Here is a 60,948-nt window from a genome sequence, read left to right on the forward strand (position 1 = left end):
GCAATTATCTCACTGGCTCTCACCCTACATACCAGAACCCTGTCATTACTCTTTAAGTTCTTATTGCACCCACTCCGCTGATTCCTTTCATCTAATTGGCCATGTTACTATGGTAACCATATGCCGTTGCCAGCGCCGTATCATTTTCTCCTTTTCAATGAGGCATCAATTAGTGATGTCGACGTGCCAGAGCTGCATTTTTAGACAGCTTCTTACAGACCCTGAGAACCCAAGAGAGGCTGGAATGAGGGCAAGAGGATGAAAACAAGGAATCTGGACAACAAGGAAGGTCCAAACACCCAATGCCATGTAAATGAGTGAGCACAGAAACGCATTAGCCTGGCAGTGAGAGTGCAAAAACACAAGCTTCACCAGGCAAGCTGTGATTAAACCACAGGGAGGCGAGAATAGGGTGAGAGGCAGTGGGAAAGCAAGACAGGCAGGCAGAAAGTGTGTGTACCTTGGGAAGTTGTAGCAGGACACACTAGCAGGATGTGAGAGACTAATATAAAATGCAGAGGTGCCAGGGAGCATTTTAATTGGTGTCACGTACAGATGAGATAAACAAATCTGGCCTGATGCCTCAGCTTGTCTCTGAGGTTTACTCACAATAGAAACATGGCCTGCAGTTACAGCTTTAGCTTCTCAAAGGCAAACAAAGCTATGGAGACAGCTTCTGAAACTGTACCTTTTATAATTAACTCTTTTTTATGATTAATATCAACCAATCAATCAATAAATTAAATGGTCAATCAGACAAATCTAGAACTATACTGTAGAATACCTTTATACAAGCTATTGACGTTGTTTACAGCAGTGGTGTCCAACTGACAGAATGAACAAGTGGGATCAGGTGTGCGTCTGCTGGTTAGGAATGAAAAACTGCAGCCACACCAACCCTCTGTAGAGAAGATTGGAAAAGCCTCCTGTACACTGATACAGCATGCAGTGTGGTCAAGCTGTAAGACTCAGGAAAGCTTAACCCATCTAACAGAGAATGTTATAAGTACATTTAGCAACATTTTGGAAAGATTAGCAGGGTAGATTAGCCTGTAACATTACAGAAATTACATTCTGTAAACATGTGACATACTATAATAATGGTTTGCATCACAACGTTTATAGAACGCTTTTAGCATTACAATCCTATCTAGAGGAACACTACTATTATGAACAATCAAAAGTAACATTCCCAAAACTATAATTTTTTCTTCAACTTTGACACAAGTGATGTTGCAGGACTACTACCAGGACGTTTAAACCATTAAATTAAAACTTTCTAAGAATATCCAATAAACTTTCTAAGAATGTTAACTGTAACTGTAAAAACGTAACTAACAAAAAAAAAATAGCTGAGAAATGATAAAAAAAAGAATAACATAAAAGTAGTATGAATAGTAAAATACAGATTTTCTAGATTCACTGCATATAATAATATTTTTTTCCTAAGCCTATCCAATGAATAGCCGTATACCATTTATTCCCTTTACTATTATTAGTTAGTTTATATTTTAAATGTCTCCTTGAATATAGAAATATAAGCCCAGTTTTATTTTTTTACATAAAAAGAATAACTGATTTTGATTGTTGATATATGGTTATTTGTTTGTAGGGTAACTTATGTATGGTAGATTTAAAAATGATAAACAAGACATCCAAATTGATAAAATCACTGGGAAACCTGTTCATTAATTCCTGTTTGTTTAGTTTATCCTTTATTAATATTAAATGTGCAATATCTAAGACTTGAAACATTATCATTGACTTTAGTCAATGAATGCTCATACTCATAATGACACAGTTATTGGGTCAGGGTCTTACACATTTATTAAAACAATTATTGACTCAAAATTAAACATTGAAGACAGTAGTGGAGCTCTTTGGAAAAATTGGGCACCAGCATTTGCGCTGTTTGAGAAGACTATTTTTTGTATCAATTGTGTCAATTTTTGTATTTTGTGTCAATAAAACCATGATTAGGCTTTTCTTGGATTGGATTGGTTTTCCTTCTTTTTTGGTGGTGTGGTTTGGAAAAAGAATCAAATTGTAAAATAGAATCGTAAACAAACTGTTAAGCCACTATTTAATATAAGGCTCTGTATGACAAAGCAGTTTTAGGTGACAGTAATCATCGTTTGCATACTGAATTGAAGTTTTTAATTTTTGAAATTTAAGAGAGGGATGAGACTTTGGTAACATGTATACTTGTTTATTGCCAGTCTCTCTGTTTTGTTTTGGTAACAGGATTTATAAGAGCATGCTGACTTATTTACTGTAAATCAAATTAATCTACGAATATAAATAAAGTAATTTACCTACCACTGAGGTCAAGAATATGGATGATCATGACCTCACCTCATCCCAACTCCTCAACTCATCCCAAAAGCACTGAATCATTCATATTATCAATATCATTCCCGAGAACACAGTTCCACTACTCCACAGCTCACTTTTGGGGGGTTTATACCACTTTAAACCACACCTGGTATTAGCCATGGTGCCAATTATTGTATTTCATGTTTATCTGCTTCAGAAAGTCATATTATATTATATTAACAGTACTTGTCTCTACAGGGATGAGACAAAAGGTGTATGTGCATTTGTACATCTGTGTCAGCAATGAGTGCAGCTTAAAGTAGCTTAATGCATTCTTTAGAAGGAGTATTCACAAACATTTGGACATACAGTTTCCAACACATCTCATTAGGCTTTAAGTCTTTAATAAGTTAGATCAGGTTGGATTTGAGTTAAATACTAAAATATCCTGAAGTCTATAAGAAGGTAGCTCTCCAGAAGCGAGTTTGTAGACCACCATTTTGGAACCCACTACAGCTCTGTTTAAGAAAATACAGCAGATAATCTCACAGTTCCAGAGATGTGGAGGAAAGGCTTTGTAAAGTTTAGGAGCAGTGCCACCTCAAGATCCTTAAAAGATCCTGAAATAGATCACGGTTGGGTGTAAAGCAGGGAGAGTAGACCAGGGTCAGAAGATCAGTATCCTCTGATGTTAGATGAACTGAACTGTTCTTTTACAGAGTTTAGCCCCGAGGCTAATCCGACATCTGGCAGAAATACTCACACTCCAGATCTACATTTACTCAGCCAAGTGTGCTATTTGACTGTATAGAGAGTCAGTGAGGAATTACTGAGCTTCAGAGTTACTGTAACGTATATAAAGGCTTATATTAGGGGTGTATCACTACACAAAGGTTATGGTTTGTTTTGCACTACAGGTTGGAACTTTAGTATGAGTACAGTACAATAAGGCTAACCCAGGTTCTGTTTTATTTAATTTAAGCAGACAGTTCTGAAAGTTAGAGTTTGCTACATCTAGTGGCATATAGTTCCCCCTGACGTAAGTAATACACACACATACAAAGGTACTATAAAGGTCTTTGGCACTGACAGACAACAGTTCTGGAAAAAAAAATAAGAGACCACTTCAGTTTCTGTATCAGTTTTTTCTGATTTTGCTATTTATAGGTATATGTTTGAGTTAAATGAACATTGTTGTTTTATTCTATAAACTACTGACATTTCTCCCAAATTCCAAATAAAAATATTGTCATTTAGAGCATTTATTTGCAGAAAATGAGAAATGGCTGAAATAACAAAAAAAATGCAGAGCTTTTAGACCTCACATAATGCAAAGAAAGCAAGTTCATATTCATAAAGTTCAGAAATCATAACCCTGTTTTTTATGCATCTTGGCATGTCACTCCTGGTGCAAAAATTCAAGCAGTTCAGCTTTGTGGTTTGATGGCTTGTGATCATCCATTTTCCTGTTGCTTATATTCAAGAGTTTTTTAATTTGATAAAATAAAAAAAACTAATAATTTTTAAGTGGTCTCTTATTTTTTTACCAGGACTGTAACAGCTGGCCTACCTATCACCTACCTATTTTCTAGTAGCTTAGGTTTATTTTTTATTAGTTTAATGAAGAGCTTGAGTAATTGGAAGTCACAACCCATAAAAAATAGCAAAATGGGAGTGCACTTCTAATGTAAAATGATGTTTATTATTTATGTTTTATTGGTACGTAAAGGTCATGTTTCTTTAAGCCAGAGTTAACATTGGAACAAATTCTTTCTTTATTGGCATTTGTTAAAAAAATGCCAAACAAAACAAAAAAAGTGATTTTTCAGCCTAGACTTGAGGCTTAAGATAAACTACTAATTGTTTATTTTACCACTTTGGAACCCAGTCATACATTGGTCTGAAAGGAATCTCAAAAATAAGCATTGAGGGCAGGAGGTCTGTCAGAAATCACATTCACACTCAGTAAGCAAAAGTCATGGGACATGATCCTAGTTCCTATCTTGGGACATAAACACTAAACACTGATGTACACTAGTGTAGAGCATTTGTGCCTTACATAATATTTGTTTTAAAAATATATTCTATTTAGAACCACCTACAAAATGTTTCCCACCAACGTGTTGCTATGGTTCTTTGTCTAACCGTTTACATTACTAAAGAACCAAGTACATTAGCAGGTGAGAGATGATCGACAGGTTAATATGCAACAGCAGTAAAAATGGCCATTGGGTTTGGGACAGTGGGTGGAATGAATACTCAATGCTAAAGGGATCAGTCCTGTTAGCCTGAGGGAGAGCAGGAGTCCACACTCAATATAGCACGGCTTTATTCCCTCACACACACAGGAGCACTAAAGCTACTGCAGGAGATTGACTCATCAGCAGCTTCTGTGTAGGAGGAAAAGAGAATGAGAGACACAGTTGCTCACGGGAAGAGGAGGAGAGATTATAAGGCAGTTGTAGAAATGGTAGGTAGTGCTGGTGAATACACACATTTCACTTTCAATAGCAGCTAATATTACTATGTGAGTAGCCCATTCAGTCTCATAAGCTTGCGATTTCCATGTCTGAAATTTACAAGTGTTATAGATAATTACACACTGGTGTAGCAATGAAATCATTTTAGTGTTTAAAATTAAGCTGCCAAAAATAAATGTGCTTTTGGCACCATTGAGTGGATGGTTCTAAAGAATCATTATTATATCATTAATGAAAAGTCCCAACATAATTCATCACTGCTCAAAAAAAAGTGTCTCCAGAATAGTAGCTTTACTGGGAACATATGTGTTTAAATGATGAAGTAAACTAAAAAACTAAAAATTAAAGATAAAAGAGATAAATATAGTAATAGAGATAGATGTTCTGTGACGACCAGATGGCAGGTGCATTGGACATTCCATTTCGGAAGCTGTGCAGGCATTTAACATTTCTCAATTCACAGTGTCGTGTGTGTACCGGAATATGTTGTTAAAGACATTACCACCCACAGTGGACAGCGTAGTAAATGGAAATGAATTGTCTGTGCAAACAGACAGCTCTGTAGTAGTGCTGAAACAAATTCTATTGTATCAGTATTGTATTAAACTATTAGTTGCTTTATCATGCTATGTAAAACCTGACATATATCACATCATTCAGAACATCATGTACTTTTACAATACTTTATCGACTACATGCTACAGTGTTTGTGATTTAATGTCACAGATTAAACTCATGTAAGGTCACTAGGCTGCTGTCCAAGGTGCTGCATAGCTTATATTGCATGTTTAAAGAAAAACAGTGAAAAACAGTAAGAACATCAGACCTTTACTTTACAAGGGTAAATATAGCTGTAATTTAGCTGAGCACACTTAATAAGATCCTTATAGTGTAACTGGACTGTAACCGCGTACACTGTAAGACATTATGTACTGTTAACTCCCGCTGAGAGAGCGTGGGCAAGGTTAATATTAGTGCGGGGCTGGACTGGGCCCAGCTGCTGGGGAACTGGATACGTTCCAGTGAGTGTGTGTGTGTGAGTGTGTGTGTGTGTGTGGTGTGTGAAGGGGGAGTTCATCAAAATGCACAGTGCATGCCGGTGAACATTGTGAGTCTGCGCAGACAACCACAGGGCAGTGTTATATGTTACAAACAGGCCATAGTATGGAGACATCTCATCATTCTCCGCTATTATTACACTTCATTTACTTCGTTCATCTCCCCCCATCTTTACACACACTTTCTGATACACTTTCACAAAGAGAGAGAGAAAGAGAAAGAGAGAGAGAGATACAGAAGCAGAGAGAGAGGCAAAGCTCTAAAAGCAGAGAGAGCACACAGAGAAAGAGGCAAAGACACAGAAGAGAGTAAAAGAAAGAAAAAAAGAGAGATGCAAATATATAGAAGCAGAGAGAGAAAGAGAAAGAGAGAGGCAAAGATACAGAAGCTGTGAAGGGGAGCAAGAGAGAGAGGAAAGAAAGAAGGGAAAAGAAAGAAAGAAAGAAAGAAAGAAAGGGGAGGGGCAAAGATATACAAGCTGTGAAAGAGAGAAAGAAAGAGTGAGGAGAGAGATACAGAGAAAAAGAGAGAGAGAAATCGAAAGAGTTTGTGTGTGAGAGAAAAATATATAGAAGCTGTGAAAGAGATAAAGAAATGGTGAGGAGAGATATATAGAAATTAAGAAAGAAAGAGAGATAGAAAGAGTGTGAGAGAGAGGAGAAAAGATAAAGAGGCTGTGAATGATAGAAAGAGTGAGGAGAGAGAGAAAGGGAGGTAAGGATACAGAAGCTGTGAAAGAGAGAGAAGTAAAGATACAGAGAGCTATGAGAGAGAGAGAGAGAAAGAGAGAGAGAGAGAGAGAAGGTACAGAAGCTGTGAAAGAGAGAGAGAAGTAAGGATACAGAGAGAGCTCAGAGAGAGAGAGAGAGAGAGAGAGAGAGAGAGAGAAGGTACAGAAGCTGTGAAAGAGAAAGAGAAGTAAGGATACAGAGAGAGCTCAGAGAGAGAGAGAGAGAGAGAGAGAGAAAGAGAGAGGTAAGAAGACAGAAGCTCAGAAAGAGAGAGAGATAGAGAGAGGCTACAGAAAGCTGTGAAAGAGAGAAAGAGAGAGAGGATATAGAGGCTGTGAAAAAGAGAGAGAGAGAGAGAGGATACAGAAGCTCTGAAAGAGAAAGAGAGAGGGGGAGGTAAGAGGTAAGCTGTAAGAGCGCGAAAGAGAGAGAGGGGGTCAGAGAGAGAGAGCGTGAGACAGAGAGAGAGAGAGAGAGTCCTGCTGAAGTCTGAAGTGATTCTCTCTCTCGCGCGCGGGCGCGTGCCTGTATTCAGTGCTGGGTGGACTGGGCTGCAGTGGTGTTTTTTTTCTTCACAGGCGCTTTTCCTCCTCCGTCATGGTAAGAGTCTCTGTTTTCAACATGTTTCGTGTTAAAACGCGCTCGTGTGTGTGTGAGAGAGAGGCAGTCTATGTGTGTGTATGAGAGAGAGACTGCAGCACGGTGGAGCACGAGCCGGAGAGACACGGGCGCTGTAGCGCTATGCTGCTGGGTGGCTCGCCTGGCTCGCGCGCTTTGCATTGCACGGCGTTCAGGGCAGTGCTGTTTGCGGGGGAGCGCGTGATTAAGTGGCCAGCTGGGAGTTTGCTGTAAAGAGCAGGTTAAATACGGTAGCGTGCAATAACATGCACTGCATTCATACCGCGGAGAGAGCCGCGTGCATCTGCTGAAGGCTGTGGAGTCGAACAGCTGAGAGCTCGTGCATGAAACTTGCCGCTCAGTGTCAGGGGCTTTAAACCGTTATATCGGTGCACCGTTAGCATGCAGGTCTGATCAGATGGGTAGACAAGGCTTCTGCAAAGACACGAGCAGTGAAAAGTTAAGCTGTTTATTACAGACAGGCGTGTTTAGGTTACATGCATTTATGCACTGGTGTGATTCTGCATGCCCTGAGCTTGCAGAATCACTCAGCTTGCAGTGACAGAACCATGTTTCTACATTTACAATCTGTGCACAAATGGAGAGGTTGCAGTTGGAGACGGTTGATCCCTCATCAACCAAACCCAACCCCCCCCCCCCACATTCAAGCCTACTGCAAGAAAACAGAAAAAACAGAAATCACAGTTTCTCATTCTGAGCCTGATACACATGCAGTTCTGATGAAATCATGTGTCCATATAATGAAAATCATCTCATGCAGCATTTTGACTGTCATGATTACTCAATTTAAATTGATGGTAACACTCTACAATAAGCGTCACAATTAACAGTAACTTACCATAGTAATAAACATTATTAAAGGTTTAAGTAATGCCTTATCTAATTATTAATTGACACTAGTGAAGACATTTTTAAGTATTCCTAAATTTTAATGATTACGAATGTTGTAAATAATGATGAATTGAGACATTAGTTGAAACATGTTGTAATGATTAATAACGTCTTAACTAGTGTCAATTAATAATTTGTTGAGACTTTCTGTAGTAAGTGCTATTAACTAATACATCCTTATTGTAAAGTGTGAACAAATTGATAAAAATGATTATTAAATTGTTGCTGTCCAACAAATACACAAATCTTCAAAACAGCAACTTTACATAATGCAGATAAAATCTTCTACATTTTTAATGGAAGTCAATGTAAAAAAAAATAATTTAATCTAATTTTCCATTCCTCAAATGTTGACAGAGTGTAAGATTCAGTTTGTGTGTTCAAATGATGTAGTCAACTAAAAATTGGAGACAACACTGGAGATACTTGTTTTTCTTTCTTATAATTTAGCATAGAAGCTGAGTATCTTTATACTGATATCAGTACTGACAACGAAACAATGCCTTCTTTTAACTGCCAACCAAAAGTGGGTGTGACCTAAAGCAGGAGTGAGTGTGAGGTGATGCTAAAAGTAGGTATATTTCCTGACCCCAATGTGTTACACGCTAATCAATATCTACATATAATATATTTAGATAATTAAGATAACTAATCAGCATTAGACATGCTTATTGGATTAAAAAATAAAAAAGCACCTCCAACATAGTCGATGCAAAAACAAAAACACTGGTCTGGTATTGCTGGAACTTATGATTTTCTGATTACAATGAAGGAGGTCAGGGGGGACAAACAAGACTACACTTATCAATATAGCAGCTGTCTTAAACCACTACAGTTTCCACAATGTGCCATGATAGTTTGGTATGAATACAGAATAAGAGTTCTGTGTGTTTTAATGAATAGTAAATGATTATTGGAATTTGAAACTGAATTACATCTAATATTCTCATACACTTTTTATATTAAAGTTGGCATTCAGTTTATCTTCATTGGCATTCAATTTAACGTTGAACAAGTTCATGAAATGACCTGCTAAAACAGCAATAAAGATACATCCAATTGGTCACGTTTTGGCCAAAATTACTTATATAGTAACAGAACAATATTGAATTTGCTGATTCCTGCCAAAATTCTGATAACGCATATTTTAAATATCTTTAACATTTAACTAAGAACTTGTTACAGTAACAAAAAAAACACCTGGTGGACATACTTTTTTTGTATTAAAAGTTCCAAATTATTTTTTATCATGTGCCCAAACCATCATTTAGTTGTTGACACAATCTGATTATTGACATTATTATAATGACAGTCCTGCCATCCTTACAAAATTTACCCTAAAAAGTGTCTTAATTAATTTAACTTAGATATTTAATTTGCATCCTTTTTTAGAAGATCATTCTTTGTGCTTTGTGCAATTTTAATATGTCTCGCACAAGAATTACATAAGCCACGCAACACAACAGCTGTTTTTCATTTAGCTTAATTTGGCAGAAATTGTGTTGATCTGACACACATTATTTTACAATTGATTTACAATCAAATGACACATTTAAATCAAGTATGTTTATATCATCATATTTTAGTGTTTTGGGCTGCCTGCAGAATGTGTGTTAGTTTAGGTAAAATTGTTACCATTGTGAGACTATTTCACTCCAGCACTGCTTCTGCTACTGCATTTTAGATGTAAAATGTTAAGGCTAAATGCATTTGTCCAGAAAGGCCTTGATGGCACTGATTTGTGGCAGGACTTCTTTGTCATGGTTAAACGAACCAGTTGGGGGTGGAAAAGAGCGACCATTGGGGGGGAGCTGTTTCTTCTGACCTTGTGATCTGTCATGGTGTCACTGAATCAGAGATGAGACCCCCCTCCCCCCTTTGCCTTCCCTCCATGTGATTGAAGCAACTTAGAAGACCATTAAAGCATCTGTGCTGAGTTATAATATCCCTATTTAAAGCTGTTTTCTTACACCTGCAACAGTCAGTGTCATATTTTCATCACAATCAACAATAACAAACAGCACCTCTAAATATGTAGATCAGGAGAGGTTAGGTTGGTATTACTGATGCTGATGTAAGACTTGCATCATTCTCGTGTCTTAAATATCAGGATTATGTCTGGATTAAACATTAAAAATGTGCCCAAAACACATTTAAAACAGAAATTTGATCACTTAATCCAGATGAGGAAATGGTGCACGCCGCATTTGAGCCACATGTCATTGCAGTGTAAATGCATCAGTATCTCGGAAGTGCCTTTAACACGTAAAACTATTCTCAGTACAATAAAAAAAAAAAACAGTACAGAATGCTGCAATGAGCACATTTGCAAATTTTGCTTCCACACAGCAATTGGACACTAGTCCAACTAACCACAATACCTTTGTCTACAAAGTCTAAATGCATGTGGCTAAAATCCAATCCACACCAAATACCAGGTGTAAACAATGTCCAAATGCAAGTGAAACCACACCCTTAAAATACACCTTTAAAACAAATACGAATCTGATCATTAAAACCACTTCAAGAGGTGGTCTAAGGTGCATTTAAACATGTTAAAGCAATGAAGGCATATTCTTCTTTTAAAAAGAAGCATTCAATAACCCAAACTCCTCCCAGTTCAACCCAAAACTCAACTACTCATGCAGTTATCAGTCTAAACAAGTTTTTGCATTCCCCTAAATTGAAAATACTACTACTACTACTACTAATAATAATAATAATAATAATAATAAATAAATAATGCTCACTATTATGTAAAATTATGAACTTTAAGGCCACCATCTTTATCCCAGAACAGGAACAATCTGAACAGATATACAGTTGGATGCCGTGAAATAAGTGGATTTGCATATTTCATTCCACTCAGCAACTGCACTTCATTTGAACTAACAGGAGAATACAAGTGAAAATTCTTGTGTTTAAAATCTTCTTAGGATACAGTCCAAATACTCCATTAGTGCAATCCAGTTGTAAACAAAATCTTAGTTACTTTTTTGCATCAGACTGTTTTAAAAATTCAGCCTAATAATCCATAATAAAGTTAGTTTTTTTCTGTCTGGTTAGCATTTACAGTACTACATAAGGCTTCATTTAGTATCAATGTAGAAATGTGGAAAATGTAATCAAAGCCACAATATGTTCAGCTTGTAAGACCTTCTTTTGCATGGAGGAATAGCATCCAATTGGAATGGGTTCATTATTGTTATTTATTTAATCCAATCTGATACTGATACAATTCTGCATAAACATGTTTGTAATTAAGAGAGAGTTAAAAGAAGCTTTGCACTGAAAAGGTAGCTTGGTAAATTTTTACTGTCAACCAGATTAGAATCACATTTATGTTATATTTTAAAGATATATTGATGAGATATTACTAAGGGAATTGCATTGCATTGTTACTTATTAACCCATGAAACCATAGCAGACTAACAAGTACGCCAGTAGGCCCGATAATTACAATATCAAGTTACTGTACAATAAATGGATATTACCTCAATAATGATAATTTGATAATTGTGATATTTAGTATTTTGTGTTTATTTGTATGTTTGTTCTCATATATAATAGTGAACAGTATTTTAGTCATGCAGCCGTGACTAATGCTTTTCCAACTGCGACTCCATTCACACAGTGTGGACTGTAAAGAAAAAAGTATATATATTTCCCAAATTGTGATTAATTTGTTGTTTTTAAAAAGGTATAAATGCTTTGTTTTGCTATTCTATTATTACTATTATGCCTGTGGTATTTAAATGGTCTTAAAATGACATTAATATTTATTTATCGTAATCATTTCTGGGACGATTTGTTGTCCACAAAAAATATGTTTTTAAATATTATCATAAATATTATCATAACAGTTTTTTGCCATGATAGGCCTATATCTGAGTATATCCAAACATATTTGAACACATTTTAAATTCCAGAGTAATATTTAGCTAGATATCCATGTAGGACTTTCAGTTCTATTCTTTATTACTAGACAAATGCCAGCTGTTTGACTAAATAAAAGAACATGTACGGATTGTAACCTGTACTGTGTATATTCTGTTCTTTTATTTGAAAAAAAAATGTTAAACTTCAGCTTTTTATTAATTAATTTAAATTAATTTTTCATCCAAAATGAATCATAAGCAAGAAATGTTTAATTTTATTGGTAGATGTGAAGGAACAGTAATATTTTACAAACATCTTGTGCTTTTTAAACAAAACGTACATGCTAGCTCACCCAGATCCTGACAAAACCATATAACACTGAGATGCCAGAAGTCATGGGATAGCAGTATGTAAACTGATCATAGAGTGTTATCTCAGGGGATATCTCAGGTGTTATCTTGTGAGTGAAGCTGAACACTGGACAGTGTGTGTGTATGGTAAATAAATGAGTTTGAGTGTGGCCTGATAGTTGGTTGCCAGATTGATGAAATGTTCCATTTCTGAAGTTGTACAACTATTTAACATTCCTCGGTCCACAGTGTTACGTGTGTTTGGAGAATATGACGTAGAAGGTGTTACCACCCACAGTGAACAGCGCAGTGGTTAGTTATGAATGTGACTGGCAGCATTTGGTTATAATTGTTTGTGCGAGCAGACAACCAATATTGGCAGAAGTCACGTTCACATTTAGTGCAAGAGCCCATGCATATCTGCAAGTCAGTGGGACATGGCAAAAATCATGGGACACACTACTATACATTTTGCATGTGTATTTCACATGTGTTTTTCACATTATTAAGCAAATAAGATATAAAATTAGATAAGGATAATATACACATTGTACATGACTTTACTTTTTCAGCTGTGTTAATAATGCAATAGTGACATGAGACGTTTCTTACAGCAAATGTTTATAGGGATGTTTTGAGCTTCTGAGCCTTCAGTTGGCACAGTATAAAACAGATCGCGAGTCCTGGTTTGTACAGTGCCACTTAGATTAATGAAGTTATTTGGATCTGTTCCAAACATTCACTGTGTTATATAATGCTGAGTTCCACTGCTTTCTCTCTGAGTAAGGTCATTCTCTTTTCTTTCATCTAGGAAATAGTTTGGAATCGTTTATAAAATCCAGATCCTTTATTGGCTTTAGAGGTCTGGGGATTTGATCTTTTGTAACAGGTGTGAAACACTGTACAGACTCAGTTTTATTTTTTTTAATTTAATTTATCTCATACACTAAATCAGCAAATCATAATTTACTCTAATTTACTATTGAAATATTTTCATTTAAGCCTAACACATTGAGGTTCACTGCTGAATAATTCAGTCTCTAAAGTAGACTAAGTAAGTCTTCATTGTAGTTTAATGCTATATAACTTCATGGCTATCATTATTCCTTCAGTACCCTTATCATATCCCTCCAGTCTCTCAACAACACAGCCTACATAGTTAACCTAATTAGCCTCTGCTGTTTATTTTAGTGATTTATTTAGCTTAGGTATTAATTACAGAAGCAGTGATTGGAGTATATAAATATTTATTTACTCAAACGTTTATTTTTTAGGAACTGCTAAATCCAATTGGGTCTGAGTTTTTAAACATAGTTCAGTTATTTTTTTAGTTATGCATCACTAATATAATTTTCAAATGATTGAAGAATTGTAAAACGCACTTTGACAAACACTGTGTATCAAATAATTTATTTAATGATGGCAATTGCTCTGTATATTTTTCTGCATGAATGGGAATTTATCATTTATTTCTTATTCTTAAGGCTTAAGTACATAAAAAACATTAGATTTTATTCAAGTATATAATAAAGCCTTTATAATGCCTTTATGATGAGGAACTTTATCAGTACCCACAGGATGCTGCATAATGTTTTTCTGTTCAGCAATTACACTTGGTCTGTGAAGATGAAAAAAAAAAAAAAAATAATATCCTGGCTGTATATTTATTAATCAGTTGACTTTGATATTTGGCTAAGGTAGATGGTGGCTTATATTACTACAAATGGTCATTTTTTACAAGTGAAATAGAACTGAAATGTCATAGTCTAATTGCAGTTTTACTGGATAATGCTGTATGATAGTATGTAAGAAACACAAAACACAGTATCAATTTTAAATGGTATATCTAATAACAAAGAGGCCTAAAATGAATTACTCTGGTTCCTTCATCAGTCCAGTGAAAACTTTTATGTAGGTTGACTCAAAGCACATCTGTTGTCTTTGAGAAATCAAAAGCTGCTCTCGCAAATAACTAAAGGAATTATGCAAATTATGGAAATATGTATTGCAGAGAGAGGACCACATAACACTTAGGGCCATATTTTAGCAATCATTAGGTGAGCCATTGAACGTGTACCAATCAGCTTGATTTTGGGTGTGTCAGTGTATCTTTGCTATTGCAGTGACGGGAAAAGTATGCATTACGAGGTTCGAATTGTGGAAGTACATGTACTAAGTCTCTTAATTAATCATGTGTGTGTTTTGGGCATAATGTGAAATAAACCAATCAGTGTGTCACTTGCAATTCCCTTTAAGAGCCAGATGCGCTCTTTAGTAACTTTAGTGGATTGGTATGTTAAAGGCGCAGGAAATTTATGGGTACAGCAGTGTTATTTTATTTTGTGTTCTGTTTATTGTTGATTACAAGTTGGGTTTGTGTACTGCTGTGGTGGCATACTAATAAACTTCTGACTGATGACTGTTTTCTAGTTTGTATTCAGTCAGTGGTGCACCTGTGTTTTTCATGGCCAAGATAGCAATATACCAGAAACTCACTAAACGCCTCAGTTCCAGATTCACCACACCCATCGACGTAGATATATTCACAAGCACCGTTGCTATTAAAACGATGCAAGTTCAAAGTGTGAGAATAGACTGTTGGCAGTGTGTAAGATAAAAATGTGCATCTTGATAGATAGGGCCCATAGAGGCTGTTTATATCTTGCAGCAGCATGCATTTCGAGTGACTAAATCACAGTCTGATCTCATTTCATTGTCTAAAAAACTGGTTTGAACATATTGAGGATGTATTATGATCAGATTATGATTAAATTCCTAAAATATCACATTTGACACAAATATAAATGATTATATATTACATCCTAAGCACTGTGTTATTGTTACAGGGACAATAAATGTCTGGTATAATATGCTTGGGAATGACAGAATAGGTGAGATTTTCACCACCAGTCTTTGTTTCTGTCTTGTGTCAGGCAGAAACTCCAACAGCTGCAAGACAGCCTTCTTCTTTGGCAATGCATTTGATTTACTTCATGATGTTTTTTTTAAACATGATGTTTCATCACAGTATTTGACAGTGTGTGATACATTGGTTGTTTACTGGAATTTAAACAAAGACGCATATGTTGATGCACTTTTTAAACAGGATGATAACATCTGATCTCATATGGTTAAAAGTGTTCACATGGATATTATACCACAGTTAGTTCCGACTCTGCAATGTGATTGGCTGAGAGGCGTTTAATGAAAGACATTATTAGCCGGTAATGCACTGTGACTGAAGCTATCTATGTGTTACTCCACCCCATACAGGTAACCTAGCAAAGATGCGGCGCTTACAAACCAAATACAAACCAAATGCGAAGTCATTATACACCACTAGGAGCTGTGGATAAACGGCATGTCTCCAATAGCCGGTGCAGACAAAGACGGGGTCCACACAAATAAATAAGCCCAGCGATTCGAAAATATGCATTATTACACACATTATCAGCCACTAATAATAGGTTAAGTGTTGTTATTATTTTAAAAAAAGCTTAAGTGTATATATTTTCCAGTTAGTATAGGGTATTTTGGGCTGAATGTAAAATAGGGGACTCTTGTAATTCCGCAGGTCTTGCCATTGGGGGGGTGCCGAAATAACTTTAATTCTTAAAAAAAAAACATTTTCTTTCAGTCAAACAAGCACTGGACTTTAATCTACACAGATTTCTCTCCTGAAAACTGTTTATTTGGGTGAGTAAAGCTCTTACATTTATTTACAGTACGCATAGATTTTCGCAATTTTGACTGAAATGGCTGCTAATGCAGAGTTTACAGTGCAGCTACAAGCAGAGCAGCAATGGAACTATTTTAACTCGCAGAGTGTTTATAACCAAACAGATTGCATTATCTCTTCCTGTTTTACTCAAAATCTTTTAATTACCAACAATAATGGAACTGTGGTATAATCGCAATAATATACTCAAGGTTCCTGCTATAATGTGTAATATTGGCACTGCTGTGCTGATCTTCGGCAACACAGCAGTGCCAATATTACACGTTACAGCATGTGTATTTTTGCTAAAGTGTAAAGATCGTCTTAATGTAGAGCTCATCAGGTTATGTTTTTGGATGTTTATTACGCCCCACATTCCCAGAATGATTTTTGTCATGTTTGCTAATCTATTTCCAGTCTATGCATGGGTATAATAGTATAGACACACTCAGACTTGTACAGTGTCTGACTAATCTTTATCCTCAGCCCTGTTTTTTGTGTATTCAGCAGTTTTGTCACAGTGCTTAAATTGGTCATACACAATTTGATGGGGTCCCTTCAGTGCAGTATGACTGTTCCCCCTGCTGAGACCCTGGGCAGGTGATTTGTGCATGTGTCATATACCACCAATCCACAGCACAGTGCCCTGCTATAAAAACCGCAATCCATTTTACTCACTCGGGTGGGTTGTGCCACAGTAATTGAAGTCACCCCATGTATTCCCCTATGATTTATACTGAAGAAAGAGTGAAAGAGAGAGAGAGAGAGAGAGAGTACTACCATAAAAAATAGAAGAAGACATATTCAATACATTCACAATATTTTGTAACACAGTTATACTGTGAATTGAAAAATCTATAGTATGATAATATCAGTATTCTATTTTAAAAGGAGTATTGTTTGTATGATTTGTATAATTGTTTAAATTTACAGTTATATGCATGCATGCATGAAATATGCATCTTATAATTGGTAGATTTTCTTGCAACATTACATTATTTTGTGTTAAATATATTATGTTTTATTTATTATTATTATTATTATTATTATTATTATTATTATTATTATACAATTCTGGGTTTTGGTTTCTGTAAATGTACAGATTTTTTTGTTTCTACTGAATGTTTAAAACTGCTTTACCATATAAAACTTTATTTTTACATTTTTTATTCAGTTCAAAATATATTTTGCTGCAGTACTATTGTCAGGTGCAGCAATGGGAGGATGTGAGGGAGGACGCAAATGTGAGTGAATTTACTAACAAAGAAAACAAACAAACAAACAAACAATAAGCCAAAACTGGAACTCTGGGGACATGTAGGGAACATATACAACATAAACCGACATAACATGTACAAGAACCGACAAAGGAAACAGGAAACACAGGGCTATAAATACAGACACAAGGCGGGAAAGAACTTGGGACAGGGAACACCTGGGAAAAGGTAACGAGGGGGCGGAGCTACAAATGAAACACAGGTGAAAACACTTCAGGTAGAGACACGGGAGGAACACACAGGACCATGTGGGGAATGACACAGGCACGGAGGAGGAAAGGTAAACTAACACAGAGAAAGCAGTAAAAACACGAAGACAGAACAGAACAGACACGGAACAGGGCCAGAACGTGACAGCTATATGTTTAAAAATATTTTCCTATCACCAAGAATATGTTACCGTATAAGTAACCCTCCCCCTGTATGTAAAGAGAAGAATAATACCTAAACGTATGTGAGCATAAACACCACGCAGCATATCAAAAGGAGATTGGCCAACTTTCCCCACTTTTTTAGTCCCCTCTCCTTCACTAAGCATGTCAAAGACAGGAATAAACTCAATATGCTAATGTTAATCCCTATCTTCCTCTTCTCTAAATAACAATCAGGAGGATAAATATAGCTGGAGTCATCAGTGTCTCAGTCCAGGATTGGACAGCCAAGTCTGGTATTAACACGCTGTAATAAGATTTTGGAGGAATATGAAGAATTGAAGACAGAAATCCATGTTATGACTTCTCTTGTGACAGATTTCCTCCATCCGCGAGGATGAAGACGGATACATCCGCTCCATATGCCCTCCCTCCGTTCATTTTTCTCTCTGTTATATACCAGATTTCTTCCTGATGTTGCTGCCTTGCCAGGGACAGTTTCTCTCCTAGTCGTATTAGCAGGAGCGTTTCCTTATTCTTTATTTTCTTTTCTTCTATTATTATATGCAGTATTGACTTATATATACTTCTGTGTATATATACTTCTGTGTATATATATATACTTCTGTGTGCATATATATATATATATATATATATATATATATATATATATATATATATATATATATATACACACTTATATACACTTCAGTTTCTAAATCAGTTTCTCTGATTTTGCTATTTATATGTATATGTTTGAGTAAAATGAACATTGTTGTTTTATTTTATAAACTACGGACAACATTTCTCCCAAATTACAAATCGAAATATTGTCCTTTAGAGCATTTATTTGCAGAAAATGAGAAATTGCTGAAATAACAAAAGAAGATGCAGAGCTTTCAGACCTCAAATAATGCAAAGAAAACAAGTTCATATTCATAAAGTTTAAAGAGTTCAAAAATCAATATTTGGTGGAATAACCCTGTTTTTTAATAACAGTTTTCATGCATCTTGGCATGTTCTCCTCCACCAGTCTTACACACTGCTTTTGGATAACTTTATGCCACTCCTGGTGCAAAAAATCAAGCGGTTCAGCTTGGTTTGATGGCTTGTGATTATCCATCTTCCTCCTAATTATATTCCTGAGGATTATAATTTGTTAAAATCAAAGAAACTCATCATCTCTTATTATTTCCAGAGCTGTATATTGTTGCTGTCTGCACGTTTTGAGATAATGTTAGTCTGGCAGTTTGTTCTTTACCTTTACTGATGAATGGATCAATAGAAATGGATACAGGGATGGATATTTTTACATGGACTCTCCTAAAAAGTTTTTTCCTTCTTCTGTAAGTTTTGGAGACTAAACCTAATGTTTTTGCATGACAGCAGTAGGGCTGAACCTAACCATTAATATTAATTGACTAATGAAATTAATAACTTCAATTCATTAAAAAAAAAAAAACAGTGTAATGTCCAATAAGCAGTAGAGCTGTAGACATCTAAATGTTCTGTAGGCCACAGTCAGGGGGAGATGGTAGGGTTTCTTTGGGCAGTGGGTGTGATGGGGCCTTTAATAGCTGTTACTGGGCAGTGAAAATGAGGCCTGTTGGCAGGTTGGATGGGCATGCCTCATTACCTCTGCAAAGTCATTTGGAGTATTTCTCTTCCCTCAGGAGTGTTCAGAAGACCTGCTTGATTTAGCCTTGTTTACTGTGGTCTAGTAGTTTATTTAACAGTGTGGTTTAGGTGGAGGGTCTTTGTGGATTGTCAAGCTATTGTGGAATGTCCGAATCTCAGCCACACAAATATCTACTTTCACTGTCTTCATACATATGTGTGTGTGTGTGTGTGTGTGTGTGTGTATTTGTGTGTGTGTGTGTAAAGACACTTGAATAACACACACTAACACAGAGTGCTCCCATTTCACTCTATTTGTAATGTTTTGACAGTTGATTAATTGTTATTGATCCTCCAGTGAGGGAATGTGGAATAGGAGCTCTGGCTGCTCGCTGCTCTCTCTCTTTCTTTTTTTAAACTCTGGTAGATGAAAGCTGCAATTTCATTTAAAAAGTCCAATCAATAAACACATGAATGGATAGACAAATAAAAGGATATTATATAAAAAATATATAAAAAGCTGACCCATTTTTATCCATGCATCTTTTTATCTATCTAGTGAGCTCTCTGTCTGTTTGTCTTTCCGTTTATCTGTCCATACATCTCTATGTTCATCATCTGGCCATTAATCCACCCATCCAGTTATCTTTCCATCCACCTTCATTCATCTGTCCATCCATACATCCATACATCCATTTTACAATCTAATCATCTCTCTGTTCATCCATCATCCATCCATTTATCCAATAATAATTTAATTAATCTATCAATCCCTCCATTCATCCACATGATCATTCCATGCATCCACCAGTCAGCTATCTGTCCATTTATGTCCATCGGTCTATCTGTCAATTATCGGTCATCCATCCATTCATTTATCCAGTCAGCTCTCTGTCAGTTTGTCCTTTATCTGTCCATACATCCCTTTATACATCATCTGTCTATTAGTCCATACATCCATTTATCCATTAATCCATCTATCAATCCATCCATCCATCCATCCACCCAGACAACTATATGCCTGTCTGTCGATTTTTGGTCATCTAACTATCATCCATCTGTTATTCATCCATCTAGTCAGCTTTCTGTCTGTCTGTGTCTGTCTGTTTATCTGTTCATATATCTCTACCTCCATCAACTGTCCATTAACCCATACATCCAGTAACCTATCCTTTCATCCATCCATCCATCCATCCATCCATTCTACAATCAAATCATATGTCTGTCTTCATCCATCCTCTATCCATTAATCCATTAATAGAAAAATCCATCTGTCAACCCCCTCCATCCTTTCATCCATCCACCTGATCCCCCATGCATCTTCCCAGTCAGTCAGTCTGTCCATCTGTCTGTTTATCTGACCATCAATCTATTTGTCATAGATCTATCATCCATCTGTCATCCATCCATCCTTACATCCATCCATCCATGCTACTATCTAATCATCTGTCTGATCATCTGTCACCCATCCACTAATCCATCTATCAATCAATCTATTCATCCACCCATCCATCCACTTGTCCATTTGTCTATTAATTTGCCCTCCATTTATAAACATTTATTAGAGGTGTTAATTATACTGACTAACACTAAACAATAATAAACCAATTAAAGTCATATTAATTAATAATAAACTATATGTAAATATAAAATGCAATCAACAAAACATAATCAAAATCCAGGCTGTTTATACCTTATCTTTCTGATGATGTGTTAAAAGCTTATGTTTTCCCAGCCGAAACACCTCCTTTCTTCTCCCACACCTTTATTTATCAATACCTGATCTCCTCCCCTCCCCAGGCATGAGATTGGTGTGTGTCCAGAATTGAGCTGAATCAGTTATTATCCCCATGCAGCCTCCGTGCAGCCATCTGAGTTGCGTCAGTGCAGCTGTGCTCTGCCAAGCAGGACTCTGCAGTTGGCACTTGATTTTCTTCGCAGCACAGATCCTGTCATATCTCAGTTATGCTTGGATGCTGTGAAGTAGTTAAAGATATATCAATAATGATAGGGGGATTCTTGTCACTGTGTCGTGTGGGTGTGTGTTAAACGCTAGAATAACCAAGCGTTTAGTGTTGGGTTTGATTGCCATGAGATCATTCCTGCACTCCCACTACCACCTGGCATCTCTGCTGCTTGATCATTTTGTGGTATTATTTGTGTTCACACCCATCAGTGCTGAGATAACAGACACAAATAAAAAATCTGAGAGTTTAATTCTCTTTCAAAATACTGAAATCACAGAAACTCAGCTTCAAAACCGGCTTTGATGTCAAAAGCAAAGCAGATTTAAACATTAGCCAATGAGCCATAACATTAAAACCACCTGCCTGATATTAAATAGGTTGCACATGTTCCACCACAGCAGATCTGACCGTTTAAGCGATGGACCCCACAATAACTTAGCAGCAGATCCTTCCAATCCTGTAAATTATGAGATTGTGTCTTCATGGATCTCATTAAATGGCATTAATGTTGTTCTGGTTATCATTTCTGTTAAGTCTGATTGGTAGTAACTGACTACTGCATGCTATAGGAACATGCTATAGGAAAATGCTATTGCTTAGCAAATGGTCTGTTTATAGATAAAGTTCAACCTTTCAACATGGAGCCAATCAGCTTGCTAAGGCAGCAAGATAGAAGAAGATAATCAATGTGGCGCTAGTGTGAAAAGAAATATTGTAGTTGGTGGATCATCACATCAGTAAACTGGGGAGCTTCAAAAGTGGCAATGGTATTTAGGAAAACTGCTCAACTTGCTGGTTTATGGCAGAACTGAGCTTTGGAATGGATTTGGGACAGTTGTGAAAAAGGTCAGTCTGGAACCCTGTGACAGATGCCAATGTAGATTAAGATACCGATAGGTGTTAATGTTTTGGCTAATCAGTATATGACCACCTATTCAGCCTACAGCAGTGGAATTTTTTTGTCAATAATTATTTTTTATGGTCATCAGCCTTCAGCTAATGTTCACATCAGGCATCAGAATGAGGGGAGGATATTCTGTCAGATGTGATTATGGGATTAAAGTAAACAAAATCTGTTTTTATTAACATGAAAATAAGTACAGTGTTGTCCAGTGGCCTCCCTAGTCACCAGGTCTGGGCCACCAGGTTCTATAATTTCCCTCCTGAATGTTTCTACATCATAACTATGAAGCTTCCCAGGCCAGCTGCAGTCAGAGTAACTCTGCATCGCAGCTTGAATGTTTGCATACCACCACCAGAGTGAGTTTACATCACAGTTTATACTGTAGGAGTATCTTTACATCATGGCTTACATCACGTTTGCCTGGCGTGCTGCCAGAGCGTCCTATTTCACAGCTGGGATGCTTCCTGAGTTATAGTACAGTGTGACTCTGTAGCCAAAGTGACTTTTATCATAGCAAAAGGACATTTATTACTGCTTTTAAAAACATAGGGTCAGCTAATTGACTTTACACCTTAGTTTATGTGTGTGTATGTGTGTAGGAATAAGTATTTAAAAATAAATCAACTGTTTTTTTTTTCTAAAAATATAAAAGTCTGGGAGTTTGGAAAATGAACCACAACCCCAATTCCATAAAAGTTGTGACTGAGCTTTGACACATTGTAGATGGTTACATTGCTGGATTATGTATAAGATTTCTTCTTTCTTCTTTGCATGATAAAGCTTTAATTTTACAGCTTTAAAAATCAATTTAAATTTGTGGATTGCACAGTAAAGTGTGTTTATAGATTGTTATTTCTGGAAGTGTTCCTGAGCCCATGCAGTGATTTCTAGTAGAGAATTAAGCCTATCATTTTTATAATGCTGTCCTGAGGGCCAGAAGATTCCTAGCATCCAATATTAGGAATTTCTTCCTTAATAATATTATGTATCATATATGATGGGATATCCAAAGTCTTAGCAATTTTACATTAAGGAATCTCTTTACATCTTTGCTTCTGAGAGACCCTGCCTCTTTAAAAGGAACTTTTTTCACCCAGCCATGTGAGTTAGTTGCAAATCGCACTTACTGAAGCTGTTTTTATTAGTGGCACTTATTTGTTTATCCTTTTAAAGCCCCGTTCCATCTTTAAATCCAGTTTTAAATAACTTCTAAAAGGCCCTATCTTACATCCTGTGCAAGGCATGTCACAATGCTCATTGCTATTTTACACCCCACTTACAAAACAGCCTATTTTGACAACTTGCATCTGTGTCGTTTAAAAAGCAAAAGTGCTGGTGAAAATATCTACATTGATGGGCATGGTGATCTCTGAATGAGTTGTGTTCAGGTAAATTTTTGGCATACTGCTATTTTGACAATGGAAAACGCAGGTGCCCCACTAACTGAAATGAATTATACAGACATTAACAGTCAAACGTTAATTGCTATCTTGGCAGTGAATTGTCAGCAGGCACATTTGTTCATATATTGGTTACACAATATGAGTTATTTAAACAGTTAAAGGAAGAAGCAACAAAAATACATGATATCAGATATGATCTTCTCATCCTCTTTAAGTGTGTAAAATTTTCTTGCACTATTAATAAATGCATACATGATTTTGTTCTGTTTCAGATTCCAAGGTAAATCGAATGATCACTGCAACAATCCTGTAAGCCTGTTTCCCACCAAGCCTTTCCTGGTCCTCAGTGGAGAAGAGCAGCAGGAAATACAACAACACATTTTTGCTTGAGATAAAATGGCTGACACCATGAAAATGTGCCAACACCTGCTCTTAACCCTCACCCTGCTTCCGCTGGTAAGTGCAATTTACGTTTAAGCACTGTTAAAAATAGGTACTGATCTGGTGGGAAAGAACATTTGCTTAGAGATAAAATCAGGGTACACCTTAATTCAAACTGTAAGTTTAAGTTGACAGGTGAACAGGACTCAGAATGTACATTTTGCAACTGATGTAGCTTTTGCTATTACTTTACTTATTATCCATTAAAATTGAACAAGTGTTACGGGAGACGGAGGGATGGAGGAGGAGGGATGGACGTAAGTGCAAATAATATATTTATTTAAACAAACAAGATAAATCAAAGCAAACAAAACACGGGAAACGCAAAACAACAAGGCTAGGATAATGTCAAACTAAGAAACACAGACTACTAAACTAAGACTAGGATACAACAAGGATACGAACGGACAGCAAGGATACCAGGAGACAAAAGACAAAAGACTCGACACAGCACGTACAAACAGAGGGGCTTATATACGGGAGGAGAGTGAGAAACACCTGGGCTAGGATGACGAGGGGGCAGGGTTACAAACAAGACACAGGTGAGAACACTAATGGTTAGGGCGGGACTAGGGCGGAAACAGGTACAAAAACACAACACAAGCACATGGCAGGGAACACATGACAGGTAAACAGAGGGGCAGGAGCACTAGGGAACAAATGAGGGAGAAACATAACACAGACATGGGCTAAGGTGTAACAACAAGGTCTCTGAATGGTGCAGTGAAATAAGTCTCAGCCAATTTAACATCTGGGTCATGCTGCTTAGCATCAGCAGTCGGAGTCTGAGAGAGTACAATTAATTACCTTTGGTCTGTCTGAGTGGGTAGATGGTGCTGTCTTCCCACATCACTGTTAGCTGTCTCAGATAAGTCAAACATGTCGGAAGAGGCATGTGCTTGTGTCTTCACCCTCCTAGTGTTTGGGGTCATTACAAGTGATGGGGGATGGGTGAGGTAACTGGCCTTCCCAGTTAGGTAGAAAAGGGAATAAACTTAATTTTAAAAAACATTGCAGAGGACGTGTCCAGATAATTTGCTTTTCTATTAGTTTGGCAACTATTACACGCGAAAAAACATGTTTTGCAGTTGAATTTGTATGCTTAAAGTATACAAACGTATATTACAGAACTAAACCAGCATTTTAATGAGCATGTGACTTTAAATAAAGTCTCGGAAATGCTGTAAAGTCCTGTGATTTAGTGGTAAAATATCTTATTCCTCAATAAAGGTCTGTTTATGAGACATTAAATATAATCGGAGAGAGAGTGTGTAGTGACACAGTACAGATGGAGAGAGAGAGAGTGAGAGAGAGGAAGATATTCTAAGCTATCAAAACATTCAGTGTTTAATGTCACCTTGCAATTCTCTTCAGATCACACACCTCAGCCATTTTGTTTCTGGCAATGTGCCTTCTCTCCTGCATGACTCTCATGTACACAGTATCTTCCTCTGACCAAGGAAAAGAGCTCAGCAGAAGATTTCTCTGTACTGTAGCTGATACAATTGATACAATTTTGCAAGTAGGAATCAGGGCCCTCCTAAAAACCTTATTTCTATCCATTTAATTGGTTAAAAACAGATATTGGGTATTTTATTATTAATTCTTTTTTTTTACTTTCTTTTTGACCAGTTCATGATAGACACATTATTCAAAACCCACTGAATTTCTTCACAAGCATACTATATTTTTCGCATTCTACAGCGCATGTTATCTATGAATTTTACCAGTCAGATTGTAAGGAGCAGTAAAGTCACTCAGCTAAAGACTTGAGCAGCATTAGCATTAGCTATAACCACGCTAAGCGCTAGCTCTTTCGCCAATCAGAGGCGAGTATATCTTACTGATATATCTTAGTATATCTTACTGTAAATAAACCAGGAGCACTTTATTCACCCAAATATCATTTTTTAGGAAAGAAATAGATTAGTTTAAGAATTATAGTTGTGTTTACTTAGCTTAGCTTTACTTAACTTAGTTACCTCCTAGAAGGAAAACATGGCGACACCCCTGTTCATTACCAGTGTTGCATAATGCCCCCTATAATCCGGTGTGCCTTATAGTGTGAAAACGGTGGTACTTGTTTATCCCCCTATAAATATTATGAATTTAAAATATATTCTTTATACATTCTTTTCTGGCTAAAATGACCAAATATACAGCTCTGGAAAAAAATAGACCACTTAAAAATGATGAGTTTCTTTGATTTTACCAAATTGAAAACCTCTGGAATATAATCAAGAGGAAGATGGATGATCACAAGCCATTAAACCAAGCTGAATTGCTTGAATTTTTGCACCAGCAGTGGCAAAAAGTTATCCAAAAGCAGTGTGTAAGACTGGTGGAGGAGAACATGCCAAAATTCACAAAAAGTGTGAATAAACCAGGGTTATTCCACCAAATGTAGATTTCAGAACTCTTAAAACTTTATGAATATAAACTTGTTTACTTTGCATTATTTGAGGTCTGAAAGCTCTGCATCTTTTGTTATTTCAGCCATTTCTCATTTTATGCAAATAAATGCTCTAAATGACAATTTGCTTATTTGGAATTTGGAAAAACTGTTGTCTGTAGTTTATAGAATAAAATAACAATAGTATTTTTACTCAAACATATACCTTTAAATGGCAACACCAGAAAAAACTGATTCAGAGACTGAAATGTTGGTCTCTTAATTTTTTTCCAGAGCCATATATATTGATTAGCTTAATTCATAAAGGATCAGGTCTTATACTGTGATCATAATAACTGATCACTATCCCATTCCTACTACACACAGATTTATTCTTTCTCCCCATGCTCCACTTTCGACACCACTAGCAGAAGAGAAGCACACGTCCGTGGACACATTTACGTCACCCGCAGGCTGGCACCAAACAAGGCTCTGGCATCCAATGAGCTCTGGCACCAGACGGGCCAAATGTAAACTGAGCAGGAGCCAACACAGTTCTGCTCGACTGAGTGCTCCAGGCAATCAGGGACAGGCCACTCTCTGTCAGGGCTGTGTGTGACCGCTGAAAGCTAACTGCTGTCTCTCTGATCTCACTGCATCATGTTTATGTCCATGTAGTGGGTGAGATTTAAAGAGTGTCATGGACTCCCTGCACTGCTTCTAGTTGATGTTGAAGTTTCTTCTGAGAAATACAAGCTTCCCTCCCTTTAGTCAAGTGAATAATCGAATGGCCTACTTTAGTCATGAGGAGAAGAGCTTCTAAAAGCAGTTTGTCCAACCTACAAACCTAAATTCACTCTTTACTCGCTTGCAAATGCATCTTCAGATTTTTGCTGTGAACTGTAATCATTCTCAGTCTTATGGATCCATTAATAAATATGGTATATCTACAAATATAAGATATATTACTTACAAAGGTTCACTAAGAGCTTACTTGCAGTGAAATATCCATGATTTAAAGGAACGATCAGTAATAAATGCAAGAAAGAGTGTAAATGGCTGAATCCCAGTTTTCAAACACTAGAAAAAGTTTTCTGCCCAGATATGAAGCCCAAGTGGGTTGCCAAATTGACACACAATGGCAAGCAATGACTTATATAGTCTAAGTCTGTAGCTGATCAATGAATATATAGGTTTCAGTGTACAAAATGCCCATCTCTACAATGATACTGGTGGTGGTAAATTTCCTACCTATGGTTAGCAACCTTACTGAAGCTCAGTGATTGCCTGTTCAGCAGCTAGCTCGCCCGTTTCCATGGCTGCAGCACTTCGTTGTGTGCTGTTTTATTTTATACCTGGCAACCCAGGTTGTGGAAATGGGACTGGGTTAATGACAGAGGGCAGATTCGGAGGCCACAACCCACACAGATGGCTGAATCTCTGCTGACAAGATATAATCCTTAATGGTCTTTAAAATACACTGACATGACTGAGCATGGCTTGAAAACACCCACACCTGTGTTTTGGCCAAAAAGTTTAACTTCTGTCTACGTCTTATCTAACCAGAGCACAATCTTCTACATGTTTGCTGTGTCCCCTACATAGTCCTTTTATGGATTTCTTCCTGATGCTCTTTTTTATGAAGACCACATTTGTGGAGGAAACAACTAATAGCTGCCCTGTGGATCTCTGCAGCTCCTTCAGAGTGACTATGAGCCTGCTTCCCTAATAAGCGCTATACTTTTTGAGCTATTAGTGTAGGTGGATGGCTTGAAGTTTTGCCATGCTCCTTCCATCTTAGGATAATGTTGTTTTTTTTTTAAACCTGTCCCTGCTTTACATTTCTCCACCTTTTTTTCCCTATCTTGTCGGGTGTGTTTCTCGGTTTTCATGATTCTGTTTGATCACAGTTGTTCTCTGAGGCCCTAACGGAACTGCTGTAGTTATACAGAGAATACATTGCAAACCCTGACCCTGACTCTATTTACTATTAATTAGGTGAGTTCTGAAGGCAATGGGTCACACTGTATTTTATGTCGGTGTATTAAAACACAGAGGGCTGAATACAAATGCATTCCACACATTTCAGATTTTTATTTATTAAAACCACATAAAATCCCAATAACATATATGCAGGTTTGTGGGTGTAACATGAAATGTTTAAGGGTTATAAATACTTTTTTTAAGGCGCTGTATGTGTTAATCGTTGAAAGGGTGAATGAGAACGAGAGAGTACAGGAAAATTAGCATTAGCGATGTTGTTGTTGTGCATCAGTGAATCCCACACTGCGTTTATGAGGGGAAATAGCTGTGTGATGCTGCCAGGCTGGGGGTGGGCGTTGACAGTGACCTCATAAATATGCATAAGACATTCATGTTTATTAAACATGACTCATGTTACTAGTGCCACACAGTGCCACACACACAGACACTCAGAGCACAGAAATATCAGACCAATTAACACAAAGATAAGACGGGAAGAATCTTTCCTTCTGATCAGTTTCACAGAACAAATTAAGTGCTATTTGGATTTAATGTTTTCATGTAGTGAATCTTTTAAAATGAATATTAAAACTGCATCTGTTTCTGTAACAAATTGTGACAATTCTATACATGCTGTGCTATGGTGACAGGGTCATGGGAGCCCAAGGCTCAGTGACACGTGTCTGGACACAGGAGCGAAGTCTGGAAAGGACTTAAAAGCATCTGCTGCTTTGGTCTTGGTGCCAGATACCACAGGGCACCTTCAGAGGTATTGTGGAGTCAGTGCCTTGATTGGTCAGAACTGATTTGTTGGCACAATGGGACTCTACACAAAATTAGAGAGTTTTATCATTTTCATGTTTTTATTATTATTGGTTAGCTAAAATACCCTAGGAATATTTTATTGGATTACTTAAGCTTATCATTTTTAGTGATGCCAAACTAGAAAAAAGGATGATTATCACATCAAGACAACAGTATTCGGATGCATCAAAAACAGCTTTATTTAGTAAAGGGGTGATACAAAGGTTGGTCAGAGCAAACAGGATCAATACCAAAAAACAGGAGCCAACAGGAAATTACATACCATAAACAAGATACAGTCCAGGCAAAAGGCAGAGTCGAGGTACATAGAAAAAATGGTCAAAAACAAGAAAACAAACAGAGCTATGGAAAACGCATTGTAATGCAAGACGAACCAAAGCTATATTCTGCAGGGAGAGTGAGAGCTGAAGAGGTATATATACAGGTAATTACAGTGATTACTTCCTGGAAATGCTGTGTGCAGAGTCATGTGATCAGGTTTGCAAGTGTAGTCCATGGCTGCGTCCAGAAACTTTTACTACTCCTCCTCTCCTACTCCTCCTTTCCTACTCCTCCTTTCCAACCCCGGAAGAAGGTGGAGGAATCGAGGAGAGGAGAGGAGGAGGAGAAATGGTGGAAAGGAGCTGTAATTGGGGAAATGGGACAGCTGATCCCTTTTAGATAGGATGTTAACTATGTGGACTGAGCCAATCACAACACTCACTTTCAGCACGTTTCAGAACATTACTATCACACACAAATGAAAATTCAGATATTCCAATAAAATCCTGCTTACTCCCAGCTGCATTTTTGGCCGCATCTCCGGTTGGTGAAGCTGGCAGCCCTGTCTGACCTCAGCCTTATGAGGGTTTCAGTTTCCTCATCAGTCCCTAAGTAAAAAATAAATAAAAAAATAGATAGATAATTTAAAATTATACATATATTATAAATAATATATGCATGTATATGTATAACATGTTACAAATAGGCTCATTAATATAGTTTTACTGAACATACAGCTTATCTAAACTATTCATTATATTACTGCTTTACTGGCTGTTTAATTAGATAAGAACCTAGTTAATTAATACATTTATGGCGTATATTTGTACGTTGCCTTCTCCATTTCCGCATGCTTTGTGGGCGTGGATGCAGTGATGTCATTAAAAATTCCTTAAAAATCTTCCGGAGTAGGATGCTTTTATGTATCCTCCGTTGGAAGCCTCCTGCAGGAGAATTTTAAGCGGCTTCTTTCATCTCCTACGGTATTCGGACAGGCGGCAAGATGGCGTCAGGAAATCAGTTTCCGGATCACGGAGGAGGATCGGTAGGAAAAAGGAGACACTTTTGGGGTTTCTGGATGCAGCTCATGTGTGGTGCGTTTTGGGTAGTGTAGTCCGGTGACTAAAGAGTGCAGGAGCGCTTTCAACACCAGGCGTGACAGTAAAAGAATGATTGTATGATTGGCAAAATGGAATTACATTTATATTAGTGGTGTCATTAGCTTAAATAAATATTTTATTAATCACAACCATATTCAATGATTAATTATAATATTTACAGGAGGATGTTACAAATAACTGTGTAGGTTTGCTTTAAAAAAGTAATCTAGCTAACCTCTGAACTCGACAGTAGTGATACTCTGATTATATTGGTAAATTAAACTGCTATACTTCATCGGGCTCAGTAAACCTGGTCAATTTTCCAGATTAATCAAAGGCATTACCATGTTAACTTTGACAGCACTAATATTATTTCAATTTTCCATTTTAGATTTCAATTTATTTTTTATTATATATTACTTTATCATTGTAGATTAGTTTAAATCTAAAGAAGTAAACTGGATATCTGTGTTCAGTTTCCTTCCGTTTTAAAGGAGATTTTGCAGCACAGAAAGAACAAGCATATTCACAACCCAGCCACAGCAGATTACAGTGTTGAGTGCTAAGGTGTTTGACTCATAGGAATTTATGTATTGGATGGTTATGAGGTCAGAGTAGTACAATAGATATGTCTTGGAAGATTTATTGTGCACTTTTATTTGCGTACTTTGCTCTGCTGAGCCATATTTCTGTGCAGTCTATGCTCATTAATATTGCTCAAAAATGGAAGGATGGCTGATTTCAGCTTAGGAAAATGGAAACTAGAGGCTCTGGATATCATACATTGTTTTTCAGATTTCAAGGCTTTAGTGAGAAGGGTTATGGGTGCCTAAGGTTTGTATACTATGGTCCTGGTGCCAAATACAACAGTATATGTACAGATGTCTTGTGGAGTCCATGTCCTGATAGGTCAGAACTGATTTGGTAACACAATATTAGATATGTGGTTTTAATGTTGCGGCTGATCTGTCTACTGTTTTATGGTCTTTTTTTCTATTTTTGTCCATTTTTATATTTTATTTAGGCTTGTATTATTTAATTTTATTAATATGTAATTTATTATATTGAAGCAATAATACACTCAAGGTCCGTTCCATACTGTGAGGTATTAGCACTGGTGTGATGTGGTCTTAGGCATCGGTTCTCGAGCATATTATTTTATTATTGCTTAAATAACTAGGACAGATAGTTCTGACATAAAACAATGTAAGCCTGAATCCATTGATGCCAAATTAGCCAAAATGGCTAGTTTTAGTTTGCAAATAGGGAAACTAAAGCTACTTGATTTCTGACTCTGTTTTTTTTTTTTTAATATCTTTCTGTTACAGTAATTTGTCTACAGCAGTACTGTGTACTAGGGATGGGGAAAAATACAGATATCACGATATATCATATAATTTGTAATACATTATTGATACATAGCATCAAATACTACCTATTTTCATTGAAACATAGGTGCTCTAAATTCCCTAAGACTCACCCCAATTTCACTTTGACTAAATTTACTGCCTCATTACTCCACATGTTGGTGCTGTAATCAAATGAATAGGGTAAACCTGTGGTGAAGAATATTGGTTGTCAGATTCTGAGAAACTGACACCAATAAATCCATAAATCCTGGTATTTGCTAATTTAGCAGTATTTTATCCTCTTTAGTAACACAGATGCTTTAAAGTATCATTGAAGAATTATCTTATATCATGATATTACTGTTATTGTGTACAGCGTATTATTGTAATATCAGATCAGGAGATGTCCTGTGATTCTCACCCCTACTGTGTACCAAAATGTATAAATAGAAATAGAAGAAGAGAGAGAGAGTGAGAGAGAGAGCTTTCCGGTGTGCTGTAATGATCTGTAGACTAATCTGAGATGAGCTGTGATTCAGGGGAAATATCTCCCGCTGTGTCGCCCTCTTATCCTCTGTCTCCCAAAACTACCTGCTGCTTAGCAACATGAATACTAATTACTAGAGGTGAATCTGTGTTTTTGTTGTTTTTTTCCTTGCATCTTTGTACAGATTCTTCTGATTGTTGCCATTGTTCCCAATCTAACCGTAATGTAAAAGGTAGATTAATTCAGAATTTAGAACTATATATATATATATATATATATATATATATATATATATATATATATAGTTCTATATATATATAGTTCTATATATAATAACTATTCTAAGAGGGATTTATGATGGATGGCCATAACTCATATTCTGATCAGTCACTGTGTCGAGTAATGCCCTCACTCTCTGATTCAGCCTGACAGGGAAAAGTGAGCTGTAGTCAAGTCAGGCATGTGATTGGATTCTGCATTCATCATATAAAATCATATTACTTTGCTAAATTAAAAGCAATAAGTGTGTTCCTTTATTCATGTTATCGTTTAACATCTGTTGGCAGATAAAGATGTAAGTATATGGAATCCCCTAGGGATTTATATCAGAGAGAAATAAACAAATCTGTTACAATTCCAGCCAGAAATAGCTTACTAATAGCACTGTGTGATGGTAGCTGTGTGTTATTAGCTGTGTGATTCATCCTGTGGGGTCGTACATTTAGTCTATAATTGGATGAAAATATTTTAATCTCATAATCTGATTTTAAAACATAAATCTAATAAAACATTAATATTTGGTTTGACCGCCTTTAGCTTTGATTGTGGCACGCATTCACTGTGGCATTGTTTCGATAAGCTTCTGCAATGTCACAAGATTTATCTCAATCCAGTGTTGCATTAATTGTCCACCAAGATCGTGCAGCAGCATTGATGATGGTAGAGTCTGACCGCTGCACAAAGTCTTCTCCAGCACATCCCAAAGATTCTCAATGAGGTTAAGGTCTGGACTCTGTGGTGAACAATCCCTGTGTGAAAATGATGATCTCATGCTGCCTGAATCATTTTTCACAATTCCAGCCACATGGATCCTTGAATTGTCATCTTGGAATATGACCGTGCCATCAGGGAAGAAAAAATCCATTGATGGAATAACCTGGTCTATATTCAGTATATTCAGGTAGTCAGCTGACCTCATTCTTTCAGCACATACTGTTGCTGAACCTAGACCTGACCAACTGCAGCATCAACCCCAGATCATTTGCTTAGTTAAATCCAGGTGGAGACTTTTTTTTGACCAGGCAGTGTGTAAATGAAGGCATTGGTCCTGCTCCATTAACCCTTTAACATTTCTACAGCAGCATTTACACAAAGAATTCTAATTGACGAGATCTACAGGCCTGTTACAGAAATGTATAGGTATTCTTGTGTAATATATTAAATAATTTCAATAATGTTTAAAGAGTGAGATCCCAGCTGACTGTGCCAGGGTATGCCTGTTTCCCTTCCATACAGTGAGCCTTCATAGCACAGATTCCAAAAGAAAAGGGTTACAAAAGATTTGACAGTTCTGAGAGCTTCTGAGTGCTACTTCTTATGTAACACACAAATACATTTTCTGAGTCTCAGCAGGTTTTTTTATGCCATTGTCAAGGCAACTGGCAGTCCTGTAGCCCTTTCTGGCTGTGTGTATACGTCAGATTAATGAATGGAGGTGAAGGTTCAGTCAGTGCTGGTGTAAACCCTGCTGGCACACTAAAGACTGCATGGCCTGGGTGAAGTCCCGACAAGGACTGTTTAACAACAACAACATTTAGAGATCATTTCTATAATACAGCTTTTTTTTTTAATAAAGTGAAGTCTCATCACCTGAAACTCAACCCCAGCCAGACTAAACTTCTGTTTATCGGAGGACTACAGACATTCACCACAATCTCTTTTTTGAAAACACATTGGCCACTCCATAAGCAAAAGCAGGAAGCCTTGGCATAGTAATGGATGAATGGATGATGGTTATGCAGATTTCTCCTGTATATCATCCAAAGAATTTGACCTTTTCTCTCTCAGGAAGCCACTGTACAGGTGCTTGTACAGTCTCTTGTCATCTCAAGACTTGACTACTGCAACTCTCTACAGGCTGGTCTTCCACTGCGAGACACCAAAACCCTGCAACTAGTTTAGAATACGGCGGCCCAACTCGTCTTCAAACTTCTAAAGTTCAGTCATGTGACTTCTTTGCTGTGTTCCCTCCACTGGCTTCCTGTTGCCGCCCGCATCAAATTTGAATCCCCTGACGCTGGCCTACAAAACCAAAAACGGACTAGCTTCTTCCTACTTGATGGCAACGGTCAAAGCCAGATCTGTACCAAGAGCTTGGTTCGACTTACCATCCCTCAAGACCAACAGAAAACAAACATCCCGACTCTTCTCTGTGCTGGAGGATCAAGTTGGTGGAATGAACTTCCACAAAGAGTTCCTAAACTAATCTTAAAAAATAATCTCCTAGGGTTATAAACATTATCAAGCTTTGTGTATCTCTTGATCATAGTCTCTACAAACTAACTATAAATATTTTGAAGTAAACAACAAAGCACTGTTGTAAGTCACTCTGGATAAGGGCGTCTGCTAAATACCTTAACTGTAAATGTGAATGAAAATGTAGAAATCTGGCTTTTAAACTTTTAAACCTTTAACTTCTGTATTTTGTGTGTGTTTCAGGTATTGTGCATGCACCCAGATTGTGTCATCCAACTAGAGAAAGAAAAGTGCATGGAGAGGATGGCCCTGGATGACCCTGGCAGCGACCCAGAATATGGTAAAAAATATATTTATAGCTGTATTTCTTCCTGTGGGATAAAGTGTGAGAAGTTTGGACAAGCCTTCTTTTAGAAACTCATTTTAAATAAAGTTAACGGTAAAGCTTTATGTATCGTCACGAATGCCAGACACGGGTGAGACACATGCGGACTGCAATCTATTTAAGACAGCAACAGTATAACAGGGAAAACCAAGCACAGGTGTAGCTGACAACAGAAAGGCAGTATAAATAAACAACATACCAGATTGGTTGAAGCAGAAGGTCTTACACAGACGATCAACAGCACTGACCATGGGCAAGGCAGAGAGCAAGGTCCAAAAACAGGCAAGGGTCAAACCAGAACACAATCTTAAACAGAAGGGGCTAAGCTAAAGCAGTAGTCAGTAAAAAACAAGCGGAGGTCAAACACGAAAGGCAGAGAAGATAAAGAGAATGCGAGGTAGAAGCGCAAGTAACTAGATTCAATACAGGGCACAGCGAACAGGAAATGAGGGGGTATTTATACAGGGCTGAATAGGCGAGAACAATCAGACTAATTAGTATGATGGAGAGTTTGTGAGACGCAGTGGCACGTGACTGGGAGAGTCTGGAGGAGAGAGCACAGGGGAATCCTGGGAAGTGTAGTTTTGAGTCACTGAATTAGAGTCCAATTCAGGCAGACAGAAAGCGGCTGCCCTGACATATATATATTTTTTAATTAATTATTGTATGCAGGTATCAGCAAATTTAAGACTCAAGACTTTTACTAAGTTACAGTGGACACAGTTTTAAAAACTCCAGCAGCACTGCTGTGTCTGATTCACTTATTTGCAAAACACACATTAACACTCCTATGTCAGTGTCACTGTACTGCTGAATATGACCCACCACCCAAAGAAAACCTGCCCTGTGCACTGGAAACTGTAGAACAAGGTGAAATGAGAATAATAAAGTATGTAGAGAAACAGATACACGACTACAGTTTATAGTTTGTAATCATAGAACAACAAGTGCTCCTATATGGTCAGTGAAGCTGAGAAAATGGACAGTGAGTGTAGAAACACTCAAGTTACAAACGTTTGTGCTTTGACTGTGTATATTTAGCAACAGGACCTTTAGTGTGGTACCAATGTTGGTTAGTTGGTTTGGATCTCAAATGCTTCTTAAACCCATACCAAATGTTTGTGAACACTGTTTAGGTGTTCTACTGCCCTGCAGTCCAATTCTGAGGGGTTGTATTCCCCTCTAGAGGACATTATGCATTGAGAATGATGATATTTGGCTCATGTGCAGCTTCTACAAAGCATATTCGTGGTGCTTTACTACATAGATTGCACAAGCTGTATGCAAGAAACATTCAAACCGACATGAATGTAATACCCTCAACTTGTTCTGTGTTGTCTGATACCATGGAAAGTTCTGTTAAGATGAGCTATCCCTTGCCCCCTAAGTGTACAGTATTAATATAGTATCATATCACTGGTTTCCTGACCACTAAGTACTACAGTTTAAAAAATGGGTTTTTTTTTGGTCAAAATGTCTTAGATTCTTACGCTTACCCAATTTTCCAGCTTCCATTACATTAACTTCAAGAAGAGAAAACATAACATAAAATGGGTAACAGTCCAGGGTTCCAACACAAGCAATCAGTAATAAAAGCAGGCGAAATTCAGATTTGAGAAAACAGAAAAAATGTTGTAACAATAAGGCAATCAAGGGTAAGGAAGATTAAACCCTAAAAAAGATTAAAACAACTAATGCAACTAATGACAATGATAATACTGTAGAATAGCATAACATAGCATTCAAACCTATTTAAATACAAAACAATTTTAATTAATCATAGTTTGGGAAACATATACAGCTCTGGAACAAATTAAGAGACCATTTCAGTTTCTGAATTTGTTTTTACTGATTTTGCTATTTATAGGTAAATGTTTGAGTAAAATGAACATTGTTGTTTTATTCTATAAACTACGGACAACATTTCTCCCAAATTCCAAATAAAAATATTGTCATTTAGAGCATTTTTTTTGCAGAAACTGAGAAATGGCTAAAATAACAAAAAAGATGCAGAGCTTTCAGACCACAAATAATGCAAAGAAAAGTTCATATTTATATTCAAGTTTTAAAGAGCTCAGAAATCAGTATTTGGTGAAATAACCCTGTTTTTTAATCACAGTTTTCATGTTCGCCTCCACCAGTCCTACACGCTGCTTTTGGATAACTTTATGTCACTCCTGATGCAAAAATGCAAGCAGTTCAGCTTGGTTTGATGGCTTTAATCATCCATCTTTCTCTTGATTATATTCCAGAGGTTTTCAATTTGGTAAAATCAAAGAAACTCATCATTTTTAAGTGGTCTCTTATATTTTTCCAGAACTGTATATTTCTTTTTTCTTCACCTTCTGCAGTTCACACTGTGTATATGGAGTCACAGTTACTGAAGCTAAAATACTGTTCACTGTTATGTATGTGAACAAACATACAATTAATCACAGTAGACCATATCACGATTATTAAATATCACTGAGGTCATGTCCATTTATTGTAGGATAAGACAGGCTTATGTAGATTTAATTTTAATGTTTTGGCTGATTGCTGAAGCTAAGAATGGGCTAGTAGAGGACTTCAAAGTTAGCATTGGAGTTGTCACTATAGTAAGTCTTGTGAAAATGTGGCTTAATTAGAGATAGAAAGATGATAGATAGATCAAGTGTCCACACAGATCTTTCAGAACTCGCTCTGGCACCTCGCCGTTCTGTCAGTTTGTAACATGACCATAATGATGTAGACAGTCGAGACCACCAGTGATAATGAAGCACTGATGGTTTGACAAGTGTTCCCTCATATATAAATATAGACAGACTCATAAAATCTTATGGAGATGGCATCACCACTCTTAATTCAGAGAGACAGTGAGCAAAACATTAAAAAGTTTTTAATTGTTTTTTTTTTTTTCTCATAATTGTGAAATAAAAGAGTTGTTTGTGAGAGATTCTGGAAATACAAAGAAGCACAGTTCGGCTTTGTAGCTGGTTGTGTGTCTGTGTCTTTTCTACTCAAGTAATTAACAGTTTTCCAGGGAGAAGGCAGGATTTGAGAAATCGTAATTAGAGATAATGCCATTTGGGACTGACTAAATGTTCCAGTGGCTTCCAGAAAGAATATGTCACTCAAACGTTCTCCTATTCTCTGTGGAATTCAGCTGTCATATGGACAACGCATCGTCTCCTTAGCTTTGTCGCATCTGTTAATAAATCACAGTCTTAGATATTTTACCATCTGGACGTATTTCCTTAATATAAAGGTAATCGGGTTGTTACGAGATGGGCAATTGTAAGAGAACCAGCTTGTTTGCCAGATGGCATGAAGCAGAAAACCTTCTACAGAATGGCCAGGACTGATTTAGCCAGCAGGTCCTGGATCTGTTATTTTTAATATATGTCTTATCAGGACACATCACTGAAGAACATTAAAAATCATTTTTTATGGTTATGCTGAAGACACACAGTTATTTTTTATCTGTAGAGGCAAAGAATACCAGCAGTACACTGACAGCAATAGAACAACAATAGAAAGAAACTATTTAAAATGAAATAAATAAAGAACAGAAATCTGCATTATTGAGAATGAATCACTCAGAGCAAACAGAAGATAAATTTAAGAATTTAAATATCATATTTGGTTCAGAGTTATCCTAACACAGCCTTTTTAATATAAGAAACACAGCAGGCCTTTCCTCACACTGCATGATTCTGTGGAATTGATTCATGCTTCTGTTTCTTCACACCTAGACTACTGTAATGCACTGTTTACAGGATTACCAGAAACCACAGCAGACCGTCAGCAGCTTGTTCTCTGCTGTTAGCGCTGCAGCTGGAGTACTGACATATACAAGAAGAAGAAGAAAACATATTACACTTGTTTTAGTTTCACCACGCTGGCTCCCTGCTTCTCATAATTTATATTAACAGCTTCATACAGCCCAGAGTTACTTACAGAATTCTAAATAAGACTTTTAAATAGGGCCATTTTTTCCAAAACCAATCAAAATTAAACATTTAGTTAAAGGCTGAATACTGTTTTCATGATTTTTTTTAAAGGATTTGGCCTGAAGGTATTTTTGTCTTTTCAAAGAAAAACATTTACAACTATAATTTACAATATTTATAGAACAGACTTTGGAAACAAACAAATGGTAAGGCTAAATTAGTTTAGCTAATGTTACTATTAAAGCTGCAACAACTAATCAATTAAAAAAAATAAAATCAATTAAGTCTTAAATGTGGCAGCTCAACCAGCAGTTCCAAAACAAGCCGTAGTATTAGTCAAGCTAATGTTAGCGACAAGTTCTATTTTTCTCTCAAACAGTTTTACTAGAGCCTACTAGACTGTTAAAACAATCTAAAAGAAAACAAAAGTAAAATAGTAAATTCAAACTTTTAAAAATAATACATTTAAAGCCTTTTTCAAGGACTTTTCTGACTAAATTAACTGTTAATTCCTTTTATGTCCCTGTTGTGTTTTTATTGTGTCTCCACCCTAGTCTTCGTCTTAGTCTTTTGTGTTCCCACGTGTCATTTGTTGCTCCACCCCTTCGTTACCTGTCTCCAAGTGTTTTCTGTTTCCTGTTCCACCTCCGTGTATATATAGCCAGTTTTAGCGTTCTTGTGCATGATTCATGTCTGTCTAGTTGCTGTTTTCTTGTTCTTGTTATTCTTTGTTGTCTACTTAAGTTGTTAGTTTCTTTTCTTTGCTTATTAATTATTACTCACACTTATGTCCGCCTCCTCACCTCCCTGCTGCTGCAACCCTGACATTCATACACTAATATTTTTAATAATGGTAGGTTTTGTTTCCCTTATACAATTACAACATTAGTACAAAGACAGTTTGGTTTATTAACTATAAAATGTAGGAAATTAGATTTTGCTCTTTTCCTATTTTATTAAATCAGTAATCGATTAATCAGAAAAAATAATTAACAGATTATTCGATTATCAAGTAATAGTAAGATGACTGAGAGTGGGTGGCAGATGGATCAGACATTCAATTTTAGAAGTTGTGCAGGTATTTAACATTCCTCCATCCACAGTGTCTTGTGTACCGTAAAAAGAAGGCATTACTACATGCAGTGGACAGCACAGTGGGTGGTAATGATTGTGGCCAGCAGCGTATAGTTAGGAATGTACATGCACATCCTTTCACCCTGTCAGTTTATAGGATATTTTATGTTACAGATATAATGCACTGACTACTTTGTGTTAATTATGCTTTTTTTAATTCTTCATTTCAAAATATAATTTTAAAAAACAGCAGAAGATGTTTTTATCTCCTGTATTGAAAATGTGTGTATTGCCACAGCGCTCTCAGCCACACAGACAAACAAAAACTTCTCTTAACTGACAGACAGAAAAAGTGCCTGACAGTTCTTTGACATGGTACGCTGTGATCTTCAAACTGAAAAGCAGTTTTGACAGCTCTCGATTGATATGTCACTCTGTCATTATGTGGTCTAGGGCAATGGAAATCCGCCTTGGTAAAATTAGTTTATTAGAAAGGGCAGTTCTGTAAGCGTACAATATAGAGCTTTACATTCATGTCTGACTTAGAAAATGTGTTTATTTTAATTTAAAAAGAACTAAAGCAGCTCTGATATTTATCCCAAATCCCTGTCAAACCCTTAGGATGCTGTATGATGCAATAGATGTCAATAAGAGTTAAGGAGCATTGTTGGATGCCGAAGGTTTAAAATAGGCATCCATGTGATGAAGTGTGTGAGCAGTGGATGTGTTGGTGTTTTGTAAAGGTGTTAGAGTTGTGAGGGGAAAATGTGTGTTGTATTAATATCTGATTAGGTGTGATGCTTTACAGGAACAGACATCAGTAAGGAAAAATCCTGAAAAATGTCTCTTTCTGTTGATCTCTTGTCTGCAGTGTGTTTACAGTACAGTGGATCTGTACTGTATACATATTATCCAAATACTGTATTACTGTATATTGTCTATTTCATAATGTTTGGTACAAAAATATATTTACTTGACATACCCTACAGCTCAATATTTTAACTGAAATTCGGCATGAGAACAATTACTTGCATTCAACTATACTTACTCCAGCACATTAAGAGTACCATATATATATTATAAGACCTACTATCAATATATGTGTATGTTCTGGTCTATTTTCATACACTAAGTAACAATAGTAAGGAAAAATGATTCTTAAAAAAAATTTTTGTTTCCAAAGTCAAATTAGCAAGCAAGTTTAATCTACACACTTTATTTGGGTAAGTAAAGCACTTCCATTTATTTAAAGTAAGCTTAGATTTTCAATATTTTAGCGAGGTTAGCAGCAGTGCTAGCCATCGTTAGCAACGCTTAGCGCTAGTAAATGCCAACCGACAGCGCTAGACTGAGAAACCCTGAGTGTTCTGGTAAGCCAGGGAGCTATCAGATAGCGTTTCAGCCTATGTAGCTTGTTTTAACATGTTACAGGCTACAATCCGATATACTTACCTTTAAACGGTGAGAGAGCTAGTGCTGCGGTTAGCGGCTAATGCTAATGCTGCTCCAGCCTTGGTGCTGAGGAAACTTCATTAAAACTCCCTTTTTAATGCTGTACTTCTGTAGAGTGGCTTTAATGCTCCTTGCAACCTGACTGGTAAAATTAATACATAAGGTGCACCAGATTATTTTGGGGAAAATTAAAGGATTTTAAGCGCGCTTTATAAAATACAGTAATTCAGTTTACTTAACCCCCACCATCATGTTTTATCATTTTCTCACATATAGACTGATCCATATGTAAATCCATATGTGATTGTGTGGCTAAGCAGATAATAAGTATGTCCAATTTATCCAGTATTTCAGTAATGACACTTCAAGGTCTTTTTTTCTGCTCATAAATATAAAACACTGATCCTCTTGTCATTTCCTCCCTCAGATAACCTAAATATGTGTCAAATACGGAACATGAATTCATTATAAAGCCCTTTTTCAAAGATACAGTGCCAGATGGAGGACTATTTCTGTATCATGTCTTTTTTCCACTGTAAAGTAAAGAATGTCTGTCAAGCCCCACACCACTAAATATAACTCAAACTGGGTTATTCAACTCTCATGTGCCATAAATACCCCAATATAAACTGGTGCAGAAAGTGTGTCTGTGCAGCTATGGAGCACTAGCATTTCTGACTGTCATTTTTTTTTCTCTCATCTGTCTTTTGAAGTCCTGTGTTCAGAATGTGCTTCTCTGTTTCTCTGCTGCTGCAGTGTGTCGCTGGATGTGGGATAATCTAACATGCTGGCAGCCGGCAAGAATAGGTGACGTGATGTGGATGCCCTGCCCTGAACTCTTCGAGGTCATGAGTGAAGAATTTGATGGTGAGAGACAGCTGTCAGTCATCTTATCCTGACTACCATAATGACTCTGATGTTTTATTACTATATATGTATATATATATTATATATAACTCTAATGAAACTCACTCTGTGTTTTTTGCCACTAGCTCTACTGAAGGCTACCAGTGGGCCTGTAAAAATATATATAATCATTTCATATTCGGGAGTTGAGGTTTATAGCAATGATTTAATAAAAGAATAAAGCTCTGATGAGCTTTATCCAGCAAGACAGCAATGTTATTCACTTAAGTGAACCACTAATGATTGTATGAAGAAATTTTAAATAATCTTTCTCCACTTTCTGGTCAAGAATTACTAGAGGAGATGGAACCTTCCTCTTTTTTTCTTAAATCAACCATCATTTCTTTATTTTTTCCATATTCGGGGTAAAGGTTAATCATCTTACTCTAATGTATCAATCTCTGTATGCTGTTTCATCATTATTAGCTATAATACCTACTAGTATAATATCATCTGCAAATGTATACAGTTCAACACATAATATAAATTATTTGGAAAAAAAAAAAAAGGAGACAAAATGCAGAGTTGTTTATTTTGACATCCTGCTTCCGATTTATGAAAAAAGTTCCTTAAGCTTGTCAAATAGCCTTGAAGATAATATTATATTAAATATAGAACTCTAGTTGATGGAAGCAATGCAAACAGAATGTTAATTAAGGGATGAGGTATCCTTAATTGATCTATTAACACAATCCAAACTGATACATATCTGTCCCAACTTAAGAAAGATGTCTACAAATAAAAAATTCAAAGACTTTCATGTTTCTGTTAGAATGTTGTTTTGCAGTGTTTTCACACCTACCTTGTTTGGTCCAGACTTTTAATGTTGATTTCCAGACAGGGATCAATCCTATTCTTAGATTCCTGTTTGGAAAAATGCCCCTTAGACTCTTCAGTTTTGTCCAAACCAAACTACCATTGGACCAAACCAAAGGTTTTGGTCCAACCAAAAGACATGGTCTCGGTCTGGATGAACTGGACCGTGGTCTAAATAGTTTCCAGTGTAAAAGCATTGTCTGGACAGTTTAGACTTTCGGACCAATTACGGGAACCATACAACAAAAGAAAGAGGTTTAACTGAGAAAATTCTACAAAAAATTCTACAAAAAACACTGTTACATAAGCACCCAACATTATGTCACATTTCTGAGAAATAATGAGTGAATTAATAGGAACAAATTTCCTACACTGATACAAAGACAGTATTATTGTCTTCTTTCATGTATGTCATGGTTTATTTTGCATGGTAAGAACAAGATAGTCTAGAAATGTCAGCAGCAGAAAGCTGATTTTTCACTGTATAATATCACAGTCATGCTTTTTTCCCCTTTAGTAATATGAAGGTTAAGATAAAAAAAATAATATTTTAGTCAATTCACTGTTACTTGCTTCCATTTTCTTACCTTTATTTAATAACGCCCTTTTATTAGAATTTTAACCCCACTACACTTTCAGCCCATTTTGACGCCTAAGTCAACAAAATTCGTCAATTAGTCAAATGAGTCCTGGACATTAATCTATACATTTATCTCTTCTAAAAAACATTCATAAAAAACATTCTGTTTATTTACAACCAGCTTCATTTTCCATTGTTTGTTTAGAGATAGACAAAATAAGGAAAAATGATCAAAATTCAGCATTCGATCCCATTCAATTCCGTCCCCGATCAGTATCGGCGAACAGCTGATTTACGTTCAGCCCCAAACCCTGATTGGTCCAACTCTGGACCTTTCACCTCTGTGAAAATACGCGTTTTTAGAGGACTGTACTGCAGGGTGTAGTAGTTTTTTGTAGCTTGGATCAAAAAAGACAGCTGCCTACTGCAGCAACTAGTAGATGTCCTGGCTATGTAGTCAACTTGTCTATTAATCTATGCATAGTCTATGTCTACCCCTACTGTGTAGTATAATAACAAAATGTACCATGATATAGTAAAATATTGTCATATTTTTTACCTCTAATTGCAATTAACAAACCAACAACTCTGTAGTTACTGCTAGCTACCTTTTTCCATCTACCCTAAAGCAGGTTTGTGATGCATGTTGTTGCATGAAATCATGTGTAAAGTGTAACTCAGTAAAGCAAGTATCCATAACTAGCCTCTCTCTTTAAACATGTACAGAGACTGTTAAACAAGTTCCTGATATATCTGATTTAGTGGAAGCTGTAATAGATCTATTTTATCAAACAATGATGGTCACTAACTTTCCACATGTATTTTTTAGATTTGGGAAAAGTGAGTCGGAACTGCACTGAGGATGGCTGGTCAGAGATGTTCCCTCACTATGTGGATGTGTGTCCCTTTGATGATAATCGGACCAGTCCAATGGTAAGCATGACAAGTCTGCTATTTCAACAGGACATTGTTTGTCTGCATGCTGCTGTCGTCTTAAGAGCTTGGCTTGAACACACAGATGCTATGTTCTGTGGACACAAATGCCTTGTTGATGCCAGAGGAGAATGGCCAGACTGGTTCCAGCTGATAGAAAAGCAACAGTAACTCAAATAACCACTCGTTACAACCGAGGTCTGCAGAAGAGCATCTCTCAACATCAGCACAACACGTCCAACCTTGAGGCGGATGGGCTACAGCAGCAGAAGATCACACCGGGTGCTGCTCCTGTCAGCTAAGAACAGGAAACTGAGGCTATAATTTGCACAGCCTCACCAAAATTGCCACCAGATCTCAATCCAATAGAGCACCTTTCACTCTAAAAAACAGAGGTATGGTATGAGTACTTTTTTGTACTCAAAGGTACACTCTTCATAATTGTACCCTCAAAGGTACAGTATTGGTCTTTACAGGGTCAGATGTGTTCCCTCTGAAGTACAAAGTCTTTCCTGACAGCAGGAAGTACAGATTTGTACCATTTAACCAGCCAATAGGTACATTCAGTATTCTGTATCACTGTACTGACAAACAATATATATTTTAATTGCACATTTTTTTATTTGTAAGCCAGATCATTTTGGATTATCAAGTTTTTGAGCCACATTTTGTTGATGATAATGTTTATAATTTTTATAATCTTTACTGGCACAAAAAACATGGGTACAAAAAAGGACTTTCACTGAAAGGTACTTTTTTGTACCTCAATATAAGGTGCAGCCCCAGCGACAAGCTTTGTACTCTTCTAAGTACAAATCTGTACTTACTTTTTTTAGTGTGTTGGGATGTGGTGGAACGGGAGATTCGCATCATGGATGTGCAGCCGACAAATCTGCAGCAACTGCATGATTCTATCATGTCAATATTGACCAGACTCTCTGAGGAATGAATCCAGTATCTTGTTAAATCTATGCCACGAATGATTGAAGCAGTTCTAAAAAATGGGGTCCAACCCAGTACTAGCAAGGTGCACCTAATAAAGTGGCCGGTGAGTGTACATTAAAGCTGCTACAATGGCAAATGTTCCACTGGCATTTACAGCATAGATTTTCCAAAGCACTCCACTGAAATTAATAGAACGCAGCAAGGAGGTGCTTCAAGTAGAGATCCTTGAGTGTGGAGTCCTTGAGATAGAGGCAAAATAATATTGAGAACGAGACAGGAGGACATTCATTTGCGGATTCCGAGTCAAGTGCTTGGCTGCAGTTCAACACAAGCGTATTGCTAGCTATTCTAGTGTAGCATCAGTTCTATAGATTAACATGTATCTGTGCCTAATTTTATGTTCATATGTTCTTCTGTTGTGGTGTTAAAACAATTAATCTGAGCAATAACCTTTTCCTGAACTGTAAAGATGAATAAAAACAGAGACTGCACAGGATAACACTGAGCAGTATTTAGATGGTTCAGTGTTGAGCAAGTGTGCATAATGTTGAGGAGCTGTTAAGTCCTTGGAATGTTGTTGTACACATTTTGGTGAATTTATGTTTGAGGCTCAACTGTTCTTCAGGGAGAGCCATTAAAAGTTCCAAGAGTGGAGGTTAAAAGTTTCCTGTGGCTTATAAGCTCCAATGCACTTTATAAAAAAAAACCCATGTGGATGAAAATGTACTTCAATCTGAAATGCAAAAAACAGCAGATAAGTTTCTATAATCTTAAAGGGGAAAAAAGTAAAAAATATACACACAGTCCAGTCAGAAAATTATAACCACATCTAGTTCTACAAATATGTAGACTTGATTATCCTCCTTTCACCCTGTTCTTCCATGGTCAGGACCGCACAGGGTCACCAAATATCAGCTATTATGTGGGTGGTGGGTCTCGGCACTGCAGTGACTGTACTGACATGGTGGTGATTAGTGTATTAGTGTTGGTACGAGTGGATCAGACACAGTGGTGCTGCTGTCGCTGATGGCTTGAGAATAGACCACCAACTGGACCAACACAAGCTGTGCAGCAATAGATCCTTTTGTCCTGAAACACGAATTTTGTCGATTTTATATATATATATATATATATATATATATATATATATATATATATATATATATATATATATACAACTCTGGAAAAAATAAAGATACCACTTTAGTTTCTGAATCAGTTTCTCTAATTTTGCTATTTATAGATAAATGTTCGAGAAATTCCTGAAATAACAAAAAAGACGCAGAGCTTTCAGACCTTAAATATTGCAAAGAAAACTATTTTATATTCATATTTAAGTTTAAGGAGCTCAGAAATCAATGTTTGGTGGAATAACCCTGCATTTAATCACAGTTTTCATGCATCTTGGCATCCTCTCCTCCGCCAGTCTTACACACTGCTTTTGGAACTTTATGCCACTCCTGGTGCAAAAATTTAAGCAGTTCAGCTTGGTTTGATGGCTTGTGATCATCCATCTTTCAATTTGGTAAAATCAAAGCAACTCATAATTTTTAAGTGGTCTTTTATTTTTTTACTTTTAGTACTAAAATCTGTTCTAAATATGTCCTTGCTGCACAAAAATCCCATGTCAGCTCAGGCTGGTTAGGTTGATAGAACCACTTAGCCCTTTCCAGTTTTTGTTTGAGCTTAATACTTTAGCTCATCTACCAGCATGATGAACCTTACCAAACGAGAAAACTGATAGCTATACCAAAATGTTAAAACTGGTTGACCAATCAAGCTATTCATGAAAAAACCCATACATTATGCTGGTCAAGAGCTGCTAAATAAGTTAGCTTACTGTTTGAGAGTGTGATTCAGCCTTTTAGCCACCGTGACCATCAAAGACCAGCAATAGACCATATAAAACCATAAGCTGGATTTTTCACCAGGGGTAACACAAGACAAATTATATGTTAATCCATTATGTGGGTGGATCCAAACGTCTATTACACACAATTACACACAAATAACTGCTGGAATAACTGTTGCTGTACAAGTCATAGATAGCAAGTAGTTAGTGTAGTTAGTGAGTATTAAGGTGTAGTCTGAACAAAACCTGGAAACTCTTTAAGAAACCTTTTTGACACAGTCTGCTGTCAATGAACTGTAACCCCTTAGAATAAGTAATTCTTGTTTGTGAAATTTAAACATCACAGTGATCACTGTAGTAGTACAGGACCTTAAATGGCAAATTGCTTTAATTTTGAAAATGTATGAATTTACAATGATGTACAGTATTTTAAAATGTACAGTTTTGTTTTGTTTTGTTTTTGTCCATTTGAGACAAACATAATATACTTTTGTATGTTCTCTTTTTCAGGACAAATATTACGTTTCTGTGAAGGCCCTGTACACAGTGGGCTACAGCACCTCACTGGTGTCTCTCACCACCGCCATGGTCATCCTCTGCTGGTTCAGGTGAGGGATCAATAGATTAGAGTATCCGGGGGCTACAAAAGCCTTTAGCTTTCAACAGACGATGTTAAAAAGATTGCATGCTACCTTTCAGAATGGCGACTTTGTGAAACTTTGTAAAAAACTTTGTAAAAAAATGCATGTAATGCAGATTATTTTTATTTTAATAAGTAATTTCATACTTGGTGTGATGCAGCATTTCTCACTCACGGCTGTATTTGATCTCCCCACAGGAAGCTGCACTGCACCAGAAACTTCATCCATATGAATCTGTTTGTGTCTTTTATCCTGAGGGCAATCTCTGTCTTCATCAAAGATGGAATCCTGTATGCAGAGGAGGATAGCAGCCACTGCTTTATGCACACTGTGAGTTATACTCTCTCTCTCATTTTTTCTCTCTCTCTTTTGCACTCTTGACATTTCTCTTCATTAAACGGTTTATTGGTCATTTTAATGCTTTAACTAAAAGCAGCTATTAATAATCTCTCATTAATTTGTGCACCAAAAACAGCACACACACATTTCCCTTTTATTATACATTTGTGTTACAAACTTAATTATGAAGTTTTAGAGCAACATTTATTTGCTGAAGCCTACATATAAAATCAAACAAAAACAATAAATTCAATTTCTTTCCTAATTTTATTTTATAATTTTTTTTTGGACCTCAAAATGTTGCTGTACACTGACATGCCACAAGTCATGGGATAGCGTTTTTTAAGTAAAGATGATGAAGTGCTACCTGAGGATATGGCTAAGGAAGTGTGGGAGGTGTTTTCTAGTGAGTGAGGCTGAATACTAGCCAGTGTGATGATGTCCAGGCGAATTATCAGAGATCGAGCGAGGCCTGAAAGTCAGTGTCAGGTGAATAGGTCATTCCGCATTCAAAGTTACGTAGGAATTTAATATTCCTTGATCCACATTGTCACGTGTAAACTGAGAATATGTTGTAGAAGGCATTACCAGCCACAGTGGACAGTGCAGTGGGTGGTAAAGATCAGGCCCTTTGCAAAAAGCTGGCCTGGAGCCCCTAGACAGCCACTGGTTATGAGTTGAATGCAACAAACTGCAAGGGATGTAGTTTAAATTCTTTGACAGTCAATGCAGAATAAAAATCTAACAACACTTTTTTCAGAATCTCCCTCAAGGGGGCTCGTTCCGTTAGTTACTGACAGTAGAATATAACCAGACTGGAACATGTTCAGCAGTATTTATGAACACCAGCTGTTCGAAAAAGCTACTCACTGACATTAGTTTCACCTTCAAATCATGGAAACCACACCCCTAACCTCAAACTATCCTTTATATTTGGCAATATTTGATTAACTTTACATGCCCTTACTCATCTTAAGTTTATTTAACTGAACTGAATTTTATATGGTTATATTTGTATCCACGCTCTGACTGAACAATATTCCATTTTAGTAAGAACAGTGGTTATAGCAGCCACTCTGGCAAACATATCCCACAGATCAGGGCAGCATTCTGTAGCTTTCAAATCATAGGAAACAATACTACTTCCTGTCCCATGACATGTGGAATGTCAGTATATAGCTTTGTCAATCTGTCTGTTACAAATGAAAATTGCTTGACAGTAAAAGTGTCTGCTTGTATTGTCGTTGCAGGTGGAGTGTAAGGCGGTGATGGTGTTTTTTCACTACTGTGTTTTATCAAATTATTTCTGGCTCTTCATTGAGGGCCTGTATCTTTTCACGCTGCTGGTGGAAACGTTTTTCCCTGAGAGGAGATATTTCTACTGGTATACCATCATCGGCTGGGGTGAGCAAGAACAAGCTTCACAGTCGGATTGGGCAGTGTGATTTCAATATGTTGTCATTTTTAGAACACATTACATCACAATACATGCATACGCATAACTATACATTAGGAATGGAAATCACAATAATGATGATATCACAATACTGTGATTCTGACATACTCGAAAGATCACAAAACTATTATCTGACACTTCACAGCTGTTATCTTAAAGTTGTATTCATTAGGTTTAACTATTTTTCGGTTACATTTTAAATAAAGAAGATACTTGCTAGTGCATTTAGCTTGTTCTGGTTTATTTGCAAACCCTGAGATAAGTTAAATATTGTGTTACACAGCATATATTTGCAAAAATAAAAAGTCGCATTATGTGAGAATTTGTCATTGTTGCTCCTGAGCTCCCCCTACAGTCAGGATTAGGAATTTGTGGGCCACAGAGTGGTCCAGCAGTTTAAAGCACTGCCACTATGATCAAGAGATGGCTGGTTCGAATCCCGTTCATGCAATTTGCCATCAGGTGCCGGAGCCCTGAGACAGCACAATTGGTCTTGCTCTCTCTGGGTGGGTAGATGGCGCTCTATCCTTTCCTCATCACTTCTAGATTGATGATTGATCGGCACAAAGCGTCTGTGAGCTGATGTATCGGAACCGAGTCGCTGTGGTTTCCTCCGGCGAAAAGAGGAGGCGTGTGCTAGTCTTCACCCTTCTTGTGATGTGGCATCTGAACATCTGAAATAAATTAAAAAAAATAAAAATTTTAATTTGCTCTTTGAGAGATACAGAACGGGCATCTAAAGTAACAGAAGCTAGACGAATTTACACAAAAAAAAACACTTCACACTTCACACTGCTAGTTTTCTTCTGCTCTTCACCAGACTTACAGTGCAGTGCAGTTAGCAGTGTGCTGAACTTTGAGTGGCAACCATTAAAATTGAAATTCTCCCTATTGAAAGAGGAGGGAGTAAGGAAATATTAATAAAGCAAAGTATTGCAATATTTTTCTTTGCCATACTGTATCGATTTTCAGAAACACAGTAGCAATTTTTAATAAACAGTTTAGATGTTTAGATTGGTGGCAGACAGTGTTTCATTTTGTGTTGTGTTTAAACCCTGAACACTAGATAGCAGCTTAGTAAACTGTGTGGTTATATTGCACTGTTCTGATAATATAAAAAGTTAACTGTTCTTTTACTCTGGTATATTATAAATATGAATGTGCGTTTGTTACACTATGGCAGTTTCTTAAAATCATCTTGTGTACAGTGTTGCAATAAATTGTAAATCTCTGTATTGTAATGCCTATCGTTCTTGCCAATACAGAGCCCTAATTACAAATCACTGGAGCATCACAATGATCTTGAAGCTGCTTGTGTAGAGTAAAATGCTACATAATTCATAATTCATTCATTCAGTATTTCTTGTACCTTTTGTTTAGGAACACCAACTGTGTGTGTGACAATCTGGGCTGTTCTTCGAGTGCATTTTGACGACATTGGGTAAGATATGGTAGAGTTATATGATAGAATTCATGCATGTGTTTGTATTGAGGTGCATGTATATTAACTGAGGTGTTTTTTTTTTCTCTCATGAATTTGCTGGCTGTGTTGAAATCGTTTGTTCTTAGATGTTGGGATATAAATGACAATGCTGCCATCTGGTGGGTGATAAAGGGACCTGTTCTTGCATCCATCATGGTGGGTGCAAACATGCATATATTTAAAAATAATAATAATAATAATAAAAAATATATATATATATATATATACACATAAATATTTATCTTAACATGAATTCTGTGTTTTTTTTATCATTTCAGATCAACTTTGTCCTCTTTATTGGCATCATTATAATTCTTGTTCAGAAGTTGCAGTCTCCAGATATAGGAGGAAATGAGTCCAGCATTTATCTGTAAGTGTTGCATCTTTATCTTACATTTATTTTAGTTGTATTTGTGATTTATTAATCACAACTTTCTGCTTCTGAATACTGTATGGTTTACAGGCGCCTGGCCCGCTCCACTCTGCTGCTCATCCCTCTCTTTGGTATCCACTACACTGTGTTTGCCTTCACTCCGGAGGACGTCAGTAAGCGAGAGAGGCTCGTGTTTGAACTTGGTTTGGGCTCTTTCCAGGTATTTAACCTCAACCCGCTTTATTTACGCAGATCTGAGTCTTTACGCTAGCTTAGTGGCTTTGGAGCATTTGCTTAATGGACCGGAACGTTTTTAGCCGTCTTTTAAAACATTCAACTGCTTGTAGAAAATCTGTGGCTATTGTTATGTAACATGTATCATTATTTATTAAGTATTAATTTCTAATCAGTGTTCTGTCTTGTCAGGGCTTTGTGGTCGCCGTGCTTTACTGCTTTCTCAATGGAGAAGTAAGTCTGTTTGTAAATTCACAGTTTGCTATTCTTTTTTATTTGTTATTAAAACTCTGTCAATTTGTCTTTGATTCTCTTTGTTGATCACTGTATTGCACATGGTTTGACAGCATTAAAAGTGATGCTACTTTTAAATGTGTTAAAGCAAATAAAATTGTGAGTTAATTTATTGCATTTAAACGGTTTGGTTCATCAGAACGTAACTTGGTAACACTTTACTTGGATGGTCCATTTTATGGCTTAGTTGATGCTTAGCTGACATTCAACTAACACTGAATTGAATGTCCATTAAATTTAACTTAACCCTATGTTGAATGTAAATGATTCAAAATAGAACCTAACCCTACACCTAACCCTAACCTTAACCCTTAATCAATCCTACAATCGAACCCTACACCTTAACCTAAACTTAAAATCTAACCCTAAACCCAATCCTAAAGTATTAATATAAGTGTTTGGGTTAGAGCTGAATGTAGGGTTATATTCAATAGAGAATCATTTACTTTCACCTTTTAGTTCATTTGCATTTAATAGAGATGTAGGTGAATGTTAGTTGAATGTCAGTTGAGCATCAAAGAGGCCATCAAATGGACCATCCAAGTAAAGTGTTACCCGTAACTTTAACAGAAACTGAAAAAAAAAATTGTTGAGTGCAACTATTTATCTAACTGAGCCTAAAACTATAGATATTATTATTAGTAATAGACTAAGTAGAGTCCAACAAAAAATGTTTAAATAATTTCAGCTGGTGCACACTCACTGTTGTTTTGAGTAAGCCCTGTTTATATTGTTAAGATGCAGATCTAAAGCTATATATACACACAGGTGTCTCTAATCAGACATCTATAATGATCCAAGGATCACCACCTGTTCGAATCCTGGACCATCAGCAGCCAGAGTCTGAGAGAGCACATTTGTCATTGTTTTTTCTTGGTGGGCCGTACTCCCAGTGTGATGCTAGTCAGCGCAGGCACCTGTTAGCTGATGTATAGGAGCTGGGTCGCTGCACTTTCCTCCTTGAGTGCGCTGGCTTCCCATCACTGATGATGCTGCAAGAGGCAGTGATTCACATGTGTCGGAGCAGGCATGTGCTAGTCTTCACCCTCCCAGTGTTGGAGGTATTACTAGAGTCCTAATGAATGGGCTAGATAATTTGCCTTTCAAATTAGGGAGAAATGGGATACAATTAGAAATAATTTCTATATAATGTGACGCATATCTGGACCAGGACCAGGACTGAGAAACACTGTAACACTGTAATTAAACCCTTCTCCTTCTCTTCACGGCCTTTTTCTCTTCTCTTTGATGTAAAATTCAGAAGATTCTGTTGCATTGCATTGTATTACATATACAGTTCTGGAAAAAATTAAGAGACCACTTAAAAATGATGAGTTTCTGATTTTATCAAATTGCAAACCTCTGGAATATAATCAAGAGGAAGATGGCTGATCACAAGCCATCACAACCAAGCTGAACTGCTTGAATTTTTGCACCAGGAGTGGCATAAAGTTATCCAAAAGCAGTGTGTAAGACTGGTGGAAGAGAACATGCCAAGATGAAAACTGTGATTAAAAACCAGGGTTATTCCACCAAATGCTGATTTCTGAACTCCTAAAACTTTATGAATATGAACAAAAATATCTTTGCGTTTTTGAGGTCTGAAAGCTCTGCATCTTTTTTTTCTCATTTTCTGCAAATAAGTGCTCTAAATTACAATATTTTTATTTGGAATTTGGGAGAAATGTTGTCTGTAGTTTATAGAATAAAACAACAATGTTCATTTTACTCAAACAAATACCAATAAATAGCAAAATCAGAGAAGCTGATTCAGAAATTGAAGTGGTCTCTTGTTTTTTCCAGAGCTGTATATCAGATTTAAACAACACATATTGAAAATGACGAAGTTACTTTAAACTAACTTAATTATATTATTATTATCAGAGAAGTTCTATGGCGTCTCATATTGTAAAATGTTAGATGTCAACGAAATATAGAACGTAGAAATATAATTTCAGGACACTGCTTGTCTTTCTTACGCCAAATTACTACCAATTGTATTTCAATATTCCCCGACATGAAAAGCATTCATTGCAAAACTTACTCATCAGTAAACATTACATTAAATCAGCCATTTCTAGTCTTTTTTCATTTTTTTATGCCATCATTGTAAAGGAAATTTGTTGTAAACTTGTTCTCTCTGTAGGTGCAGTCAGAGATCAAGAGGAAGTGGAGAAGCTGGACAGTGAACCGTTACTTCGCAGTGGACCTGAAGCACAGACACCCGTCCTTGGCCAGCAGCGGCGTCAACGGAGGAACCCAGCTGTCCATCCTGAGCAAGAGCAGCTCCCAGATCCGCATGTCCAGCCTGCAGGCCGAGACCCCGGCCACATGAACATCTGACCAGCTGAGCAGAGACGGGTCCTCTCCGCAGACACACGAGCAACTCCTTTAGTCCTAGCGCTATCATAGTCCAATTCCACGTCAAAGTGTTTCCATCGTCTCTTGTATGAGCTCGGATTGTGAGGGGCCAAACCTTGGCTGGACGACTTCCATCAGACCAGTCTGCACCTGAAGTGCTTTTGAACACAACTGAACCAGAATCACGTGGAGCTGGAGCGTGCAGATATTCCAGCCTCAAAGCACAGAGACAAACACACACACACAAACACATACACACATACACATACACACAATTACACAGAGAAATGGCTCAAATCTGAGATCCTTTTGGTCCTATCTGTGGAGCCAAAAGAAGATCTAATGTGTAAAGTCATGCTAAAACACTGAAAAAAAAGAGATAAAAACGTTTTACATCACTTACATACTTTTGTGATGACCCTGAACACAAAAGCTATTAATGAAGACCTGCCAAGAGACTGCCATCCACAGTGATGATCAATCAAATGTGAACCATCCACTCAGCCATTAGGAATGCCTGTTTTTCTTGAGGGCTATAAAAAGGAGCAAAGCATTGACGTATCCTTGTATATATTATCATCACTTCTCTTTTTAAAATCACGTCTTAATCCACCAATCATGCAACAACTTCAGAACTTCAGAAAAGAGGGATATTTCAGCACTTAAATGGACTTAATCTCCCTAATCTCAAATACACTGAAGCATCTAATACAGACTAATACAGAACTAGAGGTGGTGAATTAGAAGGACTTTCGGTCAGTCTTTCACTATATGGGCGAAGGACATGAGTTCAGGTACTTGTGGTACTATCCTGTATCGTTCTGCTTAGAATAATGTGCATGAAACTGTAAGAAAGACGACAAAAAAGGAACTTGTTCAGATCTCTGGTCAGTCACTCATTCACATGTGAATATCCGTCATGTCTCATCTCAGCAGGCATATATATTAGTGTGTAAAAATGCAGAAACCCAATGCCTGAGAGAGATTTCACACACAAAGTCAATACATGCCGCCTACCGATATGGTGCGGCTAAGGCGATGTTTAGGTTTTGTTTGTAATAAACTTACAAACGAAAGAGCTGTCAAGAACGATCACGCAACTGACACTGCCCAACAGCTCTGTCTGATAAGTGTTAGAGAAAAGCACCTTAAAGCTTTCTCTTCAGTCTTAAAAAAAAAAAAATGAATTTTGACCATCATGTGTTGAACTGTGAATGTGTGTGATTGAAGAACACATTGAAAAGTTGAAAAATGGAATCTATCTTGTTCTCTAAACTACCGGGTTAAAGCTCAAGCTCTCGTATTGAGGAAAATAAAGGAGAACAAATCTACATAGAGCTCAGAATCGCAAATGACGACCATTACAACAAGTACCTTAAAGTGTAGAGTTGTTTTTTTTGGATGTGAGTGGATGCCTGTTGTGGTATATTTTTTAGATGACTGTCTAGTTTTTTAATCAGCCGTTAGTACAGAAAATGTCACTAAAGCAAACAACAAGCAAAACACCTCTTAACTCTTAACATGTTACAAGATTAACGTTGTTGGTGTTGTTGGCATGAACTTCAATTCAGTCTTAATTTTTTGGTTATTTTCCTTAGTTCTACAAAGTTGCCAAATTTGGAGTCATGTTTGTATTACTGAATATCGTTGGAGGGTTTACAGCTCAAACTAATTTTAGATTTTAAGTTTTTTGGTTATTTTCGTACATAAGCAAGTAAGATATCTTACAGTGTGGAATTTCTTTTGTGGAAACATTGTGTTCCTCATTATGTTCTTCATAGAAGTGAACTATAGTGAGAATATTTCAGAAGTGCCATATATACATATGTATCATTTTTAGTTCGCCTGATACTTTTGTAATTAAAAATTAATTTTTTCCATAATTATACCCAAACATGAAGTATTTTATTGACAATTTCCCTGTTTTTGACACAGGACACCTTTAGTACTCCAAAGATTGATATTTGGACATTTCACTCAATAAAAAAACTACTATTGCCATACTGGATCAGAGGGAAAGGGGAATATTTACAACTGATGTCATTTCAAAACACTTATTTTGTCTTTAAAGTGCCTTTTTGCACAATAGGAAGATCATATAGACAGAAAAGAAAATTAAAAATAAAAGTAAAATAAACTGCAAATGCATGAAATGAAACCGCATTGCTCTGTGGAAGTGCTTTGACTGTACTTCACTACATCAGTGTTTTAAAACCAAGAGGCCTTCAGAGGATTAATACTCATTTTGTTTTATAGCCTTCAATTAGATTTTTGACCTCTTCGGATTTTTCTTTTGGAAACGTATAAAATGATGTGCATTATTTCAGTTGCTTGTAGATGTCTTTAATATGAATATATCCTAATTAGATTGCTACAGTTTTGAATGTTTTATGTTTGAAGAATATCAGGCATATTAATACAGCACGATTAACTTCGTTATAAACATTAAAACATGCTCCCTTATTAATTTCTTCTTTTTTTATGGCTGTTAACATTTGATACCTTTCATTTGATATGACCAGCTTAGACGTTTCAGTTTGTCAAAAGTGTCAATCATTTTTTTTTTACAAACAGAAACTGCAAAATCACAGAAAATTCAATAATAATAGAAGATGAGACAAAAAAGATTGTATGTTTTGTATTATTACTATTTATTTCAGTGTAAATTGCTACTATATATATATAAACTAGTCTCGTTTTAGGATACTTTTTGATGTTGCATCTGTTGCATTAATTTTTATTTGATTAATTTCCAAGTCAGCTGTACAAAACTGTAGTAAATGTTTTTAAATCAGTTAAATCAGCACATTACATAGAAGGCCTCTCCAGTAGACTGTGTTTAATATTACTGTTACGTGAACGATGATATTAGTGGTCCAAAATCAGCAGCAGTATTTAATCCTAATTTTAATCAGGATTGGAACTGGATTCTTTTCTGCAGACTTTGTGGCTTTGCTCAACTGAATTTTTTTTTTTTTGAGCTTGCAGCAAACGACCTTTGTTAGCCAAAAGCCCTTTTGAATTGTTTGACTTGGCTAAGTACAAAAAAGATTTACACAAAAAATTTCAGTATTACTAATAAGATCTTTCTTAAAACCTGATTTTTTTTTTTATTATTGTGAGACTTGGCTAAGTACAAAAATAATTTACACATAATTTTCAGTATTACTGAGAAGATCTTTCTTAAAACCTGATTTTTTTTTTTATTATTATTATTGTGAGACTTGGCTAAGTACAATAATAATTTACGCATAATTTTTAGTATTACTGAGAAGATCTTTTTTTAAAACCTGAGTTTTCTTTTTTTTTACGTTTCCATGCAATTTTGAATGAAAGCTAGTGAGGAAAAGGAGCTACTGTTCTGACGTTCAGTTCTATAAATAAACTGTCTTCTCTTATTGGCGTTGATGTCAAAATAACAGTGTTCAGTTGTTTAATTGAAACACAGCAAGAACCTGATTTGCTAGAACTAGATCTAGTAGTTGATAGTATAAATGTAAACAAGAAGTGTACTGTTGTGGCCCATGACATGGTTATGAATTGTGCATTTATTAAGTGCAATATTATGCTACTGCTGCAGTATCTGCTATTTGTTGAACGTGGGTAGTTATTTGAATCTTCTCTGTGCTAAAAGTTTTTCTTGGTGGTAGTCTTGTTGAAACTGTACAGCCTGCAGTAGCGCTGCCTATAACCTTCTTGAATCTGATGCATGCCTGTTCTGTGGTTTGGTGGTTTCCTCTGCAGATTGAACATGTGATTAGTTATATTGATGTTTTGAAAATCAAACATGGAAAAACAGTTGAACTACAAATGGTTCTTATCCAAAGAACCACCTAAGTGACATCTTCATTCATATTTAAAAACTGTAGCTGGGTGTATGTATCAATCTACACCCCAAGCAGCAGCTTCAACTCTCCAGACAGCAGCTTACCCTTGATTTTAAACTTAAAAACCCCTCTTCAGCCGCTCTACACACTGCAGCAGCTCACGGCTCTTAGCTTTCAGCTCGTGTCTGCACCCACCACTGCAGAATTCACATGCTGACACTTGCCAGAATGTTCATTAATCATTCAATAAGCCCCAAGCACAGGGCTATCCATGTTTTACTGAGCTTAAGTCATACGCATTATGAGTATTATGAAGCTATGAAGATTTCACGTGTAATTTCATATCTCACAGAACATCACATCTCAGTGAACGCTCAGTCAGTATGTCTTACTTAAAACATCTCTGGTAACTGAAACCCCCAGAGGAACACAACGGTCACAATAACTTAACCAGTGCCACATTTTACAGTGACAAATGCATAATGTCTTTTTTCTTTCTTTCTTTTTACATATTCATTAAACAGTTAGCCAATTACGCAATTATTAAAAAAAAAAACATGCTTTGTGTTTGCTCATAATCATCTGCATTCTACTTACTAACATGCTTTCTAGCTTTTCATTCTTGGACCTCAAAAAAAAAAAAAGCTTGGAAAAGCTGTTGGATGGCAATTCTGCAGACAAGCAATGACTGGACATGTCACCATAGGAGAGAAATCTACAGCTAATCTTCTTGCTGCTCTTGTGGAAGAAAATAAAATCACTTGTTTCCTCTTTATTTTTTATCTCGAAATCAGTTCTGCTGTAAAGTGTCCATTTGATTTGATGTACGTTAGACTTTTTTGTATATTACCTTTGAATTGCATTAAATGTCTCTAAAACTAAAAAGACTCCAATACTTTGTTTTGTAAGAAAACAAAAGGCATTTCATGTTAAAAAAGAATAAATAAAAAAAATTAAAATGACAAAAGACAACAAAAATTGGAGAACATCAAATTAAAATTCTTTGATCTACAAATTACTTTTAGATCAATAGTCGTCTCTTGCAAAAGATGCACAAGCATGTCACTGTCATCATCATAGAATATGCCCTTTTTGCAGCACATTTGTTTAAATCTTCACTTACTTTATTAAGTGCCTTTGAAGCAGAGAAGGCTTTAGAATACACAGAACAGTGGGAATGTGCAGTAGAATATGCAGGTGGGCAGCGAAAAATCTGCCTTATTTTTAAATCCAAAACTTGACAGGTATGTGCAGGTTATTGTAAATAAATTGCAGTGTGAAATAGTTTTCCATGTTGTAAAGCATATTTTGGACATTTTAGATGAAATAATGTAGAAAAATAAATATGGTGAAATGCAGTTTGAAAGCATTCTTTGATGAGCAATCATGTGAGAATAATGAATAAAGCAGCTGATGAAACACTAGCATTAAGTGTACATAGATGGTCAGTTAGACTGTAGATTTTTATATTGTTTGCAATAATTATATATTATATTATTTTTTTTTAATAGCACTGTAAGAGCAATAAATAATAATTAGTAGAGGGCAAATGTTAATATGTTCTGTATTGTCTAGCCTGCGGCTAAGCATAGCCTTCCAGTTGTACAACAATAAAAGTGTCTCTGCTAATATTCAACATACAGTCTTCCCTACTGTGATGTATTGATACTTCATGTTGTGTCACGCCACACCACCAGGTGGCGCCTCGTACCTCCAATATGTATTATGACTGAAGTAGAATAAAGCAGTGTGATAGTACCCAGCTCAGAGTCTGGTTGTGTTATTGTGAGCTCCCTACTTTGGGCAGGATATAACAAATTGGCGACGAGTACAGTGACCCACTCGTGTCATTTTCTGATGGAGGAGGCTCAGCAGTAACAGGGGAGGGAGAAGAATTCCAGGAACAGACAGTTCGGAGCGAGCCCCTCGAGAAGCACAGGCACCACTACCACCAGTGAGAATGGCAACACTGCTGGGACACATTGATGCCTATGACGAGTCATCGGAGCAATGGTTGACTTATGTCGAGAGGTTTGAACATTTTATTGAAGCCAATGATGTTCCTGATGCAAAGAAGGCAGCAGTATTCTTAAGTGTCATTGGGGCAACTACATATAGCCTACTGCATAGCTTACTAGCTCCGGATAAAC

At 36.7% G+C, this 60,948-nt stretch overlaps 1 protein-coding gene across 1 annotated transcript; it reads left to right on the top strand.

Moving 5' to 3' along the window:
- The first annotated feature begins 6,836 nt into the window (after positions 1-6,836).
- adcyap1r1b (adenylate cyclase activating polypeptide 1b (pituitary) receptor type I) lies at positions 6,837-59,683 on the top strand. The gene is made up of 14 exons (XM_022675855.2): positions 6,837-7,186; positions 23,875-24,058; positions 35,159-35,255; positions 42,515-42,625; positions 44,890-44,993; positions 48,301-48,398; positions 48,629-48,761; positions 50,021-50,174; positions 51,607-51,667; positions 51,796-51,865; positions 51,988-52,079; positions 52,173-52,302; positions 52,509-52,550; positions 54,757-59,683. The coding sequence occupies exons 2-14, from the start codon at positions 23,999-24,001 to the stop codon at positions 54,943-54,945; spliced, it is 1,341 nt and encodes a 446-aa protein (XP_022531576.2). The 5' UTR covers positions 6,837-7,186; positions 23,875-23,998; the 3' UTR covers positions 54,946-59,683.
- The last annotated feature ends 1,265 nt before the right edge of the window (positions 59,684-60,948 follow it).

Source organism: Astyanax mexicanus, chromosome 5 (genome assembly GCF_023375975.1).
Source record: "Astyanax mexicanus isolate ESR-SI-001 chromosome 5, AstMex3_surface, whole genome shotgun sequence".
Taxonomy (NCBI): domain Eukaryota; kingdom Metazoa; phylum Chordata; class Actinopteri; order Characiformes; family Acestrorhamphidae; genus Astyanax; species Astyanax mexicanus.

Coding starts and splice junctions, on each gene's coding strand:
- adcyap1r1b (XM_022675855.2), top strand. CDS start 23,999: ATGGCTGACACCATGAAAATGTGCCAACACCTGCTCTTAACCCTCACC. Junction 48,762..50,020: donor GCCACTGCTTTATGCACACT/GTGAGTTATACT, acceptor TTGTCGTTGCAG/GTGGAGTGTAAGGCGGTGAT. Junction 52,080..52,172: donor AATGAGTCCAGCATTTATCT/GTAAGTGTTGCA, acceptor TATGGTTTACAG/GCGCCTGGCCCGCTCCACTC.